Genomic DNA, 70831 nt, shown 5'->3' with positions numbered 1-70831 from the left:
ACTTCATAGAATCTGTTCGTCATTGGTTACCATGTATGTATTGTCCCTCATCCACTTGATGCTCCTTGGATGACTTAGGGTATGGTCAACTGTCAAACCGTAATCGGTCATCTGAGTTAGTACTGATGCATTCGGAAATCATCGGAGACTCAATCGAGGGTGGACGATCCCATATTGTCCACCAAGTCGTCTTTGTGAACTTCTTGATGTACCCAAACTAAGACCGTTTAGAATCCCATGATTAGAGACTCGTTGGCCATAGTCAAAGTACAACCGTCTGTCCACAAGACGTCTTTGGTGTCTTAGGTCTAAGGACCACTTTCACAACCATGACGTGAATCAACTTGATCGACAGTTCAGTATAATACCATTCAGGGATTCGTACGGATCATTTAGTTAATTCTTTCCACTAAAAAGCACCCACTATCTATCCTTAGTGTCTCCACACTAATGGCTACGAGACCAACCATACTCCTCATATGAGTGAGGCTATATAGTGCTATTCTATCTAGATACTTTGATCTCCTTCTTGTGTATCCTTCGAATAGGAATATTTAGAACACATGCTTAAAGACTAATGATCTCTGTATTATGATCTCATCATAATTTACTAATTTCGATCATGTATTCATGAACTTCATTATAAGCATCACACGTGCACTATAATGAATATGTTGTATTTATGAACATGGAACAAAATGTGGAATGTGTGATTGGCTTGCTGGTCACATATATTTCCATTAAACTCATGGCCACAAATATTTTTATATAAAACCAGAAAAATGAATTGAAATTAATGTTACTGAAATTTTCTTCTTAGAGAGTTATCATCGGTCATATTACAAGAACTCGATATGAAAAACACGTCCTTTTTTCCTTGACAAAATTCTATCCAAGAACACTCAGTGAAGAATAAAGTATAAATCTCATTCCTATGATGAATTATTGAAGATAGTGAATCATCACCCTTTCATTTCATCAAATAGTTTTTAAAGTGTCATCTAACTTGTTGACCTTCAGATATCCTATTATATAGTATTAGAAACATTTATGGATTATTACTGATTAATTCAGGGAAATATTTACTAAAGAGTGCCCAATATATAACCTTAGTATATCCATGCTAATTGCTACAAGAGAAGCCATGCTCATCGTTAGTGTTCGCCCGTCCTGATGCCGGTATCGGATACCGGTATCAGGACGGATGCTGAACCGGATACCGGAATTGAATTTTACGGTATCCATTTTTTCTGATATCCGAATACCGGATATCGGTATCAGATATCGGTTGCTACAGTGCCAATATCCGTACCGGTATCCGTCTCCCGTCTCAGGGGGATAGATGACGGTACCGGATGTCGGATGCGGATATCGGTTTTCGATATCCGCATCGTATACCCTTCTCTCCCTCTCTCACTCTCTCTCTCGTTCTCGTTCTAGTTCTCGCCCTCTCCCTCTCTCTCTCTCATTCTCGGCCTCTCCTCTCTCTCTCTCTCTCCCTCTCTCTCTCTCTCAGTCTCTCTCTCTAGTTCTCGCCCTCTCCCTCTCTCTCTAGCTTTTCATGCCTCACTCTCTAAAAATATGAGGAGCACACGAAACCATGTTTCTCTAAAAATATGGTCAATTGACATTTCATATTTCGCAGGGGTAACGTTGGCAAGGGGGCACCATAAGAAATTGTTATTTTTTTATACAACCAAGTCATTATATACACGTTACATTTTTTTATTTGTTCCATATGGGATAAAGGCATTCTGGTTTCGTGGTAAACTCGGAATCCCTTTATCCCATATGGAAAGATAAAAAAAAATTGTTACTATATAATAACGGGCATTGAATACATATTAAAATCTACTTATGTGATATTAACTAAGTAAAACTATGTCAGATGGATGATCATTTTATCGGTCGGTATCGGATACTGGATATCGTGAAACCGATATCCGGATATTGGTTTTCCGATATCCGGTATCCGATACCGTCTTCGTCCTCACCCCCCGGTATCCAGTACCGATATCCGTCTAACCCCTGATAGACGAATATCACCCGATATCCGATATCCGATATCCAGAACCATCCAATTTTTTTCCGGACATCGGATATCGGTTGTCCGATACCGGATATGAGACGGATATCGGGACGGCGAACACTACTCATCGTATATGTGTTATTCAATGTTGATATTTTTATGTCCAACTCGAGTATCCTTTGGGAAATAAATAAATATATTAATTCATTATGATTTCATCTTAATTCACATAATCATGACATATATTTAATTATTTTACTATAAACATCACACAAGGTGAATGATAGTTTATTTAAATGAACATAATTGAGACATTGAAGTGTGACCCAGCTTGTAGTCCACATTATCCATCACTTACCATTTGTGATAAATTCTTTATATTATACCAAAGGTGATACCTTATTTCTTCACATAGTACAAGCCATGTGATTAGGGAGGGATTTTCAATATTATGCCACCATCATGGCTTGTCATTTCAACTGGCCCACCTGATAAGTACATCCTTCTTTATTTATGGCATTGACCTTTAGGATATACATACATTTTAGGATATACATACAGCAACCCAATTTGAGGCCTATAACTTGAAAAACAAAAAGAATAACCCCATTAAGAGAAAACTTAACATGAGAAAATTCATGCAATAGTTGGATGCATGGCGAGTTCAAGTGACTAGGATTCTTAATTCATAGAAACTTTTATGCTGGAGATCTGGAATTGGAATGATTATGAGAGAGAAATAAATCATAAGGCAAACCTTGAAAGGAGAAAATTCATGCAATAGTAGGATAAATTGCGAGTTAAACAGAGCAAGATAGTTAATTCACGCTAATATTTTATGTTAGAGGTCTAGTTATTGAAATAATTCGAAAGAAAAATAAAACATAGGAGAAACCTTAATACGAGATGGCCATGATGACTCCTGTGTGAGATACATGGCGAGTTAGACAGACCAGGATTCCTAATTCGTACAAAAATTTTTATATCGGATAGTCTAAATACTGAAATAATTAAGATACAGAACAGAAAACATAAGATAAACCCGAACATGAGAAAATTGATGCAACAGTGACTTACATGGCGTTGAGCACTCATGTGTGAGATACTTGGCGAGTTAAACAGTCCAGATTTCTTAATACATAAAAGTAGTTTATTTACTGATAATTAGGGTAGAAAATAAAAACGTAAGGGAAACCTTGACCGGAGAAAGTTGATGCAAGAATGAGATACATGGCGAGTTAAAGGTCTTAATTCATGAAAAACTTGTGTTAGAGGTCTTGATGGTAAAATAAAAAGAATAGAAAAATGAACACATAAGAGAAACCTTAACAGGGTAAAATTGATGCGACAGTTTTTAAGGTCTTCACTTGACTAAAATAGCCCTCCTAGAGCATTTGCATGGCCTTGAAACTACGAGCGTCTTAACAGAACCCTTAGGGTTATGTTGACTTTCCATACAGAACCCTTGGAGAAAGTCGCATGGGTCTATACAAGTGCAATGGGGCAGGCTTTAATAGAAAAAAATTAATATTGGATTTTGGCATGATAAAGGAGCAAAAAAAGATACTATAATACTTTAGGTATTGATGAAGGCGAAAATGGGTGTTATATTTTTTTTTGTTATTATTTTCGCTTCAATCAAATAATCTTTTTTGAATTTATAAACTTACTCAGAGTTGTATAGTGTTGAGTAAGGTCATCTCCACAGGGATTGGCTCATAGAGTTGGAATTGACTATTGACTTGGGGAATAGTGAGAAGGAATTTAAGAATGATAATACTAATGGGCAATTCAATCATTTTTAGTATTTACTTGCATTCAAACTTAGAGAATGAGGTGAATTTTTAGAAGAAGATTAAGTGGAGCTTTAAGATATTTTGGAGGAAATTTCCACAATAGTGATAAACAAGCACCACTAGGTGTTTGTTGTAATGTCTAAAAGAGACGAAGAAATAATTTAATAGTGATTTTATAAATGAAGTCCCATCCAAAGATTTTATTTAGACCTGAATTTTACATATTTGTAGTAGAGGAATATTAATAATTTTAGGAAATTTTAGGAGGATTTTTAGAATTCGATTTATTGGAGAAAAATAGAAGTCAAATATTGAAAACAAAGTATTTGATAAAATGCCAAAAAAAAAGAGATTGGATTTAAATGGATATTTATAAGGAGCGAGAGTGATTTTTTTAAGGTATTTATCTTAAGACGTATTTAAAATAGGAAGTATATCTTCCTAGATTTTATTGTATTTTTTAATAGATTTTAATTGGTTAAGAAATATTTAAAATGTTTAAAAATCGTTTAGGAGATGAGCACGTCAAATGTTCGAAGAAATGCACCACAGAAATTTCGACCCAATTCGATTTCGAGAAATGGATTGATGATGATTCCTCAATCCGTTCTTACACTAGATGATATATCAACTAATAATAAAGCAAATTGTATTTTACTTACTGGATTTTTGCCGTGGATGGAGGTCGCCGACGGCTCCTGACCCGTCTCCAGCCGCGTCGTCCTTCAGGTAAGTATTCCTTGATCTTTCTTCGAGTATCTCTCTCCTTTAGATCTCCCTTCAGGTAACGGACATTTAACGACCGACGACGAAGAGAACCGAGAAGAGAATGACTAAAAATAACGCTCCTTCGTTCAAGAAAACTCAATTTTATATCTAGAATTCGGCGGCGAAAAAGATCCGTTTCCGGCAGTTGATAGCTTTTTTTATAGCTCATTAACGGTCTAAAGACGTTATCTTCTCGGTTGGGACCATCCAGCCGCCGTCTACGGCGACGAATCGGCGGAAATCCGCCGTTTCGTCGCCGGAATAACTGCTCCGGCGACGGAGACGGCGGCGAGAAGAGGGGAAGGTCCGAACTGCTCCTAAACCGTTAGATCCTTGCCTTGATAATTCAACGGCTACGATTTAATCGTAGTCGTGGACCCTCTTAAGTTCCGGTGGACCCTGCTCCGTCAGCGGTGTCACCTCAGCAACGGTTGTCAACGTGCGCGTGTCTGATTTGTCCACGACAGCGCTCTCTACTGAGCTGTCGCCTGAAAATAATGGCGAAATAAAAGAACATTAAAACCTTATCTTGACCGTTCGATCTTCAAAAGAAGATCGACGGTCAAGATTATGTCATCGCTTTTAAGAAAAGCCCGTGACGACGTGGTTTTAATCCATTATTGATGCTTTAAAAAATGATAAAAACGTATATTTCAATGAGATGCATATGTAGAGCGGACTGTATAAAGGGTCACTATGAGGCGCGACGGCCTGACCGCGACTTCGGGGTGTTTCAGACTAAAGGTCCTCGAAGTCCTCTAAATTCGAGCAATATCAATATACAAGAATATTATTTTACTTCTTTGTTTCTTTTTACTCTCTTTCTATTTAATCAACAAGTTATATAGTATTTTTTTAATCATGCAAAACGTCATAACCCTTTTTATTTATGTAATATTATTATATATATTATTCTTCTTTTTTTCCTTTTTTTTCTTTCTATTCAATCAACGAGTTACATTGTATTTTTTAGTCATGAAAAAATTCAGAACCCTTTTTATTTATGGAATATTACCACATATGTATTATTCTTTTTTCTCTTTATTCTCTTTCTATTTAATCAACGAGTTATATATTATTTTTTAGTCATGCAAAACGTCATAACCCTTTTTATTTATGTAATATCATCATATATATTATCCTTCTTTTTTTCTGTTTATTCTCTTTTTATTTAATCAATGAGTTACATAGTACTTTTTAGTCATGCAAAAATTCAGAACCCTTTTTATTTATGTAAGATTATTATATATTATTCTTCTTTTATTTTTATTTTGTTTCAATTAAATCAACAAGTTACATAGTATTTTTTAGTCATGCAAAAATTCATTAAAAATTGGACATTTTACATAATGAATGAATAATTGCATAAAAATGGACTTCATATTTATAAAGTATTCTTATATATATTCTTTTTCTTTTTTTATTTTTATTCTCTTTCCATTTAATCGACGAGTTATATAGTATTTTTTTAATCATGCAAAACGTCATAACCCTTTTTATTTATGTAATATTATTATATATATTATTCTTCTTTTTTTTCTTTTTTTTCTTTCTATTCAATCAATGAGTTACACTGTATTTTTTAGTCATGAAAAAATTCAGAACCCTTTTTATTTATGTAATATTATCACATATATATTATTCTTTTTTCTTTTTATTCTCTTTCTATTTAATCAATGAGTTACATTGAATTTTTTAGTCATCCAAAAATTCAGAGCCCTCTTTATTTATGTAATATTATCATATATATTATCCTTAGTTTTTTATTTTTATTCTCTTTTTATTCAATCAATGAGTCACATATGACTTTTTAGTCATGCAAAAAATCAGAACCCTTTTTATTTATGTAATATTATCATATATATTATCCTTATTTTTTTCTTTTTATTCTATTTCCATTTAATCGACGAGTTACATTGTATTTTTTAGTCATGCAAAAATTCATCACCCTTTTTATTTATGTAATATTATTATATATATTATTCTTCTTTTATTTTTATTTTTTTTTCAATTAAGTCAACGAGTTACATAGTATTTTTCAGTCATGCAAAAATTCAGAACCCTTTTTATTCATGTAATAATATTATATATATTATTCTTCTTTTTTTCTTTTTATTCTCTTTCCATTTAATCAATGAGTTACATCGTAATTTTTAGTCATGCAAAAATTGATAATCCTTTTTATTTATGTAATATTATTATATATATTATTCATATTTTTTTACAGTTATTCTCTTTCAATTTAATTAATAAGTTGCATAGTATTTTTTAGTCATGCAAAAATTCACAACCCTTTTTATTTATGTAGTATTATCATATATATATTATTCTTTTTTCTTTTTATTCTCTTTCTATTTAATCAATGAGTTACATACTATTTTTTAGTCATGCAAAAAATCAGAAGCCTTTTTATTCATGTAATAGTATTATATATATTATTCTTCTTTTTTTGTTTTTTTCTGTTTCTATTAAATCAATGAGTTACATAGTATTTTAAGTCATGAAAAAGTTCAGAACCCTTTTTATTTATGTAATAATTATATATTATTATTATTTATTTGTGTTCTCTTTCCATTTAATGAACGAGTTACATAGTATTTTATTCATGTAAAAATTCGTTAAAAATTGGAAATTTTACATAATGAATGAAAAATTGCATAAAAATGAATGCTCAGCTCAGAACCCTTTTTATTTATGTAATATTATTTTATATTATTCTTCTTTTTTTCTTTTTATTCTCTTTCTATTTAATCATCAAGTTGCCTAGTATTTTTTTAGTCATGCAAAAATCCATTAAAAATAAGATGTTTTACATAATGAATGAATAATTGCATAAAAATGGACTTTATGTAATATTCGGTTCAGAACCCTTTTTGTTTATGTAATATTATTATATATATAGATTCTTATTTTTTATTTTTATTATTTTGTATTTAATCAATGAGTTACATAGTATTTTTTTAGTCATGCAAAAAATAGTAAAAATAGGATATTTTACATAATGAATTAATAATTGCATAAAAATGGAATTTATTTAATATTCGGCTAAGAACCCTTTTTATTGATGTAATAGTATTATATATATACTATTTTTATTTTTTATTCTCTTTCTATTTAATCAACGAGTTACATAGTATTTTTTAGTTATGCAGAAATTCATTAAAAATATGGCATTTGACATAATGAATGAATAATTGCATAAAAATGGACTTTATGTAATATTTGGTTCAGAACCCTTTTTTTTATGTAATATTATTATATATATTATTCTTATTTTTTATTTTTATTATTCTGTTTTTAATCAATGAGTTACATAGTATTTTTTTAGTCATGCAAAAAAATCAGTAAAAATAGGATATTTTACATAATGAATTAATAATTGCATAAAAATGGAATTTATTTAATATTCGGCTCAGAACCCTTTTTATTGATGTAATAGTATTATATATAGATTATTTTTCTTTTTTTATTCTCTTTCTATTTAATCAACGAGTTACACAGTATTTTTTAGTTATGCAAAAATTCATTAAAAATATGGCATTTTACATAATGAATGAATAATTGCATAAAAATGGAAGTTAACATAAAAATGCATTTTCATTTCATCATATGATTTCATAAATATTTAAAAAATGTTAATCTGCAAACATGATTTGTGGTACATCAGGTATGCCCATTTTTTGTTTTTGTGTTTGTTTGATATTTTTTCCAGTTTTGTTTTCTTTTGAATGAACAATCACACTCAATTTGAAGGCCATGAAAAAATGTCATCTCGAGCTGTGGCATGAGACAAGTTTCGTGAAATCAGAATAAAATAAAGAAGTAAAAAACAATATAGGATGACTTGCAATATATATTTTTTGGATTCTGCTTCCTGCAACAAGACCCACGTAGTAAGTAGTCTTCATGGTTTTCAAACTAGTTGTTGGACTGCTTTGAGGAGTTGTGACCTGGCTGCGGCTGTGGGGTTCTTTGCATGTTGTTGCGGCCTTAGCTGCGGCTGCAGGTAGTGGCTGCGGTGCAGCCTTGGCTGCGCTCATTGGCGGCTTAGACCTCTTTTTATTTTTTTTATTTTTTTTCTTTCTATTTAATCAACGAGTTACATAGTATTTTTTAGTCATGCAAAAATTCATTAAAAATATGGCATTTTACATAATGAATGAATAATTGCATAAAAATGGAAGTTAACATAAAATGGATTTTCATTTCAGCATATGACTTCATAAATCCTTAAAAAATGTTAATTTGAAAACATGATTTGTGGTACATCAGGTATGCCCATTTTTTGTTTTTGTGCTTGTTTGATCCTTTTTCCTGTTTTTTTTTCTTTTGAATGAAAAATCACACTCAATTTGAAGGCCATGAAAAAATGTCATCTCGAACCGTGTCATGAGACAAGCTTTGTGAAAACAGAAGAAAATAAAGAAGTAAAAAAAAATATAGGATGACTTACAATATTTTTTTTGATTCTGCATTCTGCAACAAGACCTAGGTAGTAAGTAGTCTTCATGGTTTTCACACTGCCTCCAGTCTTATAGCATTAGTTCTGTTGTAGGTTGGGGAACATGCAGCTTCATTCCATGCAAGCGTGAAGGTGAAGATGAACAACGAGGTACTCAAACTAGAGGAAATGGCCAAGATTAATTAAAGTTTACCGTCCCCCCTTGTCCTTCGGCCTCGTCCAGAATGATCACGCAGTATACTCCCAATTGCAAATGCTGTTTAAGAACTCTCCCTTCGGTTATCTTGAATTTTCTTCCTCCGGCGAAGCTCGGTAGAGGCGACCATGGCGGCGATCGCGACCGCCCTGTTTGCACTGGTTCTGTTGTTCATAAGCGTGATTCTTCCCTCAAACACCGTCGCCAGCTTCAATGCATCCTCTTATGAAAATACAAATTTCATGATTTTTGTATATTTGAAATCCTCTACTCCCCAACTTTCCATCCATACCTGATTCATCCAAATTTGATATCATTTGCCTTGTCAATTCCTTAACATTGACAGGACATCATAAATCAGGTAATTTTCAAAACATTGACTTTGAAAATCCATATCAATTTCATTCGTTATGGAAACATAATTAAATGTAAGAAGTATATGGTTTAATTAAAAACTAATGATCAAGTCAACCCATGTTGAACTCACTAATTTTTTATGGATAATTCTGTAGGGGCAACCCGTTGTCTTATTTTAAGGTTTCTTAATTCATCATGCAGGAAGGAGACATGAAGGGCCATCCTAGGCAAAGGCAAAGTGCTCAGCTGGGGGGACAATGCCATTCTTGTTGCAAAAGAGCCTTAGGCGCAGAAGCTGGATCTGAGTGGTTCGTGGAAATACTTAGGTGAACATTGAAGGTCAGAAATCTGGGTGCAGATGATTCACTCCATCGCAGGTGTTGCTGGTTGACAAAGTCCCATTTATCAAGTACTCTCGCATCTCTCCCATGGCTTTCCCACTCGCTAAGTACCCTCAACATCGGTATACACGCTGCTCCTCGTCTCTTGGCTCTGCTACATAATATGAAAGATCATCTTCCATTAAGATTTTGAAATATCTTAAAAAAGAAGGATGCCACATGGGTCATATGGGCAACACTTGGTGTGTAGCAACCATGGATGAGCGAGAGGACTTTCTTTAACTTTCTCGCTGATGTAACACGTAGTCGGCCGGGATCGAGCAGCACGTGTTGCAACACAAGGAAGACAAATGTGCACAATGATGCAAGATTTATATGATGTAATCTTTAAAATCAACGACAAGTACGAAGAAAGACTGTTAAAGTCAAACGATCAATTAAATTGACAAAGGTCAATTTGGGGCACAATCGACTCCTCAATGTCCCTTTGGACCAACTAGATGTTACGAGATGAGGGGTAAATTTAATTACCAGTCAACGTCCAATCCTCCTCAGTAAGTAACTAGTGGTTTACAACAAAAAAATCCTATCTCTCACAATGGGAGGCTGAATTCTAATTGGTGATGACAATTTCTAACTCTTGGAGGCTCGGATCACAATCAACAATACTGCAAGAAATAACCAAACTACAAACAGCGGGGTAGTGGCAGAACCTGGTGGGCAATAGTCGGAGGTGAGCAGATGATCAGCAACGAGCTAGTAGGCGAGAACCAGCACAAATGCACTGGCGCGGTGAAGAAGGGTGCGACGTGTGGAGAGGAGATCACACTACAAGTCGTGGAGACCGTGATGGGTACAAGACTAGTGATGGTTAGGAAGTGGAGCCGCGCTCGGGCCGTGCAGAGGCATGGTGCACGGATCCGCGTGGGTCTGTGCACTAGGCGGTGCGAAGGCGCGCAACACGGCGGGCGTTGGGGCGCACAGGGTCGCGCAGGCGGAACACATAGGTGTTGTGCGTGGCGTGCATGGCAGGGCGTGCGGATGTAAACCGCGAGTGCCTGGCAGGGCGCGGCACGCGAAACTGCACGAGGCTGTGCTCTGGGGTGGCGCGAGGAGCACGGTGAGGGGCTTTGGAGCCACGCGATGCACAATGCCGCGCGGTGTGAGGACACGCAGTGTGGCGTGTTGGACGCGTTGTCGCAGCACGCGGAGGCTGGCGCGGCACATGCAGCCTGGGGTGCGAGGCGTGGAGCAAGAGTGCGGAGGGCACTCGTGGTGCAAGAGGACCCAAGAACGGGGTCTTACCGCTGACGTGGTTGACAACAAGAGCAACAGGCCGGCGGCGTTTTGACGTAGTCGACCACGGATGAGCGGAGACCACGGCTTCTATGACGGTGGCAATGTCTATGGTGTCAAAGAGATAGTGGCAAGTGACCAAGCTCCAAGAACAGTTCAAGAAGGCGTTTCTTGAAGGGCTCACGCACCAAGAAAATGGATTTTGGATGGCAAGCTGATCGATGATAACTGGCAGACAATGGTGACGTTCCACGATAATCTTCGATGTGGAAGGGCGACCATGATCCCACGGTCTACTAGACGAACTATCGACTGGTGGAAAGAAAGAACTAAGAAAGAAAAACTCAACCTTTCAATTTTCAATTCAACTTCACTTAAGAGTCCTCTTGGGCACGTCGGCCTTTATATACAGTCGAAGGCATGTCCAATCGGCCATAACGGGAAGGAACTGTCTCTTGACGAGAGTCCCTCCCAAGAAAGCAAAAATAAAACTGTTCAAAAGGACGAGGCCCAAAACACAAATAGGCCTATCCACAATTCAAAATGGAAATTACATTTGAAATAAGCAATAAAATACAAACACTTGGTGATGTGACGTCAAGCAGAGTACTTGAACGATGTATCGCAGGCGTCGGCTCGAGCTGCTCGACGAGGTTGTTGACGTCTTTCTATGCTTGTGGTGAGATGGTCCCCCATCACTGCCATTTGGGACGTGAAACTAAGTTCCACCTCATGATTAACAAAATACTATATACTTTAGAATTGCATATTGTTGGTTTATAGGGCCTTGACCTGGTGAAGAATACGACTGATTTGTAGTGGAAGACTTAAATGGAGTTGTAACAATATCATTAAAACCATGAAAAGAATCACCTGGGAATGACATGATATTCGGCACGTCAAATCTCCTCCTCCACCATGACAAGCCTTATTCATACCCCATTGTTGATGTTATGTTGTCTTGATTGCATCGTGAATGGAGAGGAACTACGGTAAGAAGGGAAAAGAAAGGGAAGACCCGTTAATAATTCTGGCTTGGGTGAATTTTGTTTAGGGCCTTCCTCTATTTATACCAAATGGATATTTTTATTAAAACCCCCTATTCATTCCAAATCGGTATGTCTTTTGATGTCGAAAAGACCATTTGTGTGTGACCCTCTAGGCCCATGTGTTAGTCTAGTTAATAATTCCAATGAACCTTAATCTCAGATTTATTTAACCCAATCGGTAGGGCGAGTCTCCAGCCTGTGGGGAACCAAGGTATACCTCATGCTCCAAAAGATACAAAGGAGTGTTTATCGACTTGCTGAGGGAGCATGTCTATCATTAGTTACTATGTACGTATAGTACCTCATCCACTTGATGCTCTTAGGATCACTTCAGTTATGATCAACTGTCAAAACCTAAAAGGTAGTTTGATTCAGTCCTAATGCATTTGGAAATCATTAGGGAACTCTTATACGATATTTCACTACCTTGGCCAAAGACTTCATAGAATCGTCTTCCTTGAATTGTCTCATCTTATCCGAGGGTGGAATATCCCATCTTGAACACTCAATCATCTTTGCAAACTTCTTGCAGCATCCTAACTAAGACTGTTTATAATTCAATGATCAGGACCTCGCAGATCATTGTAAAAGTATAATTGTCCTTCTACAAGATGTCTTTGGTGTTTCAAGTCTAAGGACCACTTGCACAAGTGTGACATGAATCGACCTTATTAAAATTTTGGTATAATACCATTTAGGGACTTTTACGTATCAATTCAGTGAACTCTTTCCATTAAAGAACACATATTATATATCACTAGTGTATCCAGAATAATGGTTATGGGACAAGCCATAATCATATGAGTGCGGTTAGATAGTGTTATTCTATCCGGATACTTGGAAATCCTTCTTCAGTATCCTTCAAATATGAATATTTTGAACACATTTTTAAAGACTAGTGATCTCTGCATTACAATCTCATCATAATTCATTAAGTTTGATCTTGTATTCATGGACTTTATTATAACCGTCATACGTGGAATAAAATGAGTGCATTATATTAATGAACGTGGAATGAGATATGAAATGTGTAATTGGGTTTCAGGCCACATATATTTCCATCCCTTATCACATCAATCCAAGACCCGATAAATCATACATAAATATTTTATGTATAAAACATACATAAATGTTTTACCTCCATGTATAAAACAACCATAAATCTAGTCTAGACAATTTCATTAACATATTCTCCTTTTAATTACTTATGTTTATATAATTTCATTTCTTGGATCATAATTTCTATCCATTCTCCATCATAATACCTAAACTTTCATAATTACTGAAATTCAAGTATAACAAGTAGAAATAAAAATCTTGGCCTCAACAAAGACTACAAAAAATTTATGAAAGGCCTTCTCGTTAATCAACCTTCCTTTTTAATATGTTATCTTCAAGCTTCTTCCCATGTTCAATGCGATGATATGGATCTCAAATTTACAAAATTCAAAAAAATATGGTTATTCCCTGTTCATTTGACCTTGAAAAGGTCAAAAGAGTTTTGGTACTTAACATACTTAAATTTGCATGTGTCAATTACATGGTGACACACAAATAATTTCTATCATACTAAAAATTATGTGAATTATTCTTCAAATTGAAAAATATAATTTGTGATATCAGAATTTATATTTTTCTCTGGTGATAAATAAAGGCCATCGAATGATTTTTATGTTCCTTAAGTGTGACTATTTTATCTTTCAGAAGTGAAAAGAAATATTAAAGGTGATGAAGTTACTTATACTTTTCGTAGAGTTCAAATAATTTATATGCATAGTAGAAATGTTATTATTTACATAAATCAATTGTCAGAATACAATTTTTTTTAGGATAACTTTAGATAAATATAGTTTGTGCATCATAACTTTGCATACTTCACCTGCCATAGGAAGACTCATTGGTATAGCTGACATAAGCTGAACCAATGATATTTTTTACCCAAAACAAATGTGCTTCCAAGCTGCCCTGCATCACTTTTCAATTGTTAATTCTGTAGTTTCATTCTACAAAATTTCTTACTGAATTACTATTCAAGAAATCAGATATTTTCCCTCTTTGAAGGAGTTCTGTTTAATTTTTTTTTGAAATGAGCATAAACTTTGATTACGTAGATAACACTATAAGGATAAGTTTTTTCAATATAATCATTTAAATGAATATTTTATTATTAGTTATATTGATATTAATTTATAGAACCACAAGATTCAGAATAAAAAATTATCTATAGATCCTATTTGACTTAACCTAGTATTATATTTTCTTAAGTACTATGTGTCAAATGACAAATAAAAAAGATACTTCAGCAAAACTACTCCTTTTCTAAGAGGAATCATAAACTTCACTTCCAAAAAATTACTAAAATCATATCTACAAAAATTAATCCAGTTCTATTTGGATAGTAATGTAAACTATAAAAATACTTCAGACACACATATATCATTTTTTATCACACCGTGAAGTGAAAAATATTGCATATTCAACTAATTTGAGTATTTTGATGCAAAGATGACGAAAACGAAGCTATTAATTTAAAAATATGCAATGAAACACTTAGGTACATGAAAACATATATAAAATTGAGATATTGAATTACATATTTTTAAAATATAAATATAAGAAGACTAGTAAATAATAGATCAATTAGCCAATCTTTTACAACCCTGTGTAGTCATATTTATAGTCCCATATATAATGGGAGATTATTAAGATATTTACCATATTTTTGTGACAAAGTTCTCCTATATTTAGATAGGAAACATATCCATGTAGTTGTATGAAAGGCCTCTAAAACTGTCAATTGATTCTACTGATTTTTATATTCAACCAAGTTCTATAAAAGTTTAAATACCATTACATACTTAAAATTGAGCAACGAATAATTGAAAATAAACTTGAAAACATAAATTTTGGATGAAAAGTACTAGAACTTATTATGAAATTTTCATGCATCATCGCGTGGTAAATTAAAAAATTAATTCACCAATACTTGACTGAAATTTTTTATTTTAAAATTATAAAAATAAGATAGTTTATAAAAATAGAATTACCGATGAGACTTGTAAATACTTTTTCTATTTTTCAGGAAAAAAAATAAATATGTGTTTTTATAATAATCATCTAATAATTATGAAATCCTACACATGAGGTTAGATCCATATCATTATGTAGTACAATAGTGATTATGGCCTTTATTTAAAGATTGGAAAAAATAAGTTAATAAATATCTAAATTTTATTAAATTACATTTATTATTTTTAAACATATAGATATGGTTAGAACCGTATCATTATTTTTTTGAGTGATAGATATAACCCTTTATTAAAATGTGTAAAAAATTAAATAAACAAATGTCTTAATGATTTCATTTTTGAGAAATGTGACATGCCATTATTTAAATCATGATTTAATGAATAGTGTTTTAAAGATATTATGACATCCCAAATTTGATAAAATAGAATAAAAGGTCTTCGTGAAGAAACCAACTGAACATGAATAAATTATTTGAAAGAAGCATCTAAAATTATGTAGTTATTTATGGAATTGAGTTTATCCAGGCGTATGGACTATTCAGATTATACAATTATTATTGAAGTTTCATTTTCTTATGAAACTATATAAAAATCATTTGCACAAATGTGAAAAATAAAGCCATTAATTGAACCTTTGAGAATTAGATGTATCTCAACTTGTAGGATTTTAATATTGAGATAGTTTAAATTCTTGAGATTTTTTCTTTTAAAATTATCTTATTCACTTGTTCTTGTTCTTGAAGGTTATTAAATTCTAACAATCACACAAGAAAGAGTAGTAACCCAGTTTGTACCTTCAAATTTTTGCATGATATTTTGTAGAATACTGCATCAATCAATGTCGTATGAAAGTGCACTGGGTGATCAAGGGGATAGAAAAAAACAAATGAAATCAATCTCCTTATCAAGTTTGTAATCATTGGAAAAATAACTCAGTTTGTACCTTTTTTTTACTATATACTTTCATTTAAAGCTTTTTTTACTGTTAGTTTTTTGTGAGAATTATAATTATACGGAGCCTCTTATTGAAACGTGAAGACACTGTTTAAATTTTTTAGTATTTTAAAATTACTTCTGTGAATGATGTATTGAGTTTCATTCAATAATTCCACATACATTCATAAAAAAGGTGACATCCTACAAAATTAATGATTACTGTATTTGCCAATTATATGATCCCATTTTAGATTAAATCTGAGTGGAAAAATAATATCTCCTAAGCATAAATTTTCTGGTTGTTGTATCAGCTTTAGTTTTCTAGGTTTTTAAAAAATGGAAACTCAGTATCCTGAAACGATCTAAAAATTATATTTTAAATAAAATATTATCAGAGATGTTAATTTAAATTTAAATATAAAATATGCAAAGCTTATAAATATACTAGAAGAATAAATCTGACAATGACATATAATGAGATATTTAATATGTAAATAAAAAATTCATGTTAATAAAAATATGAAATTTAACTATCCACGGAATTCATTATAAATATGAGGTATGAAATCATTTAATAAGAATAATAATGTATAAATTATATTAACGAATAATGATTGCTCAATGGTAAAATTATGCAATTTATCTTAAAAAATACAGGTAATATGGTTATGTTTCACCCCATACCATCGAAATTTATAGTCCAATTATAAACTGATTTCTGCAAATTACATGAAAACCTCAAATTCAAGAGAAGAAACACTTAATATCTAGTTTTGGAAATTTATAATGAGGTGCATCCATTGCATACTCCTTTTTCTTGGCATTGAGCTACATCCATCAAATTATTCATTGAATTCATAATCTGATGTAAAATCCAAAGTTAATTATTTAAACACTATAGTACAACATAATAACTATTGTCATTAAGAGATTCTTGTTAACCATTACTTTCATGAAATGATCAGACTGTGACTTAGGCATCAACCTTTTTGATTGGCGATGTCGACTAATGGACCTTCTATCTCATGGACTTGGACAAACTACACAAGACTAACACCCATATATTCAAGATCCGAGGTTGTTCGAAGCACTTTGAAAATGACATATTTGGGTGATAATAATGTTGTTGAGAAGAATTTTCAACCTTCAATTAATATTTAATTTCAGAAGGACATAAAACTCATGTGTTCATGTACTCCTCATGTCCACATAGTGAAGTTTGATTATACTGTAAAACTTTGGAGAAACAAAGTTGGCTTTTGATTGATATAATCATCCACAGTGGTATGAAACTCCTTACATAAATGGTGAAATTTTGCTCAACGGGCTTTAAAATATCCATTTAAAGATGAACAGAATCCTGTTTTTTTTAAAAAATATGCAGCCTAAGTTGAGTATTTATGGAGAATTGGAACGATTGTTCTTCCGGAGAGATGAACCTAAGTTTTGAAGAAATATCAGAAATGGGTTCATTCATGAAGATAAAAAGAACACCGACGAGTATTTGGGCGGAAAAAAAGGTGAAATCTTTTCGGAACGAGGAGTTGACTTGGAGAAATTTGTCATGACCCAGAAGAGTGTTTTTGATTGGCAGCGACGGGCCGATCTCTATATAATCGGGTGGGAAATTCGCAACGGTAAGCGAGTTGTTCTAGCGAAGAGACCCTCTTCCCGCTACTTCTTCGCAGCCCTCTCGGAACCCTAAACGGGAAATTTTCAATTGGGTTCGATCGTTAGTGGCGCCCAATTTTGAATTTCGTGCCGTCGTTCCCCTCCTTGCCGGCGGCATTGGCTTCGACGGCGGGGGAGGGGCGCGCTGACCCAGGTAGCCCTTTTTCCGTTCTACATTGCCCCCGCTTGTGATCTCGTTCGTCGCTCGGATCTGGTCGGGAATTTCATTCGCCTCGGTTAATTGCTCTCTGAGTTCTTTCAGCTGGCTTTAAATTCGACCTGGAGTCTTGCATTTGCAAGAAATTCGATTGATTTGGGGGGGAAAGAAGGGGGAAATATTTATAGTGTTTTGGGATTTCTCTGGGAACAATGCAATTGGGTGGATCATGGGCGGACGGACGATTCCGGGGTGGGGGTTTCTTCAATTTCTGTCTTTTGGATTCTTCCGCTTAGTCTACGTCGATAATAGGCTATTTTTTCTTGAATCCGGGTGGTTTTACAAGGTTTTGTTGTGGATTAGCAATGACGGAGATCTGATCTTTATAATTTAAACGAAAGATCTGCAGACTATCCGAGTTTAGCTAAATTTCCTTCAAATTCGACTAGAATTTTTCTTTGAAAATTAAGATTTGACGAGTGATGATCGACATTGTTATAAGATCATGTTAAAATCTAATCTGTTCGGGTTATATCATTGTTTTTTTTCGGGTTGACTAAAGTCATTTCCTTTTTGTAATCTTACCGTTATCACTCCTGTTTGATTTTATTTTTTCAAATCTTGTCTTTGTAATTGGATTTTTATAAGACTTACAATAACAGTATTTTGTGACTATTATAGCTCATCTTGGTCGCCATAGACGTTGATTATGACGCAGGATACAGCTTCCTCGCTGCCGCTTGCTTCAGTAGTACTTAACCCCGGAATGCTTTGCCAACCGGCCGGGCAATCTATGGATGTGCCTTCCTGTAGCTCCTTCGACTCTGCTTCAAATGATGATAATGCAGGATCTTTTCTCTTTAATTCTTTCTCTGCATCTAATGGTGGGTTTGGTTTTTCATTTTCAAGGTTAAATAATCTTAAGTTTATTTTTGAAAATAACATATAATGTTCATCGCAGTAGGTGTTGTTCCTGGTCAGCAATACTGGAACTGTGATAGTAGTCCTCCCAACTTTAGAGCAGACGGGTTAAGTCTAATTATGAATCCATTGACAAGGAATGTAAGCCCGTCCTTTTTCAACGAAGGAAACTCAATTTTGCTTCGGAGCGACGTGCAGCAACGTTCGAGATTCCAAGATGGCAGACTTTTCATTGATAATCACCGGCAGGAATTCCCAGGATTTTCTCAGACCTCCAGATCTGGTGGATGTGGGGGTTTTCCTCAAAACCCTAGTGGAGATTTCAGGTGGAATTTAACGGATATGATGAGCCATGTTGGTCCAAACACCTATGGTAATTTCCAATTTCTCTTAAAATCAATGATTCATTGTTTTATTAATTCTTCTAATTAAGCGTATTTCAATGATATGATTTGACAGGAAATTTCAATATTTCTACTTCTGGGTTACCCTTTGAGCCTGATAAGAACTACATCTCATTTAATTCAAATAACACCACAATGCCCTTACCTTTACATAGCTCAGACAGAACATCACAGGTACTTGAAAACTTCTTTATTAAGCCCCCAATCTGTTGTTTTATTAGATTACTTACTAATTATTTCTTTCCTGTACCATATTCCAGAGTAATGAACAATGCATACAGCAAAATCAACGGTTCTGGGTTCGACCTGAAGAAACATCATACGGAATGTCTCGGCCTCTGCTACATGTACCGAATAATTGTTTTACTCCCACTCAAGAAACTGAGTCATATACTCAAATCAGCCATCCGAGTTCACATGGTCCTAAGACTTTAATCAAGAACCTTGACTACAATGGTCAAAGACAGCTGTTATTGCTGTATTATCATGCTAGGCTTTGCTCTAACCACGGGGTCTGCACGAAAGTCTCTTGTATGAAGATGAAAAAGATCATCCATCATATGAAATTCTGCCGAGGATCATGTAACACATGTATTCAGCTAGATTCACTCCTGAGTCATCACAGGAGCTGCCAAGATCTTGATTGCCCTGTCTGTGCTCCTGTGAGGAGGATAGTTAGGGAGGGTTCGTTGGGCAATTTTAGGGTTGGATCAACTGAATATAAAGTTGATATTCCTGAACCTTCATCAAAGAGGTTGAAAGGTGAATGTTTTTCTGTTGGCCTGACGGAAATTCAAAAATGCGGCGAGCTGTCTCCTGGAGAACAGCTTTCGGGGCATTCTTGCAAGTCAGTGGTCACTGGATCTCCTGGCGAGGTGAAACCCTACGATTACTCCTCTCAGGGAAGCTCTGTTAATTGCTGCGAGGTTAAATTTGATGATTCGGAGATCACAGACGAAGAGATACCAATCAATTCCAAGATGAACAGAGGTTTGAAGCCGTGCGAGAGTTCCACAAAACTGGAAAAAATGGAATGTATTGCTGTCGAGAAGCAGGTTCCCGAGAAGGAAGAAGTTTTGAAGGAGAATCAGGCAGTCGTTGTTAGTGATGATCCACCAATGAAAACTCAAGTGAACTGTGATTTGAAACCTGACTCCAGGTGCCAAAATCTGAGGGGTGTGTCATTGGTAGAATCGTTTACTCTTGAGCAGGTTCTTGATCACATGAGTAGCTTGAAGAAATGGGTTGGATTGGTCAGTTTTTTGCTTAATCTGTCTGTTTTATGATTGTTTAATCTGAAAATTTTCGTCATGTTTTGACTTTTTATGACAGGGTAAAGTGAAGGCCGCAAAAAATCAAGCCCTAGAAAATGATGACAAGAATTCATGCCAGTTGTGTGGTACGGGAGCTCTTTCTTTTGAGCCACCTCCCATATACTGTGTGAAATGCTACGGTCGAATCAAACACAACCGGGCATACCACACGATGGTGAATTGCGATACATTAAAGAAGGGAGGGGCTGGCAGACTATATTTGTGTAATCCATGCTTTAATGGCTCTCACGGTGACAGCGTGACGTATGTTGGCGGTGTTTTGACTAAGGCCAAGTTGGAAAAGAAGAGGAACGATGTGCAAGTTTTGGAACAGGTCCCGTTTAAATTTTTTTTGCTTCCTCCTAAAAAATTGTAATTTTAATCACAATCCAATTGATTTTTCTTTCTTTCTGCAGTGGGTGGAGTGTGATAAGTGCAAATCATGGCAACATCAGATTTGTGCCCTCTTTAATGCTAAAAGAAACGTGGGTGGGAAGGCAGGGTACACTTGCCCAAACTGTTATGTGGAGGAGATGAAGTGCAGTGAGTTCGAGCCACTCCCTGATGGTGTAATTCTTGGGGCCCAGGATCTTCCCAGATCCAAGCTCAGTGATCATATAGAGCAACGGCTTGTTTTGAGTCTTGTGCAAGAGAGACAAGAGAGAGCCCATAGCTTGCAAAAGAGTTATAATGAAGTAAGACTTGTGTCATTTGCTTAATTCAACCAGATTATATATTTCGTCTCCCAATCTCAAGCTCTGTTGAGCTCAAATTTGAACTTGTAATGGTGTTCTGGTCTGTTTTCAATTTTTCTGAGGAGAATCACATTAACATGCAATGTCAAGCACCGATTTTCTTTATTTTTTAGGGATAATAAGGAAATTCACGATATTTCATGGTTATGTTTAGTTATTATTTTTCTGCCTGCGTTTTTTGTTCATACTGAATCTGTGATATGTTTGACGTGTCACAAATTTATTTACTAGTCACAAAATCTCAAATCATAAATTTCTGGAAGCTTAGGAAAACGGTATTATCAAAAATCTTGTCAAACCTGAGCAATTAAAATAGATAGGGAACGCCCGTTCCCTCGATTGGGTATTATGCCTTGTTCTATGATTTGTTCTCTTGTTCATTTCATCCGTCATAGAAATACCATCTGACCTTTAGGTACTTTCGTCATTAATTTTTTCGTACTGGGTTTTTTTCCTGTTTAAAAATTTTCAGAAATTATTTTTTATTTCCCTGTTTTATATTTTTCCTTCTGTCGACATAGTTTTTAGGAATTCACAAGTTATATTCTAAATTCCACTACATCTTATTGACAACTTTCCAGGTCCCTGGCGCAGAGAATCTTATTGTCAGAGTCGTCTCTTCTGTGGACAAAAAGTTGGAGGTGAAGAAACTGTTTCGCCAAATTTTTGAAGAAAAGGGTTATCCTGCAGAATTTCCCTACAAATCAAAGGTCGGTGTAAATTTATGGTTGGATTCACATTACCGTTGTACATTTAATTGATATTAGAGGCTTTTTTTTCAGGCGATTCTGTTGTTCCAGAAAATTGAAGGTGCAGACGTGTGCCTCTTTGCAATGTATGTTCAAGAATATGGATCTGGCTGCTCAGAGCCAAATCAAAGACGTGTTTGTCTTTCATATTTGGATTCTGTGAAGTATTTCCGGCCCGATGTAAAATGTGTAACTGGAGAAGCCCTACGGACTTTTGTCTACCATGAGATACTGGTATTCCATCCTCGTTATCTGTTATGGTCTGAAATCATAAGTTCATGATGTATACAATAGTTTTGTAGTTTTTGTCTCTTGTTTTTATTTTTTTCTATTTTATTTCTTTATTTCAGCTCTTTAGAAAATTTTAATTATTCTTGTTCCGTTGACTGTTACATTGCTAAAAAATGTTTCACACATTTAAGTTCAAGAAGGTTGTCTTTATTTTTCTTTTGTTTATATATGCCTTTTATCTCTTGAAATCGTAATTGCATGCTTCAGAGATTTGTTAATTGGTTTTCTCCTCTTGTTTTTCTTTTTAATCCTTCTTTAATTGCAGTTCTGTAGAACATTTTAATTATTCTATTTTTCAACAAATGTTTTATGCAAATAAGTGCCACAACGTTATCTTTCATTTCTTTATGCATGAAATTTATGTATTAAATTCATAATTTAATGCTGCATCGAATGAAATTATGGTCTATTTCGTGACAATCCGAAATTTCGTGCAAGCAGATTGCCTATCTTGATTTCTGCAAGAAGCGAGGTTTCACAAGTTGCCACATTTGGTCATGTCCCCCTTTGAAACAAGAAGACTTTATCTTGAATTGCCATCCAGAAATACAGAAAACTCCAAAACCTGACAAACTCCGTGAATGGTGAGAAAAAAATTTCCTGCAGATTTTCTTTTCTGCAATTTTGTCGTCTCACACCCATCTTTTCCCAGGTACTTGGCGATGATTAGAAAAGCTACCAAGAAAAACATAGTCGTGGAAAATACTAAATTATATGACTTCTTCTTTATGCCTCCTGAAAACTGTAAAGCAAGCTTGACTGCCGCTCGTTTGCCCTATTTTGACGGCGATTATTGGCCTGGATGTGCCGAAGATTTGTTACAGAGCTTGCAGCAAATAGAAGATGGCAAGGAACCGCCAAAGAAGGGAAAGATGAGCATCTCAAAAAGGGCTTTAAAGGCAGCCCGTCATTGTTCTTCGACAGACACTCCGTCAAAAGACTCTCTTCTCATGTTTAAGGTTCACAGATGAACTTTCTTTTCAATTATTTGTTTTCTTAATGTCACAATCTCATCTATCATGTCATTTTATTCAGCTTGGAGAAGTCATTCGACCAATGAAGGACGATCTCATCATGATCCATCTGCAGCACGTTTGCAGTCAATGCTGTCAGATGATCTTATCTGGAAAGAGATGGGTCTGCAATCAATGCAAAAAATTTCAGCTTTGCAACAAGTAAGATCTTAAATCATCATCCTCGCCTAATCGCTGACATGGTTGTCCTATTCCTCTCCTTGTTTTCACATCCTCGTTGTCCTTATCCTCGCCTTACCTGGTCCTCATCCTCACCCTCACGTCCATCCTCTTCCGAGTCAGAATCATCATTGCCCTCATTGTTATCATCATCATCATCATAACCTTTTCTATCATCTTCATCATTGTTATCACCACCATCATCATCCAATTCATCATCGTCATCATTCATCCTCATTGTCATCATGATCATTGTCATCACCATCACCTCATGGCATACAATCTGACTTAATTCAGGTGCTATGATGCCAACCAATCGTTGGAAGAGAAGGCCAGACACCCAATCAGCTCCTCAGATAAGCACACCTTCCAATCTGTGAGCTGCATCCTCATTAATCAATCTTGACCTAGGTCTCAAAATCTTGACCTAGTTAATCTGACAGCTTGCAATGAATTTTTTTAACAGGTCGATGTGGAAGAGGTGCCAGTTGATACGGTTGATGATGATGAGAATCTTGAAAGCGAGTTCTTTGACAGCAGGTTGGCGTTCCTTAATCTTTGTCAGGGGAATCATTATCAGAACGACACGTTGCGGCGGGCAAAGCATTCCACGATGATGATCCTCTACCACCTCCACAATCCTAGCATCCCGGCGTTTGTGGCATCATGCTTTAATTGCCACGTGGATATAGAGCCTGGGCTCGGCTGGCACTGTGAGAGCTGCCCCGACTATGATCTATGTGCCTCTTGTTACGGCGAGAAGGGCCGTTCTGGCCATCCTCACGAGCTGGTTCGTCACACCTCTGCATCACACAGTGCCATTTCAGATAAGGCGCGATCTCGGGTACATGGATTTCTTTCCATTTGGCGATACATTCATTATAACTTTTTAGTTGTCTCATCCCAATTATCAGCCCGTAAGCTTTTTAGTGTTCTATATCTTGGAATTGATTGCATTAGATTTTTTATTTCTCGAGCTGCAAAAAGAAGAAATAGAATTTTATTTTCTTTCCTCCCTTAGATCATTCTTTCAGTCGGTCCTTTTCTCCCTTGGATCATTCTTTAAGTCGTACTATATCTTGTTAATGTTCTTCATCGATTAACCAAAAAAATTAAATTTTTTTTTCCTCGATTGTAAAAGATTCAACTTGTGCTGGAGTTGCTGGTGCATGCGTCAAGGTGTAGGGAGATGCACTGTGAGTACCCATCGTGCCGGCATGTGAAGGGTCTATTTCACCATGGAGCAATGTGCAAAGTCCGAGTGGCCGGCGGCTGCCACTCTTGCAAGAAGATGTGGTACATTTTGCGCCTGCATGCAAGGGCCTGCAAGGAAGGCAACAAGTGCCTCGTGCCACGGTGCAGGTAAACCCTAAACCCTGAATGAGGATTGGAGCTTTTTAGGTTCAAGAATTATTTGACGGGGGGATATCAGAACTGTCATCTTATTGGCAATAGCTTCTTCCATGTAGCCTCTCTACTAGGGATTTAAACTTTTTTCTTGATTCTTATGCTTTTTGCATTTTAAATGTGATTCTCTTGGGTTGTTATGTCGGCAAAAGAATTCTATCAGGATTTTAGAACAGTTTATTGTTTGCCGTTTATTCTTATGTTTTCTCTTTTCCAAAGTCAGAGATTCCTTCTTTTGTTTGTCAGGAGACTAGAATCTCAGGTATTTGCTACGATTTTGCAGGGATTTAAAGGAACACATGAGGAAGATGGAGTCTCAGTCTGAGTCCCGCCGCAGGTTTGCTGCCATGGAGATGATGAGGAGTCTAGAACAGACGGCGGCGGCGGACGAAGAAGCCACTGCCTCGGTGGCCCAGTTGGACGACAAAGAAGCTGTAAGACAAAGTCAGCCGCTTAAAACCCCCCAAAATGCCTTGTAAATTCTGCCCAATTTTGCTGTATAGGGTCTAGGAGCGCGATTTGTGCTAATAAATCCCCCTATGGTGATGAAGAGCAAGTCTGCTCATAAGTTGCTTCCTCTTGTCTCCCCTCCCCACTATTTACATAAGAATAAAAAGAATGTTCTTCTCCCTCAGTTTATGCATAATCAATTTGCTCCCAACAGTGTGATGAGTTTCAATGAAAATTTCCAACTTGGTATTGTCAACTAATGCAACTAGTCCTAATTAATGAGCAGTAACATTTCTAACAGTAACTCAGTTCTGACACTTATTGCAAAACCATAGATAAAGAGACAAGAGGGTAGGATTTGACTGTCCTGGTCTGATCCCCATTTTTAACAAAAACTTTCACCTTACCCAAAGTTCAGTCCGGTTGGGATCTGATCTTGTTTGGTCCCAATCCGATCGGTCTGGTCAGTTTGGATAGTCAATGTCAAAGTCAAGAAGTAGAAAATTACTGTTGACCGTTAATATAGCCAGCTTTACAACTGCTGGTAATGAATGCCCCTTCCCTTCTCTTCTTTCCCCACTCTATTTTTTTCTCTTTCTCCCTCTCTAAGTCTCTCTTCATGGAGAACTGTTGAGGTGAATAGAGCAAGAAGAAACCTACGATAGATGAAGAGCATGCGATGGGTTCTCACAGTCATCTTCATCAAGTGATGTCTACTAAGATGAGCTCCTCTTCGTCAAGTGGGAGGCGCGGTGATGGTCAAGTTTGCTTCGTCTACAACAAACTAGATTGGGCCTCCCCCGCAAGGGTAGAGCGTGATAGAATATCGTCAACGGAAGCGTACCGGTATCCATCTTCTTGGATGGCTCGGAGTGGATCTTCTGGATCAATGTAGTGGAGACTGAATCCTCTTTTGCAAATAGGGGCCGGAGGGTCTCACGTCCTTACATGATCTAGGGACCAACAACCATTCTTTTATAGGCCTTCATGGGCATATTAGTTTACAAAACCACCCATTACGGTTATGCAACTGACCCCATTTCTACACATATATGCAACCATAGCAATACAAAATACTTTAATCCCGTCCTTATAAAGCCACATCAAATGGGATAAATATCTTGAACAATAACCATGGATATACATTACATTATGTGTAACCCCACATTTAGATCCAACAGAGCATTCATACCTGAGGGGGGAGTGGGAGAGGTAGTAGGAAGGGGGATAACTTTTAAAAATTCAATAAAAGTATAAAATAAAATATCTAATAATAAATTATTGAATTTCGGGATGAAAATTTGTCCTGGGGACCATTGGACGGGAAAGTTTTTGTCCCATGGGACGAAAAAACCGTCTGTCTGGAGGTCTCGGGCAATGGATGGATGAATCTGGACGGAAAACCGCCGGATTCACATCCGACAGTTGAGATGGTGCCACGTGGCCTCGTTATGACAATTTGCATCAAAGTCCCTGTATTTTTACGTGTGTGCAGATGGACACCGTTCAGAAACAATTGTAAATATGTTACTTCGCATACTCTCTCCTCCGTAATTCCCTAAAAAAATTGAAAAAATCTATATTAATATATTAAAATATAAAATGGGTTTTTTTTCGTCCGGGACGAGAGCTGGGACGAAAAATCGTCCTGAGAGAAATGGACGGGACGAAAAACTGTACCGGTTTTTTATCGTTGTACGAAAAACCGTCCGGTCCTTCGTCCCTGAACTAACTCTGGACGATCCGGAACTAAAATCCAAGCTTTGTGAGACTCCCATTCCAAAAAGATATGAGAAAAGAAGAAACAAAACAAGACTGCTTGTGCCGAATATTTACAGAGTTCTGACGACATCAGATGTTTTTTTTCTCTGGGAAATGAAAAGGGCAAGCAAGAGCAAGGCCAGCAAACGATAAAGGCCCCTAAAGAGAGGTAGACGCAGCAGACATGCGTTGCTTATTACCGAGGATGATCACGATGACAGTCACGTCATCGTGATACTTTCTTCTCCTTCCAACTGGGATTCTCAGAAGTTCTTCCACCGTCAGTCCTGTAGATTTTTTTTTTTCAAAACCAGTTAGAAATAATTGCTACCCATGAAGTTTAAGGCAATATAAATTTAAAATCAACAGTTACCTGAGAGTTCGGCGACCTTGGAGACGAGCTGCTCGATGAGGAACTTGGCGGGCTCGCCAAAGGGGTGATCTTGGACGAACTGATGAACAAGGCCGACCACGTCTTCGTTGCTGAACAGATCAAACAGGCCGTCGCTTCCCAAGACGACGAACAGATCGTCTTCCGTCACCCTGTGATATGTCGTGAAAGGATTCGTGTAAACATACGGCGGGCTGATCAGATTCCTCACCCGTAGAATTCCCATCAGCATGTTATTTAGTTTGCTCTGCATGGAACCCAGATAAAAAAAACTCAAAACTTCTATCCAACGCTTAGAAAGAACTCAAATTTTAGCCAACCCAAAGGCGAAAACTTTAAAATTTAAGCTACTCTGAACTAGAGAGTCTAAACTTTAACCTACCCAAAGAAATAAAAACTCCGATATTAATGTACCCACAGACAAAAAACTCTATCTGTGACCTATTGAGAATAAAAAACTACCCGGGAAAAAGAACTCAAATTTTATCCTGCTCTACGAAATAAAAAAGTCAATTTTTAACAAACCCAGAGAAAAAACGCAAGCTGTAACCTACCCAAATTTAAAAAAAAAACTCAAATTAATCTACCCAGAGAAAAACTCAAATTTTAATCTACCCAGGGGAAAAAGTCAAATTTTAACCTACCCAGCGAAAAAAACTCGAGTTTTAATCTACCAAGGGGGAAAAATGAATCGAATTTTAACCTACCCAGAGAAAAAATAATCAAGGATTTGAGTTATTTTTGGCTTCAAAATATTAAATGTCTCGAATAAAAACTCAAAAATAACCAATCCCGAGAAAAAACTCAATGTTAAACCTACCCAGAGAAAAAAAAACTCAACTTTAAACTATCCTGAATAAAAAGTCAAATTTTAAGCCACCCAGAAAATAACTGAATCTTTAACCTTCAAAGAGAAAAAAAAACTCAAACTGTAAGCTACCCAGAAAATAAAAAACTCGAATTCTTTAACCTACAAAGAGAAAAAAAAACTCAAATTCCAATCTACCCACAGAAGATGAACTCAATCTTTGACCAACCCATAGGAAAAAAAACTCAAATTTTAATCTACCCACAGAAAAAAAACTCAAAAAAAGTTAATCTACCCAGACGAAAAAACATAAAAAATTATCCCTACCCATATGAAAAAAAAAAACCCAGATCAAAGACCAAAAACCCAGTGCAAGTAACCCACCTTCTTCAAGTAACCGACGCCAAGAGCCCGGGTCAGCTTGAGCTTCCCCTTCAGCCTCCCTCCATGAATGGGCATGGGGTCATCCGGATGATCATCAATAACCCGTTTGCACTCCGCCTCGTTATCCACCGAGTGAATCTCCGTCAGCTGAGTAGCCTTCAAATACCCGTTACAGTTGGAAGCAAGAACAGCCCTACTATCCCCCAGATTCAATATATAAAGATCCAGCCCGTGCAGAAGCATGGCAAGAACAGACGACCCAATGGAGACAAGATCAGGCCTGTTCTCCATCTCCTGCTCCACCATGTACATGAAATCCTTCTCCGCCTGTCCCAGCGCGTAAGTCAAAGACTTCAAAACTCCGTCGCGATAAGACTCGCCTTCGTCTATGCCGAAAACCTTCATCTTCTCCTCCACCTCCTGCTTCATATGCCACTCCAGCATCTGCAGAGACAGCGCGATCTTATCGTAGAACGTACCCGCGAGAAAATCCGCCGCATCCCGGCCGTTGAATCCGTCGTAAACCCCGCAGAAAACCCATCCGTTCTCCTCGGAGCAGACGGCCTGGACGCGGTCTTCCCCGGCGGCGCCGCCCGCCAGCTGAACGTCGCTGCCGTTGAGGAAGTGGTACGACTCGAGCCGGGTCGGAGCCGAGCCGGACTTCCCCGGCTCGGCCGGTTCGTTCTCCGTCGACATGCTGCTCTGCGAAGAAGACGGCTGCAGATCGAGCCGAGAGAGAGACGGGGAAGAAGAGAGCCGCTTAAAGGATTTGGGGGAGTCCAGGCCCGGTAGAATTCCTTCGCCGATGTATCCGTTGCCGATGTTGGTGTTGGCGAGCGTGGCGTTTGCGCTCAGGGCCGCGCCGGAGAGGCAGGAGAAGGAGGAGTTGCTTCGAGACATGATCTTCTCCGAGCTCTGGATTTGGCTGCCTGGGCAGATCTCGAACTCGCAGATCTCCGCGTTCTTGTTCATGTTCGTGTTTGCGTTCTTGTTCTTGTTCGTTTTCTTGCCGGGGCTGCATTGGAGATCGAAGCTCACGTTCAGATCCCAGGCGGAGTCCGGTTTATCTTGAGGTTCTCGCATCATCTGCGAGAGCAGCGACGTGAAACTCATCCTCGAAGACTGCGAGGATGAACTTATTCTAATCTTGTTTAGTTACTGTGGCAGAGCTTGAGGCACTTGGACGCCGCGATGGACTGACCCTGAACATTGCGAGGATGATAAAATGATAAACATACGGTAGAGTTCAAGAGGGTTTTAAGATTATTGGATTGTTCCGATCATTATGATCATTATCATCTTCAGTATGATCATTATAAGCATCATCATCGTCGTCGGCATGATGACTAAAAATCATCAACATCAGGATGATCATTGTAATCATCATCGTATGATAGAAGAGAAGAAGATACCTGCCAAAGGAAGGGTGAACTTCTCCTTAAAGAGCGAACCCATAGGCATTCAACGGCTAAGAAAGTCTGAACGTTTATGGGGGCTGACGTGGGTATCTATACACGCAAAAATAATATAGCTATTAGAGAACATGGCGCCATACGGAATAGTAATTATGCGGCGATTTATAAAGCAGAGAACTACCCCTCTGCGCCTCATGATAATAAAACGGCGTCCATGTCTTAGTTGGATTTCGACTATTTCTCCTTTTTTTGGCAAAAGCTTCAAGAAATTAGCATGCAAAACGAGATAACAAGTCACCTGAAATAAGAATCCAGCGAACCATAAATTCATATCCCGTATAACTCATATACAACTATTCCTCACACCCGGTATCATAATATTTTAATCCACATAATTAATTACATCATCATCCCTCATAATAACATCATTGCTCATGGTTTCGATCCTATCACCATCAGTTGCAAGAATAATATCTTCTCCATAACAAAAAAGAGAATTCGAAACCATGGGCTGTACGTAAGAGCGTTGACTTTTAGGCATAGAAGTTATAATATTCGGAAACCGAAAGTCGATCATATTCTACAGCTTCATCAAGTATTTTCTCCAGAGTTGAATGAGAAGATTTCGATGGAAGAAAGAAAGCGAGAATAATCACAAAAAACAGGAAAAAGCGAAGAACTTTAGGATATTTAACGTCTAAAAGTTGGAAAAAAATTCATCCCCAGAGTAATCTTACGAGTGGCCAAGAGTTCTTGTTCTATTCCTGAGATGAACAAGAGAGATACATACGATAATATTACCACGATAATGTTACCAGGACTCTAGACTATTTTCTCCAGATTGAGCCCGAAATCAAGATAAACCAAATCTCAATTTCCCGAGTCTCAACCAATCCAGAGGCAGGAAAAAAAAACTCATCATAGTATTCCTCTTGATTATCGTCGGCCAGATTAAGGCGCCCCGCACCAGAAGATGGAGGAATCAAGACGAATCACAGAGGAATTATTTCAAGAATTGATAGAGGAAAAAACCCCAACAATCGATAACCACTCGAATCGAAATCGCAGATAATCACAAAAAGGCAACGAAAAAAAGGTGAAAAAAGTCCAGAATCCAAGTTTCTCGCCGCCCGAGAATCAACATGCAGAGTCTTAGATAAACGCCGAGAGAAGAAATCAAAGAAGAGGTTGCTCACGAGGAGAGATCGATCTGTCGACGAAGAACCCGCAGTCCGAAACCCAATTGATCAAACGATACCCGGCCGACGGGGAAAAGTTCCTCTCTCTTTCTCTCTCGCTTCTCCGTCCGCTTCGTTCTTAAATACCAGTTCATCAGCAGCTTTGGACAAATTTAAGGGGGAGACGCTGACCGATTCCGTCTCCACAGCACGCCTAACAGCCAAGCAATTCGCTGCGCAAACCAGACAAAATCTCCCACAAGGAAGAATTTTTTACTACATATTGATTACCGACATCGTCGGCCGTTTCTAGCGGCGGAACATCGTCACCGTTGATGGAAGAGGAAGGGGGGGATCCATGCACGAGAAACGATCGCAACTTTTTTTTGATAAGACTGAGAGGGAGCGTGACGAGATGGGTGGGGTTGGGGGGTTCGTAGTTTATATTAAAATGGGAGAGGGGGTGACGGCGTGGAAGGCGCCAACGAGCACGAGAGACGGCGAGAGGGGGTTCTTCTCCCCTTGCTCGCGTCGTATTCGCCTTCTCGGTCCCTTTCCATGCCGTCTGTCCACATATTGTGTCTACGTGTATGTGCGTGTGTATGAGAGAGAAACAAGTATGAGAGAGAGAGAGAGAGAGAGAAGAAGTAGGAGAGAGAAACATGGCGAGAAGGGAAGAGAGAGAGAGAGAGAGAGAGGGAGGGAGGGAGGGAGTGGGAGAGAGAAACATGGCGAGAAGGGAAGAGAGAGAGAGAGAGGGAGGGAGGGAGGGAGAGGGAGAGAGAAACAGGGCGAGAAGGGAAGAGAGAGAGGGAGGGAGGGAGGGAGGGAGGGGGAGAGGGAAGCAGGGCGAGGAGGGGAGAGAGAGAGAGAGGGGGGGGGAGGAGGGAGTGGAGAGAGAAACATATGAGAAGGGAAGAGAGAGAGAGAGAGGGAGGGAGGAAGGGAGTGGGAGAGAGAAACATGGAGAGAAGGGAGAGAGAGAGAGAGGGAGTGGGAGAGAGAAACATGGCGACAAGGGATAGAGAGAGAGGGAGTAAGAGAGAGAAACATGGCGAGAAGGGAGAGAGAGAGAGGGAGTGGGAGAGAGAAACATGGCGAGAAGGGAGAGAGAGAGGGAGTGGGCGAGAGAAACATGGCGAGAAGGGAGAGAGAGAGAGGGAGTGGGAGAGAGAAGTAGAGAGAGTGGGAGAGAGAAAGATGGCGAGAAGGGGAGAGGGAGAGAGAGAAGTAGGAGAGAGAGAGGGAGTGGGAGAGAGAAACATGGGGAGATGAAGAGAGATAGAGAGAAGGGAGGCAGGAAGGGAGAGAGAGAGGAGAGAGATCCTGTGCGGAAGGGAGAGAGATGCTGAGAGAGAGGAGAGAGATCCTGTGAGGAAGGGAGACAGATGCTGAGAGAGAGGACTGGGAGAGATTCTGAGAGGGAGGAAGAGATAGAGAGAGTGGGAGAGAGAGATTTAGAAAGAGAGGGAGTCGTAGTCTCGTAGAGGGAGATTCTGAGAGAGAGGGTGGGAGAGAGAGATTTAGAAAGAGAGGGAGTCGTAGTCTCGTAGAGGGAGATTCTGAGAGAGAGGGTGGGAGAGAGAGATTTAGAAAGAGAGGGAGTCGTAGTCTCGTAGAGGGAGATTCTGACAGAGAGGGTGGGAGAGAGAGATTTAGAAAGAGAGGGAGTCGTAGACTCGTAGAGGGAATTTCTGAGAGAGAGGGTGGGAGAGAGAGATTTAGAAAGAGAGGGAGTCGTAGTCTCGTAGAGGGAATTTCTGAGAGAGAGGGTGGGAGAGAGAGATTTAGAAAGAGAGGGAGTCGTAGTCTCGTAGAGGGAATTTCTGAGAGAGAGGGTGGGAGAGAGAGATTTAGAAAGAGAGGGAGTCGTAGTATCATAGAGGGAGATTCTGAGAGAGAGGGTGGGAGAGAGAGATTTAGAAAGAGAGGGAGTTGTAGTCTCGTAGAGGGAGATTCTGAGAGAGAGGGTGGGAGAGAGAGATTTAGAAAGAGAGGGAGTCGTAGTCTCATAGAGGGAGATTCTGAGAGAGAGGGTGGGAGAGAGAGATTAAGAAAGAGAGGGAGTCGTAGAGGGAGATTCCGAGAGAGAGGGTGGGAGAGAGAGATTAAGAAAGAGAGGGAGTCGTAGAGGGAGATTCTGAGAGAGAGGGTGGGAGAGAGAGATTAAGAAAGAGAGGGAGTCGTAGAGGGAGATTCTGAGAGAGAGGGTGGGAGAGAGAGATTAAGAAAGAGAGGGAGTCGTAGAGGGAGATTCTGAGAGAGAGGGTGGGAGAGAGAGAAGGAAAGGGAAGAGAGAGGATTAGGAAAGAGAGATTCTGAGAGAGAGAGGGAGGGAGTGGGAGAGAGATACTGATAAAGAGAGAGATTCTGAGAGGGAGGGAGGGAGTGGGAGAGAGAGATTCGGAGAAAGAGAGAGGGAGTGGGAGATATTCTTAGAGAGGGAGAGGACTGCGAGAGAGATTCTGAGAGAGTGAGAAAGAGAGAGCAAAAAGACTAAAAGATAGAGACTTAGAGAGATAGAGCAAATTTTCCTAGTCTTCTCTCTCTCTCTCTCTCTCTCTCTTCGTGTCACAAAAATTGCGAGCGAGAGAGACTATGAGAGAGAGAGAGATGAAGAGAGTAAACTTCTATCTACTTCTTTATATCTCTCTCCGAGTAAAAGAAGATGAAAAGAATAAGAGAAGAAGAATAAAAGAAGAAAAAGAGAAGAAAAGAAGAAGAAAAGATGAACGGAAGAGGAAAGCAGAAGAGAAGAAGAAGAAAAGAAGAAGAAAAAAAGAATGAAAGGAGAGGGGGAGGGGATCACTGGTGTGTGACGCGTTCGTCCTTCTAAAAATAGATAGAACGGATATGATCGATTTAGAAAGATTGCAGGAGTTTTCTTTTTCTGAATCTCTTTTCCTCATGGTTATAAAACGCGTTTGTCTTTCCAAAAATAGAAAGAAGTGATATGATAACATAACCCATAATTAAAAACAGACAGATTAAATACACTAGTCCATTCTAGAAGTTTGCGAGATCTAGGTGCGTAAGCTGTGAAAATATCTGGTCTTCTTTGAATATAAAACATAACTTGGGATTAGGTGAAGGATTTCTATAATACAAGAAGATTAACGACAAAACCAAACATTAAATAAGAGGTAACAGGAAGAAAAAATAATAATCACTATACAATACCAGTCAAATCAAAGCACATATACTTGATGTTTAGTTTAATATATATTCAATATCAGAAGTAGATTTATGGTAGTAGTTCATGGGCGAATTTGTCTTCTTGATGCCATTATTACACGGCAGTAAAACTTGTGGAGGATAAGCGCGGCAGCTTGCATGTTGGTGATATTTTATGGGGATTTAAAGGCTGCAGGTGGTTTGAGTTCTGACCGGCCCTTTTCCTTATTTGATTTTAATCAACTGGGCGTGAATAAGAGATCTTAAAACAGATCCCCCAGACTTTCTCTCATTCGCTACATGGATGAGAGAAGATTTGCTCTGACTCGAGATGAAACCTTCTTCAGAGATAATTTCTAAGAGGTCTCAGTTAGAAGAAGAACGATACGGTCAGAGAGAGTAAAATTCGTCGACTCTCTCTCTCTCTCTCTATCAATCAATCTATCTATCTATCTTTCTCCTCTCTCCTCTCTCCTCTCTCTCTCTATCTCTCTCTCCTCTCTCCTCTCTCCTCTCTCTCTCTCTCTCTATCTCTCTCTCCTCTCTCTATCTCTCTATTTCTCTCCTCTCTCTATCTATCTAACAATTTATCTATTTCTCAGTCTCAATATGTGAAATGTGAGGGAAGGGATGAAGATGAATATAACACGAAAAGAAGTAGGTAGAGACACTTTTTTTCTTATTCTCTCTTTTTTTATTCTTCTTTTCTTCTTCTTGTTCTCTTTCTCTTTTTTATTGTAATGGAGAGTCAGCAACTCGACCACATGGCATACAGTTAGCAACTGATCTGACAAATAGGATTTGACATAAGAGTAGATTAGTAATAAAGGAACACGTACCTGTATACTCGTCAAGAGATTTAGTTGATAAGATTCAATGTAGGATCAAATATGGACCCTAGAATTAAACATAGATAGGATCAAATGTAGAGCATAGGATCAAACATAGATAGATCAAATTCTAGACCATATGATTAAATACAGATAGGATTAAGATCTAAAACATAAATGATAACATGATGAACGTTCAGGATTGAATCTGAGCGGTTAGTTAGAATGGTCATGATCGAAACATAGAAACTTTCTGTTACATATTTTTACTATAAGTACTAACCAGTTGTAACATTTTGATTTGGGGAACTTCAATACATATAACCACCTTTGCCTAAGTGTATCCGTTCTCATTTTCTCTCCTCTTTGTCCTTGTTCTTATTCCTCTTGCAACCTCAGTTATTTTACATTTTTGTCCTTTTCTTATTCTCTTTTTGTTCTTTTCAAATTATTTTATTCACCTCCCTTTTTATTTTTCTTCTTTTCTTCTTATTTTATTCTTCCTTCTTCCTTGATAGAAACCAGGACTGGACCAGGACTGTCAAACCTTGATCGGCGAATTGGAAATTTAGTGGGTTAAATTGGAAAGTTAGACATTTTTATCAGGCCAGAGTAGGGTCACTCCTATTCCTGGATAGGGAGGTTTAAAAATGATAGGGAAAATAGAGCTTCATTTTAGGTACAATGAATATTCTGAAACTCCACTTGTGGTTTTTATGAAAGTTTATGGATTTTTATTGGTGTAAAGAAAGTGTTTGGTGTAAAGAAAAATAGTTGAGCATCTATGTCTAGATGATTTCGATAACTAGAAATAGTCAAAAGACAGTCAACACTTAATGATGATTTATAAGACCTTATTTAGGTTACTTTTCTTTTCTGTACGTAATTAATCATGAACAAAGCAAAATGCTTCTTCATACACTAGAGAGAATATTTATAAAGAGACATTTGAATTGTCTTAGTGCTCAATTCTATGTCTATTTGATCTCCAAACGCTGAAACTTTACAATGATAATTCAGGATTCAACATAATGAAATAGTTATTTTAAAAAATACAGATACATAATGATATAGATAAATATATCTGAAACTAAAAAACATGAATATACTTGATATATAATCAATTCCTATCATATATATGAGTAAAAGTAATGAGTTATGAAAATATAATAGATATGTTAAAAAATTATTTCAAATACTTTTATACATGCTTAATTTCAGGACTCTTGCGCCCAATTGATCCTACTACCTATTTAGACTATTGAAAATGGTTCATTAAGTTTGACACATTAATCTATAATGATATTATTAATTATTTACATTAAATAATATTAGATGAAGGATAATATTTAATATTAATAATCATTTAAATTTATTTGTTGAGGTATCGATCTGTTAGTGCTTCATTCATGAAATTTATAAGATGCATACGTATTATGCATCATGTATTCAGGACATTGTAGAATTAGAAAAAAAGCGTTCATAATATTTCCAAGCTAAACCCATGATTAAATCAAAATTAGGGTAAAACATACATCACTGTGAGTTTGAGTTCAATCAAAAATATTTATAAACATTTAGTCATGAATAATTTTTCTAGATAGCAATGAGTAAGGGTCATCTCCACAAGGAACAGATCTTAGGGAAATAGCTCTTTTGATTGGTGAATTCTAGAAGGTGAGAAGGATTACATATAGCATAAGACGTAGTCAATGGATGAAGATGGTACAAACGATAGAAGTAGAAGTAATTTGAGAAGATAGAATGAGCATCATACTAGTAATGGATCATTATCAAGTGAATAGGATTAAAGCTTAGGGTGAAGTTAGACGTGACCGGTAGCATGAGACAAGATTAGAGTTAATGATATGAAGTAGTTTCTTTAGGGTTTACTAATTTAGGGTTTTATGAACATATGTTTTAATATATTATAGGAGGAAGGCAAGACAAGATGGGATGAAGATGTCGGTGTAGGATGTGGTGATGGAGGTAGTGAAAATAAGGTAGAATGAGGATTAAAATGGGAGAGATTGATGTATTTTTTCTTAAACGAAAGGAGACTGCTATGTGACGAGATTGTAAGGGTGATGGTGGTACATGAGGTGGACAGTAAGTAATAATAGGTTGGGATGATGATGGATGAGGATGGATGTTGACGATGGATGGAAGTGCTAGATGATCTACTAATAAGTCCAAATTTAAGGGTTTTATGTCTTTGTTTTGATTCAGACTTAAGCAACAATATTTATGAAACTTTTTCCACTTAAATACTCTGTAATTAACATAGGACAAGTAAGGGTTTGACCCACAGAAAGGCAAAATGTTAATTTCAGAATTTTTCTCAAGCTTGGAATGAAGATAATGAGTTTAAAAGTGAGAAATATAGTTTACAAGATTTTTATGTATTTTTAGTCAATTTATATAATTTACTATGATCTAAATTGAGGCATAAATACAGAGAAAAAATACTGAAAATATTTTAGACTAACTTTCATAATTTTACTTAACACTAGAAATAAAAAAAAATATTTTTTGAATTTTCTTGAATTTAGTTAACATTTTTATATATTTTTGTGGATGTTAAAAATACTGAAAATTGATTATATTAATTTTATGTATTTTTATGATTTTTTGGAATTTTGAAATTCAGAAAATAAGGAAAATACATTTTCAGGCAATCGCCGGCGGCGGCGACGGACCGGATGGGCTGGCGGGCCTTGCGTGGCCCGCACAGGGCTGGCCTTAGTGGGTCAGCCCACTAAGGTTCAGCCCAATTCGGCTAAGTCAGGACTTAGCCAAATGGGCGAAGCCCTATTGGGCTTGACCCAATATGGTCAAGACTTTCAATTTGACTAAGTCCTGCACACTCCACTTTTTTTGCCCTAAATGATGGAATTTCAAACACAATTTTTTTTAAAATTTGAAAGGAAGAATGAAATATGATCTCTATAGAGACTGGAATGGATTTTAGAGAGAGAAATAAACTGTTTTAGAGAGAGGAAATGACTGAAATGAAGAGGTAGAGAGAGAAAATGAAGAGAGGGTATAGAAGAAGTCTGAGTTGGAATTTGAAGGTGCAAATGAAGGATATTTTTTATGAAATTTTGAGGCCATCAACTGGGGATATGGATGAAGATATAGAGAGAGAATGAAATGATTCTAGAGAGAGAAAGTAGGGAAAATAAGTGTTTAGAGTGAGAAAATGATGGATTTTAAGGGCAAATGGATGGATGATGATGTGCAAATGGAAATCTAGGTTCCTAAAGCCTCAATGCAAGTCTGGTGAGCCCTTAATGCTTCCTCTCAATTCTGGATCCTTATATTTTGCCAGGATCAGGCATTTTTCAATTCAAACAAGAGACAAGATTGAATGAGAACTTCAACAAACATACATTAAGCAGGTTGAACAACATGGATTCTAAAATATGCCTCATCCTGCTGGCCAGCCACTTTCTTGAGCATATACAGAATGAGGGAAAATGATGGATAAAAGAGTGTTGATATATTGGAATAATTACTAAAATATCACTTTGGGTATTTTCTATTTTCTTTTGGTGACATTTTTGCCTCTTTTTCTCCATGGGTTGAGAGTTTCCCCTTGTAATATTCAAGTTCTTTCTTTAAACCTTTTGAGATCCCAATGGACAGGTCAGGTAGTGGCACATCTTCCTCTGATTTCTCAATTGAAGGCCCAAAACACCATTTTTCTCCTTTGAATCCCCATTTTTGAGAATCACTACACTCTAAAATTTTCTCTAACTCTTTAAGCATTGTATTTTCTCATTCCTTTGAATTTCTGCACATGTGAAATCATAGAATATTCGTCAATACTAAAGCTTCTTGCCTTCAAAGAAGTTTAGGTTTAGGAATTTAGTCAAAATTAACCATAATGTGTAAAAATTAGAATTTATAGCTTGTACATAAATATTTAGTTGGTTTAAATGATAACATAATAAATTCTGAATTAATAATACCATAATCATTTAAAATGTATCTAAATATCCATTCATTTATCATGTTATCATCTACCTAAATGCGTTGAAGATGAATCAATGTAAGGCCAGAGGCTAACCTTAGATTCCTATGTTCCGATGGGATCAAGGCATCTTTCTCATGCAGATCAGCCTCCCCACTTCTCTACTGATCATTTCCCAGTAATAAAAACAACAATTGATAGACTTTCAAAACTTTAATTTTTTTTCAGTCTGCCTCTCTTGGAGGAAGTGAGCTGAGAGATTTTTTTTAGAAAGATCAGGAACTCTATTTATAGATCAAACCATGTATAGAGGACATAACACCAAAGCTACCCTAAAAGTTTCAGCTTAATTAGAGTTTTGGAGATCAGATAACAAACTTGGAAGTTAGACAATTCTTAATCGTCAATTTAATGTAAATATTCTCTCTCCTCCTCGTCGTTGCCACTACACCGCGTCTAGGGTTGTTGGGATTCAATGCTGGTGATTGAAGATGATGAGTGGCTCAGATTGTTCCATGTGTTATCTATCCATGGCCGATGTCGTGTCACGTGTTCCTAAAAGAAGAAGACAAAAGATAATAAAATAAGTAAATAACTAAAAGGGTGTGACACATGGTGGTGCATCAGCGCATGCCACATCATCACACTCCCATTAACTCCCACAAGAAAAATGACATATACGTGCCGCATCTATGCGTGGCACCATGCGTCTCATGTCACATGGGCACAACCGCAACTTTTGACTAGCCAAAGAGAAAAGAAAAAATATTTTTTAAGTCCTCACTCCTATGTCTCCACTTCGCATTTATCTCAAAAAAAGCTGGTCATTTTCTACTAGGCCAAAGTGAAAAGAAAACTGTTAAAATTAAATTTCAGAATGGCAGTGTTGATCATTAACCTAAAGCGCTGGTTGGTGACCAATTTACAAATCGAATGGCGACACATGGTGTCATGAAAATAAAAGGAGTTAAAAATATTCCAAAAGTCATATCAAAGCCCCAACATTATAAATAAATATGTATTTCAACTTACAAAAAATCACATCTTTATGAATTTAATGTCAAAAAAATTCAGGAAAAATCATCTTTTGATAAATAGATATTTAATTTCTGAATATGTTTTCAGAAAAAGAGCCTTTAAATATGTAAAAATACAAAAAATAAATATATTATTTAAAAAATATACTTGATCATTTTAAGCTTGATAACAAGCATATGCAACTAGTTTAATGCAAATAAATATTTAAATATGGTCAGATTAACTTACTAAAAATGTGTGTTATCAACCCATAGCTTTGCTGAAGTCAAAGGATAATATTTTCAAATCTCCTTGAGGTCTCAAGTGAGAGATAAGGAGAAGCCCAAGCTATGACATGAAGTTGAGTGATAAGATTCTCACATCTTCTTGAGGTCTCAAATGAGAGATAAGTAATGGATATTACGTGGCCATCTAACCCACTCACACCACCATGTATTCTTTAAATTCACCTAGTTTTCTCTCTGTCACCGCCGCTGCCGTCGCCGCTACTCAGTGGAGGCTGTCCTCCCCTACGTCTTGGTCTGATAGTAAGCCTCCCCGTGCTGTCACTTGCCATGTGCAATCGCCCATGCTGTCACCCGCCCACACTGCCACCCCCCGCGCACAACCGCCTGCTTCGTCACCTGTCACGCGCAATCGCCTGCACCGTCGCCCGCCTGCACTGTCATCCCCATGCACAACCGCCCATGCCATCGCCCGCCCGCACCATCGCCTGCCATGCGCAACCTCCTACCCCATCGCCCGCCACATGCAATCGTTCGCGTGGTCGCCTGTCATGCACAGCCGCCTACACCGTCATCCATCGCGTGTAGCTGTCAGCCCACGCAGTCACCATGCGCAGCCACCCAGCTTCCACGGCTGCCTGTGCAGCCGCCCAACCACGCAGCTGCCTACGCAGCCACCACTCATCAACGATATGATTTAGGTTTCAGGGCGCTGCCCCGAACCCCACAAGGGGACGACTCCATCTTGACCCGCGCCCACCCCGTCGAAGGGCACGTCGCTCGCTTTTGCCAAGGACGTGTCAACAACTTTCCGCATCGTCCCTTTGCACAATGCCCGTGCTGAATTTGGATTTGTGTCCACCCCGTCGAAGTGCACGTCACTCGCTCCCGCCAACGACGCGTCGGCAACTTTCCGCATCACCCCTTCACACAACGCCCGTGCTAAAGGTCCATTCTTCCCTCTTTGGTGTCTGTATTACTTCCTCCAATGTTTCTTGTGTGTTTTCCACTGCCGTATGACTTAGTAGAATAGGTATGTGTCTTTTCGTAATCGATCATTCAGAATATTGAATTTGGAGCTTTGTTTTCACCATGGTGGTTGTAAGACAGTCCTCCAGCCCTTGACCGAGGAAAGGGGCTGCACCGTCAAAATTTTTGCCAGATTTAAATGATCGACAATTGATTGTGTTGGTTTTGTGTCTGTTTTATCCATCCTTAGTTGATTCTTAGTCTATCCTACCTGCGTTAGTCCTAGTCATCCTGCATCAAGGGTATACTGTATGTCTTAAATTCCTGTAAATATAGCTAAAGAAGTTGAAATCTTAAAATTCCACATCTCTGAGACACCATTCATTTACAAATTCCAACACCATTAATATGGGACATAACAAACCCATTTTTTAGTTATGCCATCCTAAATAATTTACAAATGATAAGCACCAATGGGATAAAATAAGGGCAAAATGGAAGGTCACTCTAAAGGGGAGGTTTTTTAGTGTTAAACGGTATAATAGAAAATAATAAATCAATATATTTTTTAAAAATGAAAATTGAAACATAAACCATTTTGCCTATTAATAATAACCTGAATTAACAAATTATAAGAAAAACTAGTGACTTGATGGAGCATCATGGCTAAAATATAAAGCTGCTAATGAACTAGATATGAACTATGTATGGGAGTCTGATAGCATGTATCTTATAATAAATTAAAAAAACCTATTTAATGCATATGATTAATAGCAATGGCATATATTATCATTTAAATTTGCATATTCATATAATTCATGCATAAGTATATAGTTGAAAATTCCTTGAATGATATTCTGATTTTTTTCTATTTTTTTAAACATTGTTATCAAATCTTACGACCTCATGTGATTAGAGAAGTATTTTCAATGTAATATGATTTTTTGGATTTTTAATAATGTCTGAATCATAGAGACATTAATTATATAAATTATCATTTTTTTTTCTCAAATTAGTTATACCTCTTCTCTGTTCTAGAAGATGATAACTGGTATAAGTGATGAGGGGGGAATCGATTTTTTTCACAATCACCTAGTAAAAACAGCAAATATACTGTGTGATTATTCCATCAATTTATGTTAAAATTTCATTGATTTTACTAAAAATGTTTCATTGAATTCTCACATAAATAGATTGCTTCATATTACTTTTCGGAATAAAAACATTAGGAAAAGTAAACTTCAATGAAGTTTGTAACAAGGTATATTTCTTCATTTCTCTTGAATTCATTTATCTGATTTGATGAGTTTCATTTTATTTATCAATTGATTTCATATGATATTTATATAATTTTATTTCAAAAATGAATGGTTGTCTGGATGTCAGATATATATTCATGAAATAACTTCAGAATAAGAGAAAACTGGAATTATTAAAATACTTTAATAGATATGAAAGAGGGAAGTTGTCATTGATTATCTGAAAAATATATTAAATGAAAAATAGTGACTAGAAAATTAAGAATCAATTTTATACATGATTGGAAGACTGAGGGGTATGAATATTATTGGACAAATATTATTGGACATTGAGAGATACTATAAATAAAAACATAAATATGACCTCTTAAGATATATATTTGACCTGTTGCACTCTGTCTCTCTCTAATAAAGAACCATAATTTTGCAATATGCATTAAAATATCACACTTAATATAAAGTTCGAGTAAGAAATAAACAAATATTGAAATGTAATATTAATAAATTAATAATCTAACAGGGAAAATTATTAATTTTATGGGACAAAAGAATTCTATTTGGTTTGGCAATAACAGTACTCCACCATAAAAAGCTGTAATATTATTTTTAATGAAGGTAATAAATATTGAAATTTTATGAAATATTAAAAATTAAACATCAATAAAAGTTACCTGGTTTTCTTAATTAGTATATTAGGCTTGAAATTTTACATACTAGAGAAAATCACTACGATGCGATAAAAAAAACAAAGTATTAAAAATGATAATGGACTGAGGAGGTGAAACATCGGATAAATGTAATTCATGATTATTTTCCATTTATCTTATTTAGAGTTTTATCTTTAATATATTAAAAACATATTCAAAGATACTATACAAATGAAAGAAAATATAAATAATAAGATGACATTAAATATATATACTCAATCTCATTTGTGTCATTGATATCACTAATACTACACTTTTAGGAGATAAGTTGAGATTTTTTGCGATAATAGAATTGAGCTCTGATCCTGATAGGTATATTTGATTACTATGAATAATAATAAATTTTATTTATTATACTTTGGTTGAGAAAATATTAGAATCTATTTGATATAATATTGAGTGATACAATTTGAATTGATAAATGCAGGACTGATGTCAAATGAAATAGGATTTTCATAGATATAAAACATTAAAAACAGTTGGATTTACAGTAATGATTGGTGATTTTATTTACTGGATTTAAATAAATTTGGATAAAAATAAGCTATTATAATGAATAGATAATTCAGATTTTTATGAAACTTAAAATTTTGATATGGTAGCAGGGTTGTGTATAAGATTTACTGAATTGAATAATTGATGTAAGAAAATTTTATTTAGATAAATTTGAAATTATAACTTGTATTGATAATTTTATTAAATTATAATAAAAGGATTATCTCATAGAAGAGGATATTTGCTTGGCAGGCCTCGGTGTCTCTGGGAAAGAAAAATTTACCAGATATGGAAGGTAAGTTGGAAGAGTCTTAGTGATTAATATCCTTTTGTGAGGAAATGTGGTTTATTTTGTGAATCAAAATTTTCCATATACAAGCCAAGGTCCTTGGAGTTGTATACATAAATCATGTCCATTGAGAGTAAGGAGTTAACAACATAAAGTACCAAAGACATGATTAGGAGCTTATTTGAACCTATGGACATGTTTTAATATGTATATCCTACCCCACTAAAATATGTGTATATATATTTGATATTCACGTTTTGTAGACAGATAGTTCATCCATGAAAAAATTAAAAGAAATTGATTTATCCCCCCTCATAATTTATATGCTAAGTCTAACTAAAATACCTATATTTATGATTAAATTTTAATTTTATTTAGGTCATTTACTTATTATTATTCCAACATGTATTTATGTCAAATTTAATTACTTTTATGATATTCATATGGTTTTTATTGAGGATAAAAATAGACATGGTACATGGTTCCACCAATAGAAAAGAGGTTTGACTCTCAAAATTGTTTAGATTTTTTGGTAAGGGTTTATAGAAAGGTATTTGAGACCATACTTCATTAAAATGATTTGAATTATTCTGTAATTCTATCATAGGGGGTGTGCTCTCTTCCACTAATTCTTACAAACTGTAATAGCATCTTAACTGACAGAAAAATATGAAAATTAAAACCCACATTTAGCTCATTGAGGGGAATGACCTTGAAGGATATTGGCTCATAAATTTAATAGCGTAAAATGCCATTAGATCAAATTGAGTTATTAAAAACACGATTAACTTGACTGATCCTATTAAATAAAAGTGAGTCAAAATATACAAGAAGGTGTGTTATTATAAGATCAGCATGGCTGCGTAGATTTTGGAGATGTGATATATGGGTGGATACCTAGTGCCTTATATCAGAAATGCATCACTATCTTCAACTTGCAACTTAAGGATTATTTAATTTGATTCCAGCATTGGATGACATCAAATTTCCTTATAAATTTTTAAGAAAACAAAGCTTGGATTAGATTATTGAATATATTTGAAGTGGATTGAAGCACAACAACAGGACGAGATTGAACGTCCATTCCAGCGTCAATTGGGCGAGTGAAATGTAAATGGAAATCAATGCTAATGCAACGTTAAAATCAAACAGGGTATACACTTGGCGTCAAAAGGCCCGACGACCAATAAATCATTATAAGGGGTTCATGGGTATGCCACTAGGTTTCCAGTGACCCAGTCGGTGGGTCAAAGACCGACGGTGTGAGCACAGCTACTGTTGCTAGTGAGCACACCCTCAACGGTCTAACCAAGGGTATACCGTGAAGAATATTATCCCTCAAGACAACAATCCTATTTAACTCTATCCTAACCCCAAAAGTGGAGACTCACTCAGGAGGTACTGAAAAGAAGTAAAGACCGTACATAGGGTAACAGCGATCACACCTATGGGCCCGAAACCCAGTTGGTCGTGACCGTAGCAATCAGGATTTGGCGTGGGACTCATCGAGTGCAGCGACGTCGTGGGGCGGGCATGTTGAGTGGCACGAGCAACGGCTTCCAGCGATGACACTGCACTGGGAGACACATTGCACAGTGGCACCAGTTGTCAGGTGCAATGTGGGTAGATGCACAACATGGGTAGTCGCATGGTGCAGATAGGCACGTGGCATGAGTAGATGCGTGGTGCGGGTAGACGGTGGTGGTGGTGGCGATGACTACGGCAGCGGTGCGAGGCACGCGACGGCGGCAGATTTAGGGTTTCACAAGGGATGGGTCATATACATAATGGCAAAGTTGTAAATATGACTACGAATAAAAATAAAGTAAAATAAATAAACTTTGTCCTTTTTTTTCTCTTCTTCTTTTAACTCAACGAGGGGTACCCCCCACCCCACACACACACACACAGAGGGCTAAATATGGGCCTCCCCCCTAGAAATAAAGGAGAAATGCCCACATTTTGGGTCCTATGGGGCCCTCTAGAAAGGATAGGCTCACACATACACCCACATAGGATCACACACACACAAACACATGGGCCGACACACATAGGCCCAAACATACAAACACATACAAGGCCTTCAAAACAAAAGAAGCAGTAAAAGCATGAATGAAGATAATAGGCCGAATACTTGACGGCCGGGTCTTGCACCTCAGCCCTGGCTCCTCGAGCTGGTTGAGACCGGTCTTCGCAGCTAGATGGTCCCCATCTTGGATCTTCTACTAAAAACTTATTCTTCTACAAACTTCATTTTAGTACTTATGTATTGATTCTAATATATCATAAAATGTTGTCCTCCAGATTAAATCATACATCACCATTACACAATCTAAACCACTTACTCTTTAACTCAAGAGAACAAGGAGCAAGAAACAAGCAAGAATAGGCAGGTGAAACCAACCAATTCATCATACTAAAGATACAGGAATAAGAAGTTTAGACATGAAACAAGTAATAATAACACTAACAAGAAGGGATTCTTGATTCACAAAATCATCTTAGAGGTTCTTCAAAGATAGTGATATATTCTCAAGTACATAATAATCCACACAATGTTTAATAGTTAGAAAAACTAAACTAAAGCAGCTTCATGCAGACATTTAAATACATTTAGAAGTACAATTCATGGAAGAGTAGTGGAGACCGGAGAAAGGCTGTCTTGCGTGGGCCTCTCAGCAGAGCGTGCGCAGTAATCGGAGAAGGCAAGAAGACCCATTAATTTTTTTTCACGAGAGAGAGGCCGTCCGAGCTTGATCGCGTTGTCTGATGTCATAGTTTTGACCATTACAAGCTGGCCGCGGTTTCTCTTCCATAACCTCCCTCTGCCCTGCCTGTATTTCGCTCCAACTCGTTCAAGTCCTGGTGGGATTCTCGAAATTTCTCTTCTTTTTCTCATCGGCCTGCGACAATGAACAATCTTCTGACTGTAAGCTCCGATCTTGAATCATCCCTTTTTTTCATTGGTTTTTTTTTAAATCTTTACTTGGGCTTGGTGATTAGATCTCCGATTTCTGCCGGTTTATTTCTAGACTATGATCTTATTCGTGCGAAAGTTCTACCCCTTTCTCCATCTTTCATCGAATTCCGGGTTTTTCGATGAAGAAACCAGATCCTACGATCTGGGTTGTTTGGAGAAATTGATATTTTTCCCTGCTAGTTCTCAAGATCGTCGTCCACCGATCTGCAGTCGAGGGTTCCCTCGTAATGAAATCGAGAGTTAGAATGCAGAGGCGTGAAATGAAAGCTTTTAGAGAGGAGAGATCTTCGGGCTATCGGCTTTTCATTCTTCTTCGGCCGTGCTTGAATTCCTTACCCAACCCCCCCCCTCGCCCCTATGGAATGTGCAATGTTAATCTAACTTGGTGAATAGTGCAATCCATCTCCATGGCAGGTGTGATGGTCTAATTATCTCATGTAAAGTTAAGTTACTATCTTATCATGTTACGGAGTAATCCTTGTGGCGATGTAATGATGTTGATCTTTGTATCTATCTTTGGATCGTGGATTGAGTGATCCTAGTGATCGTTTGAAGAAAGAATGCTGTTGCTATCATGATGATCTTTGGCACGGTTGATCTTTCTACCTGTCTTTGTATGGTGCACTAGGTTTCCATTGTGGGCAATGATGCACATATCAGATGTTCTTGTCATCCAATGATAAAATTGTATTACCATCTCCTATTATTATACCCAATGGTCCTTTTTGCTGGAGAAGCAATGCTGTTGTTATCGTAGCAATCTTTGATATGTTTGATCTACCTTCTTATCTTTGGATGGTGCACGGGAGGATTAAGGATCTCGGATTATCTTCCTCTCTTTTACTTTTCAAAAATGAATCTTTTTATGGTGCACCCTATTTCCATAGTAGGCATGGAATGTCATACATGTAAGATGCTCTTGTGATCCAAAGAGGAAAAAATGTTTCCATCTTATCATGCTACCCAATGGTCCTTTTCGGTGGAGAAGTAATGATGCTTTGCTACAAACGCCTTTCTTTGGTATGGTAGATCTTTGATATTGTATTCATAATTTCCGTTTTTAGGATTCCTTTGAGCTCCCACGAGGAGGGACCTCCAGGGATCAAGATATTGAAATGGGTACTCAAGTGTCAAGGAATTCAGCGGATCAGGGATTGGAGAGCTTTTTCAAAAAGGTAATTAATTTAACTCATCTGAAATATGGGATATGTATCAAAGAAAGAGTGATTATGTCTTTAATCTGGGTGGCATGCATTTAGCACCATCGTGCTTAATATTTTAATTATCTTTTCAGGTTCAAGATGTTGAACGACAAATTGAGAAGCTCACCAAATTATCTAAGAAACTGCAAGTATGTATCTAAGATCACCAAATTTTACTTTACTGTTTCATTGTGATGTCACTGGCTTCAAGTAAGCGCATCAAATTTCTTTGAACATCTATTATTTTCATGAACGTCTATGATACCGTTGTATTTCTGGCATTGGGATTCTACCTTTATCTAATAACGATTATCTTTTTGAATATAATGGCAAACATTAATGTCCCTTGCTCAAAGTATGAGAATCATAATACTTTACACATCTATTATAATCAGGAACGTCTATTTTGCTGTTGTTTTTCTGTTATTGAGATTCTATGTTTGTCTAATTGTTTATATCTGATAGCGATAGTTTTCAATTTCATGGCAAGCATCGATGTCCCATGGTCAAAGTAAGAGTAGCATCTAACATTATGCGTCTATCGTTATCTTGAACATCTATTTCTGTTCTTGTGATTATACATTTATCTTATTGTTCTTATGTAGTTCTCCCCTTTTCTTTGGTATCTAATTTATATTGCATTTATTCTTATGATCGATAGTTGCATCACTCCTCATTTCTTTTTTGTTCTCTGCTTTTTTGATCGTTGATATTTTTGCTACGACTCTAATTTTACATTACTGTCCAGGATGCCAATGAGGAATCGAAAGTTGTTACGAAAGCGTCAGTCATGAAAGGTACTTGAGTTGCTTACTTTTTTTATTTAGGTATATATTATGGTTTTAACATGTTTTTTTCTTCAGCTATCAAACTGAGGATGGAGAAAGATATTGATGAAGTGGGTAAAATCGCCCGAATAGCAAAATCGCAGATCGAAGAACTGGACAAGGAGGTTTGTCATCATGGCAATTAAACTATAAATTTTATTGCAACAACTCATTTTTTCCCAGAGAGTTGGATGTTATTTTTTCTCTTAAAAATATTATAAATTAAATGATCCGTTGGAAACAGAATTTGGAGAGCAGACAAAAACCAGGATGTGGAAAGGGATCAGGAGTGGATCGATCAAGAACTGCCACCACTGTGTAATTTATTACACTGATCATGATATTTATTCAATTCGCTTATGTGTCTTAAGAACTTCTCTACATGCAGCGCACTAAAGAAGAAGCTGAAGGACAAGATGTCTGAATTTCAGGTACATATCTATAAAACTATTTGATAAACCAAATACTTGTTTCTATCTGATAAAATTTTATGTTTTCAATTCTCCAGGAGCTAAGAGAACGCATCCAGCAAGAATATCGTGAAGTTGTTGAGAGGAGGGTTTTTACAGGTTCTCTGCAAAAACATCAAATTTATTGATGAAAAAATTTCCAAAGCTAAGTTCTTTTTTTTCTCTCTTCCACAGTTACTGGAAATCGTCCTGATGAAGATGTGAGTCTCGATAGTTCTGTCAAAATACAATCTGTTTGATAGCTAATATTCTTGTTAATTACCATGAGTTTTGTTGCATGCAGACCATCGACAATCTGATTGAAACGGGTAACAGCGAACAGATTTTTCAGAAAGCAATTCAAGAACAAGGACGAGGGCAGGTCTTGTGCTTACTGATCTGGTTTTCTCTGCTGCAGTGAGAGTAAATCTGATGACATGACGATGACTCATGATTGTTTCTCTATGATGCAGGTGATGGACACACTTGCAGAGATTCAAGAGCGCCATGATGCAGTGAGAGAGATTGAGAGACGGCTTCTCGAACTTCAGCAGGTATCTCTCACACACTCTCTCTTATTGTGTTCTGGTCATTTGCCGAAATCCATACCTTCCCATCATCTAATCCTCTTTCAATCTGTATTCTCGAGGACCCCGCTTTTGGAATGATCTCTCTCTGTCCCTTTCTTCCTCTCTTTATTACTATCTAAAGATGATTGAAGAAGCGTGAATAAAGTCTTATAGGCATCTCTTTTCTCTCTGTAGATTTTTCTGGACATGTCCGTGATGGTGGAGGCTCAGGGTGACCTGCTCAACAACATTGAATCTCAGGTGGGTTGTCACATCTTAATTACTGATAGAGGTAGAGGTAGAGGAAGAGAGACATAGATATTTAGATATAGATAGAGTCGATATAGAGATAGATATAGACATAGGCATAGATATAGACATAGAGATAGGCATAGATATAGAGATGTAGATAGAGTCGAGATAAAGATGGAGATAGATATAGACATAGACATAGAGATAGAGATATTCATAGATATAGAGATATAGATAGAGTTAGAGATAACTATAGAGAATGATTAAGGCATTATTCTGATGTGAATTTGGGTGGCCAGGTTTCGAGTGCCGTGGATCACGTGCAGTCTGGAACAACGGCACTGAGGAAGGCAAAGAAGCTTCAAAAGAGCTCCCGGAAGTGGATGTGCATAGCCATCTTCATTCTCCTCATCATCGTTGCCATCATCGTGGTCGCCGTCGTCAAACCCTGGGCCAGCAAATAATGATAAGAACATTGCTATCCATACCATCATCATCATTACCATTATCATCATTGTCATCCATCTCTTTCTAGAAGTTGTTGCTGGGAGGTTTAGCGAGCTCTTCTGTTCTGCTGTACAGACCAGACGCGAGATGAATTTATTTTTTGAGAATAAGTTTGCCTTTGAAGAAGTGTTTGTTTCTCCAAAAAATATTTTAATATGCATATACCCTATTTTCTGTGATTTGAATAGATTTGGGTTGCACATTAACTGACGGAATAGGATAGATGGAATGCATATAATCTAATATGTTCCTTACTGTTGTCAGTCATACGTCCAAACATTTGAACTGAAAATGGAACAAAAGCCATCATGCCTTCTATTCTGGGTGCAGATGAGTCCTCTGCTCGTTCAGTCCTCCATTCGGTCATTAGATTGTTGACGACAACAATCAATGGTTAGTATGACGCTGATGGATGACATAGATTGGCTCAATGATGGCAACATTGTTGGCAATGGAGGATCGTGGACACATGAACATGAAGCCACACTTTTACAGCAATTTTTTGAAAAAAGTTTCATTTAATGCAATAAATGCTCCAATGTTACAGCTGCAACTCCTTTTCCAGGAGAAAACATGCAAATAACCATATGATTCATATGTTCTAGTTGCATGGATCAGCTATTATTATTCAATAATCAAGACACTACTAGTTTCATCTTACGCTGACCATCTTCCAACCTGAAAGCAACTTTTTATCATGGAGAAAGAAACACTGGAATGATCTCATTGTTGGGTTCAATTCCTTGGTTCAACCACAAAAACTCATGATTTCCAATTGATATATAAAACAATACATCACATGTACCTTATGTGGAACTTGTTCCACCCTTGACCTACTCTCTTTGATATTGTTCTAAAGTCGTTCAAGTGCCCAACCTTTTGAATTATCTGCGCGATTGCGTTGCTCTTGGATCTCTACCTCTTCTTCTTCTTCAACTCTCCTTGAAAATCTTGAAGATCTCCTCACCATGAAGATACTCTCCTTGGTTGAGTGGAAAAGAGAGCAAAGTGGAGAAAAAGGGGGGCTCTCAATTCTGGCTGGCTTGGGTGCATGAAATAAGTATCCCTTCCCTATTTATATTTTACTCACGTTTTTCTCAAAAAACTCATCAAGTAGAATATATACATTAATGCCCGTATGATCTTATGTGTGTGACACTCTAGGCCCATATATCATTCTAGTTAATAACTTTAGTGGCCTAATTATTGGTCAACCTTATTAATTACCTACATTAAACATATAAATTAATTAACTAAGAAATAACTTAGGTTAAGTTTCCAGCTTGTGGGGTGCCAAACTACACCTCGTACTACAGAAGATACTGAGTAGTGTTTCAACTCTCTCATAGAACTCTTACCGTCATCGGTTATCATATATGTATAGTCCATCATCCATGTGAGACTCTCAAATAACTTAGGAAATGGTTTATCGTCAAACCCTAATATGTTACTCAATTAGAACCGATGCATTATGGGGATTATTGGAGAACTCCTCCAATATCCTCACTATCCTGGCCAGGGATTTTCTGCATCATCTTCCTTGAGTCAATCTTCTCTTATTCAGAGAGTAGATGATCGCGTCTTGACCACTCAATTACCTCTGTGAGTTTCTTACTACATTCGAGCTATGACGTGTTTGAACCCCATGATTAGAGGCTTTTAAGTCATAGTCAAAATGTTATTGTCCATCCATGAGATATCCTTGGTGTCTCTGGTCAGTGGATCACTTATACAACCGTGATATGAATCAACACGATTGTTTTTTAGGTATAATACCATTCGTGGATTCATACATACCAATTTATTGAACTCTTTCTCTGAAGGGCACTCACTATTTGTCCTTAGTGTCACTACACTAATACCCACAATATCAACCGTACTAATTATATAACTAGGATTAGATAATGATGTTCTATCTATATATTTCAATGCCCATCTCGACTATCCATCAAATAAGAATATTCAAGATACATGTCTAAAGACTACCGATGACTATATTTTGATCTAGTCATAATTCATTGTGTTATCACATGTATTCATGGATTTCATTATAATCTTACATTGGAATAATAACGAACGTAATATCTTATTCATTGATCATAATGTCCCTCACTCATGATTCCTATCTTTTTCATTGCATCTATCTGCCATTTCAATAATCAAGCCATCAGTTTCAAAAGAAATAACTAGGCAATTTATGGATGTCTATGTGGTGGACATGATTTGACCAAGGATGATGAAAACAAGTAAAGGGGTTAGAAATTAAATAAAAAATAAATGTGTTCAGAAATTCGTTGACAATTACAATGATGACTATTGAAAATAGTCACATACTATTTATACTTGTCAATGGTCAACTTGACGCGTGTTTCATTGTTTGTTAGCATCAATGTCAACATCGTCGTCATGTGTCATCATCATCGTCATCTGGACATGCAGATCCCAACCCGAGCCGAGGAATGGGGCGGATGATGGCATGTAATTAGTCCTAGGACTGAATGGAACTGACCATGTAATGGTGACGATGACAAAATGCAGAAACATTACAGTGGAGACAATGTGTGGATTTTGATGAACAGTCGGTCATAACAGTCATTCGTCATCCGTCCATCCCTAAGTGGAAGTTTACCCCAAATATCATCCCCAAATACGTCATCCTTAATCCGTCATCCATTCCTAACAAGAACGCTGACCGAAATGCCGTCCCGTCCCGTCCCATCTGTTGTCCGTCGTCCGTCCTCATGCGGAGGACGAGACGGATGTTTCGGCGGGATTAAAATACGATTTTAACGGACTTCCCGCCCGCCAATTTTCTCCACACAATTTTCTTCAATTTTGTTCGATTTTCTACTTCCTATATATAGCGAGGTCGTCTCTTCGGAGTACAGCGATTACCAGAGGAGAAGAACCGAGGAGAGCGAATTAGGGTTTTTGTGGATCGATCGGATGCAATTTCGTGTTCTTTATTGATTGATTAGTGGATTTGAAGAATTTAGAAGGATCAGAGAAGAATCGAGTAGAACAGCGGATTAGAGTTTTTGTGGATCGGTCGGATGCGAATTCCTGTTTCTAATTGATTGATTGATTAGTGGACTTGAACAGCTTAGAAGGATCGGAGAAGAAGGGAGGGGAATTATTTCTCTTGATTAGCAGATTGAAGAGTTTGGAAGGATCGGAGAAGAGAAGGGAATTCGATCATGCAGACGCAGCCGGGAATGATCGGTGCGGTGCCCGGGCAGATTCCTCTGGTCAGAATCTCCACCGATCAAATACAGAAGGTACGCTCGAATTTTGGTTTGGGCTTTCTAATTTCTCTTGCGAAATTCGTATTTTGTTTCCTGTTATCTTTGTGGTTGGTTTTCGGTTTGTTCGCGCGGTGCGTTTCAGGATCAGTCGCTTGACACGATTTTTTCTCTGGTTTTATCCTCTCCATACACGTTTGCGGCCCTGCTTTAAACTCTTTGAATCATTGGATTCCTGATTTGTTACTGTTTCGCGCACTCTTTCCCGTCGTTTCAGTTATATGATTAGACTTCAAGAGTCATCCTTCATTAAGGGAACGTCATTAGTTGGTTTCATTTTTTTTCAATGATGCGAGAATCTCTTACTAATTCATCGGGTTTCGTGCTTTAGAGTTTTTGCTATATTTTTTAACAAAGACTCTGGATTGGATAAAACTCCGAGCGAGAACCAACATAAGTAACATACAGAATGCCAACCTTTTGGATGCATCTGCCATTCATCTGATTTTTGTTTGCTAGTCAATCTACTGCAAGATCAATGTAACTCATTCATTAGAAACGACTTGAAAATTACTCGCTTTGTGATATTTGAACGAGTCGTTTTCTTGCGGAATGTCGGTCAGAAAAGGTTATATCTTGTATCATTACTCAATCATATGAAAAGGAACGATATGTACCGCCAAAAGTGTACGATAGCCGAGTACTTTAATGCCTAATTTTTGTTTTTCTTTTCTGCCTGAAGTATCTTGATGAAAACAAGCAGCTCATTCTTGCGATACTGGAAAACCAGAACCTGGGGAAACTAGCTGAATGCGCACAGTAAGCGACTTTTCAGAATTTCATAGGACTTCGTAACAATCCAACTGATTTGTCCAATTCATAACTAGGACACTTTCTTAAATTGACATAAATTCGTATTTTACTGGCCTGATTAGCGTTTATTAATTTCTCAAGTGTTAGAAATGATGTATAACGACTGGGCAAATGTCACAGTTCCTTTTAATAATATTTAAATTGAATGAGATTAGCTTCAAATCGGGTTTCTCAAATGCACACAGCCAGCTATTTAGCAGAATTTCTTTGAGCTTTTCATCATCGCACAAAATGAAAAACTAACAGAAAGGACTTTAAAAAATCAATGTAAATTCAAAAAAAAAGTCATCCTAGCAGATTTACATCACCTGATTTCTTTTTCCTGTCCTCTAGCTCTGGTGGCATGATTATTCAATCACATCTCCTTGTTGTTGGAAGGTACCAAGCACAACTTCAGAAGAACCTCCTCTATCTTGCGGCGATTGCCGATGCACAGCCGCAAGGCCCACCCATGCGGCCACCGGTGAGCAACGTCCTTCCCTAAGGCTCAGATACGGATGATGATCCGTCATCGATTCCACCCATAACTGTCATAGGTCACTGTATGAACTGCAAGTTAGTAGACATGGTTGTTCTGTTCTGTTTGTTTTGAACGAACAAGAATTTCGCACGAAAGAACCCCACAGGGCTGTATTCTTTGTTCTGTCCTTTTTTTTTTCAAAAACGAACAAAATTTGCACATTCGTACAAAACTAGAACAAAATTCGCACAAGGCGAACAAAAGAATTGCACACGGGTTTGTGCGATCTTCTGTTCGAATTTTTTTTCATTCTGTTCGGAAAACCGAACAGAACGAACAATTTACACAAAAAGAACAGAATGACCATGTCTACAAGATAGGAACTAAAGTTGGGGCTGGTCGTCTCGTCCGGTCACTATGATACTGGACGGACCACTCCAGACTCTGTGAAGGATGACTGACAGAATGTCCATTTTGTCTCGTCCCATCTTTCCCACTCGTCTACCGCAGAACCTTATTCTTCTCTCACTCGCCCCCGTCCTCTCTTGCGCTCCACAGGCCCTTCCTCATCAAGCAATTCCGGCCCCATACAACCAGCCGCAGCTCCACCACCACTACGTCAACGGGGACCCCTCGGCCCCCAAGTAACAACCTCAGAGGGAGGCTCAACAAAGACGTCATCGTCTACCGTATATGTCTAGCCACAATCTTTAACGACGTCAACCGCCTTCATTATGTACAAAAACAAAAAATCGAAGTTAAATGTAGAACTCAAATAATCAGGAAATCTTTGTGAGCGGGCCCCACCTGATCATCTTCCTGGACCGTTAAGAGAGAGAGAGGGGGGGGGGGATTGAGAAGAGGGGAGAGCGGAGAGAGGGATGCAGGCGGCGGCGGCGTCATCTGCCCTGGTCTGCCGCGGCGCGGCGGCGATCTGCGCCGCCATCTCACGGCGGAGCTCTCCGGCGGCGTACACGTGGCGGCGGCGCGGCGGACGTCTCCAGATCCGCAGCGCCGCCTCCTCCGCGCCGGAGAACGTGGTGGAAGCGGCGGCGATGGAGGCTCCGGCGGCGGATCCGACGGTGGAGACGGCGGCGGTGGTGGATCCGACGGCGGAGGCGGCGGCGGCACTGGACATCCGCGTGGGGCGGATTGTGAAGGCGTGGCGGCATCCGGAGGCGGAGTCGCTGTTCGTGGAGGAGGTGGACGTGGGGGAGGCGGAGCCGAGGACGATTTGCAGCGGGCTGGTGGGCTTCGTGGCCTTGGATTCCCTGCAGGATTCCCTCGTCCTCGTCCTCGCCAACCTCAAGCCCCGCAACATGCGCGGCATCAAGTCCAACGGCATGCTCCTCGCCGCCTCCGACCGCGCCCACTCCGTCGTCGAGCTCCTCGTCCCCCCGCCTGGCTCCGTCCCCGGCGAGCGCGCCTGGTTCGGCGACCCCGCCTCCCGCTCCCTCCTGCCCCTCGCAGCGTCCCCCAACCAGGTCTCCAACTCAATTCCCCCAATTTTGAATCCCGTCATCCATCATCCATCATCCATCATCCATCATCCATCATCCATCATCCATCATCCATCATCCATCATCCATCATCCATCATCCATCACGTCATCCATCACATCATTCGTCATGTCATCCGTTACGCCATCCATCACGTCATTCGTCATGTCACTAACCTGTTATGGTTATGGCTTGAACAGGTGCAGAAGAAGAAGATTTGGGAGACGGTGCAGCCGCAGCTGAGGACCAAGGGGTATGTGGTGATGCTGGGGGAGCTCCCCTTGCGGACGTCTGCCGGCACCGTCGTCGCCGCCACCCTCGATGACGCTAACGTCTCTTAGTCCCGCCCAACATGTCTTTCTTTTTTTTTGTTTTTTTTCTTATAAAGGAGAGGTTTTATTATTGTTTCTGTGGTTTGCGGAGGGAGACGATCAGATGGAGTCCTCGGCGGCACAGCGGTGGTAAGAGCGCCGCCGGAGAAGGGAATCCACCTGCGGCTGCTGTAGGTAGATCTTCGATGGGTCGTTCGGGTCGACGTACCTGCACTTGCCAGAGTCAAGGCTTGTTACCCATTTTTATCACACGTCAACTTAATGGTCATCATCGTCCCCATCATTTGTTTAATCCAGGATGATGATGATGGCGACGACGACTCCTCATTATCATCCTCCCATCACTGCCCACAATTTTAACCTCTCAGTCCTGGACATCTGTCCCTGGCAGGATGATGATGATGACGACGACGATGATGATGAAATAGACATGACCTTCTTCATTCTCATTATCATCCTCATTATCATCCTCTCATAACTGTCCACATTTTTACCACAAGATGACATGTCAGGCAGATGAGTGAACCTCGACATTCATCCCCGGCAGGATGATGATGATGAAATGGTCATTTTCTTCATCATTCGTACATGGATATAGATGACAATGACGAATCCTTATCATCCTCTCGCCATTGTCCACATTTTTAACTACAAGAGGACGAGTTGCGATGATGAATTGTCCTCATCATTCATCATCAGCAGGATAACAAGAACAATGGCAAAACTATGGATGACAATGACGAGTTTCGTCATTGTATGCAAACACTACAACTGATTAAGTGCTGGCAGAGCTTACGCATGTCTCATCATCTCCTCTACGGGTGGCGCCGATACTTGAAGTGGGTCAATGCGGGGGTACGGCGCTGTCGGCTGAGCTGCTGCTGCTGCTGCAAACTGGGCATACTGTCTTGCCGACGCAAGCAGGTTGAAGAAGAGAGGCACAAACGTTCCGCAGCCGCCTTCCTTGAATAGAATCTTCACTGTGTGGGTAGAGTAGAGGGCCCGGGGTTGATCTTCGGGTACGACCTGGTCAGCAACGACTTTTTTAGAAAGTCAACTCAATAGAGAGGTCAATGGTCCCGGTTTGACTTACGGGCTCCACGTAGGCGGATATGTTGTTGCAGAAGAATATTGGCTGGTTGAACTTCTCGTCGTGGACGTAAAGCTGCAATCGACTAAAAGCCTAAGTAGTGGCTGTGTGCAATTTATTGAATGAATATTTTCGAAAATATGTATGAATGAAGTAGAGTTTGTCAAGATTGCCCTTTTTTGTGAGCAATTTGTTGAAATATATTTTCAGAATTTAAGAAATATATTCAGTGTCATGACTTTTTGAGTCAGAATTGTAGATAAAAGATCCTGGAAGTGGACATTCTTCACAAATATTCGAGAAAAAGACAAAAAAGGCAAGACATGATCTAAAATTTTGAGAAACCAGGCAACAAAGGCATAATTTTTTGGGCTAACATTGATAAGAGAGCTCCCTCAAAGTTGAAAATCCAAAATAATTGCAAAAAAAGAGCGTTGTGGGAATAAAATTGTCTGTTTCAGTTTCCCGTTTCATCAATTCATGACAGACTTCTGAAATGGGAGGCCTCTAAGAAAACAGTGAGCTGAGAAAACAAAATACTGGGTGTTCCATAGAAAAAATGAGAAGAAACTCGAGTCATGAATAATCAAGGACGGAATAATATTCATTACAGATGTGGTTTATCATTATTGACCATGCACCCATCTTTCTCATCGATATTGTAAAGTTCTTGCCAAATTTAGTTATGAAAAAGGTCAAATACAGATAGTGGCCCATTTAAAATGATGTCCTCCCTAAATGTGTTCTATCTGTCCATATTAATTCCAGGTAAAACTATCTTTTTATACATTTTGATTGAACCACGATCTACCACGAGCTTAAAATCCCTTCTCGAAAGCGTTGAGATAAGTTTGTTTCATAATTGGAAAAGAGCAACCATCTTTTCTAAAGCATGCATGATCCTTACTTCCCTAAGAAAAGATATATTATCGCTTAATTCATAAAAATAATGGAATATAGGCATGCATTGATCGAGAGCCCAATCGTCCTGACATCCGTAGAGCAAAGGTTTGAGAGTTTTATCATATATAAAATCCAGTTTCGATTTTTTTAATAACAGAAATCATATGGTTAGACCAAAAAGGAGAGTATAACGCGAATTTCAACACAAATTCAGAAATCCTTCTCACCAAGGGCATATCAAATGCAACGAAGCCCCCTTCAGGTTTGGTCGCGACGAACACCATCCGGATATTTGACAAGAAGATTGTACCTCTAGACTTGACTTTCCCTCCATGGCCTCTATTGGAAACACAAGAAATTAATCGAACAGAAAAAATCATACCAAAAAGTTGAGATCATAAAATCAAATTGAGTCGATTTCTTCAAAAAATTCGCACTTAAAGAGATTGTTTTCCGGCCAATCAATCTAAACCCGCATCTATCATCTATTATAAAACGATAAAGAAAGACTAGAAAAGGAATTCTAGGGATTGGCGAGGGGGGATGATCTTACCCGTGAAGGGGGATCTTATCGACCTCAAATTCGACGCCTTCCCGGGTGAGAACGAACATCTCGTTGACGAAGGGCACCGGCATCGGCGTGTACGACAGTAATTCCGGATTCAACGCCATTACTCCTTCTCGATTCGATCTCTCTCCGAAATCCGCCGATCTGTCTCTCCGCTGCGCTTCGATCGTAGATCCTCTTCCTTTACGTAAGAACTCGCGCGAGGAAATATAAATAAATATATATAATCGCATTGTAGGAGGCGGGCCCCACGGGGCGAATTGAGAAGGCATGTTCTAGAAAGATCATGATATCTAATTCCCCATAATATCATATGCATGTCCAAATAATAATTACATATAAAGTTTAGTGATGGATGAGATCCGTCATCCGTTCTGTTTCCGTTCCTTTTCGGCATCAGTCGTCTGTTCCTTGGGGATCAGCGATTTACTCTAGGCTTACGACTATCCTGTATTCGTTTAATCATCTCTCCCACCAATGTTGTGAAGCCAATCTGCGCTGCCTGCACATAGCGCTCCTGTGTGGAATTCTCACTGCCGTGACCCCACCAGACGCTGCCCACTCGTCCGTTCCTATTGACCCATGCAGTCAACGTTCAACATTTGGCCTGTACACTCAACATTTAACATTTGGCCCATATGTCAACATTCAACAGACGCGGTCAACGATCAACTCAGACGGTCAACCACCAACCCTGACGGCCAAAATTTGGCCCCTACGGAGAAGAGTCGACGAACACAGTCAACATTCAACATTCAACATTCAACACTGACTCGGTCAAAGGTCAATGGTCAATTCTGACTCAGTCAACAATCAACTCTGAATTGGTCTGTAATCAGCCCTAACCTGGTCAACTGTCAACCCTGTCTTACTCAACGATCAACCATGACCTGATCAATGGTCAATGTCTTCAACCTAGTCAACATTCTCTTCCAGCTCGGTCAATAGTACGCTTAAGACTCTACCAACATTTGTTTAATAATCAGGTCCTCTCTTTCCACTCTATAGTAAGGCGCTTTATTTATTTCAGTCTTTCATCATGTTTCTACAGTAGTGTCATTAGATTTAGATTAGCAAAACTTGAGTGATCAACATATCCTCAAGTATTCAGATCTTCCGAGCATTGATGCCATATGGCTAAAATTGCAGGGGGCGAATTTGTAGGTTAGTAGTGATGGCCTTGATCTTGCGTAAACTCCTTACAAAGATATTTAGGAGTAGTGGGGGTTGATCCCTTGAGAGAGAACATAGTGTCCTATATCACCAAGAGGATTTACAGAGTCAGCCGCACCTGGCTGTGGGCCAATGTGGCCAGATAGTCCAACACTTGGCGGTGACATCAACAATGGCGAGAAGGCACTATGCCTACCTGCATGGTCGTCTCCCCCAACTGGCAGCAGGAATGTTGATTCTGCCACTCTATTTCCATAGAGCCCACACGCACGTTGGCAATCTTGTCGGGCTCACCGTGTCCATGCAGGTCTTCATCAAAAGATGCTCTCCAATGTCGCCTATGCATCTGATGTCCTATGCACAACATCTGAAGGCTATGGTACCAAGTATGAGGTTCCCCTATCCCTTGTCGACATCTCCCCTTGTCACCAATATTTTGTGCAAAGATCAAAATTGACTCTGCATAAGTCTTCACCTAGGACCAGGACTGGCATAGTAGCCCAAATATTGCACCCAAGGCGCATCTTGCAACAATGCATGCCCAATGTCAGTTATGGCATGTCTATCATAATTGGCATGAACTGGGTACATGTGCAGATCTGACGCACACGAAGCACAATGGTGGTCCCCATTGTTGCCAAGAGCTCATGTAGCACTACCCACTCTTGCAGAACCATACCAAGATACCTTGTCTATGTGGGACCTTGCCGCTCTGCATGACACCGCCAAGGTGCGCTCCCACGCGACGGTAGCACTGCTGGTGTAGATGTTGGACACACATCCACTGCAATGGGAGCCCAAACACATTGGGGCCCTCATAATTGAGTCTACGGCTTAGCATACACTACAGTGATTTCAGAGAATCATCCCCCCATCGACCGAAGGAAAGGGGCTCTTCCACTACTAATATCCCCAGATTTGGATAATCTAAAACAGCACTATGATTGCTAGCTTGTTTTTAGCCAGTCCTAGATTGCCATTAGTTTTCCTTCACATATTCATTGTAGATGTCTTGCATTAGTGTGTGTGAGAGCGAGCAAAAGTGAGAGAGGAGAGAGAGTGAGAGAGTGTCTGGGAGAGTGATAGAGAGAGAGAGAGGAAAGGACAGAGAGAGAGCATGTGCGAGAGACTGAGAGAGAGGAGAAGAAAGGAGAGAGCATGTGATGTAACATGACTGCCGGGATCGGGCGACTCGTGTTACGCCACAGAGGAGGATGATGGAAATGAATGCAATAGATAGAAATGAATGCAGAGGCGTTGAAAATTTTATGCGAAAAACACAAAAACCACTAATTAAGTAGATGATCAGTTAACTGAACGAAGAGGCCTAGACAGTGGTGAAAGTCCCAATGACCAGATTGTTCAATTTCGATGCACTACGAAGTGAGGGACAAATAATGTCCAAAGGGCGTCCACAACCCTCTCTTAAGTAATCCTAGCAGGTATCTAGAATAAATCACTATCTCTCGACAAGATGGTGGCTACTCCTATAGTATGTAAATCCTCGTCAATTCTAGGCCCTGGAGCAAATAAGAAGTGGGGCCTGAAAGTAGTAATAATACTGCAATTATAAACAGGGAAAATATAGAATCTGGAAGGGTTGTAACCTGTAAGTCCCTAGCGAGGAATCATTACGATGGTGATGGACTTGCTGACAGGCAATGGATGATCTTTGGGTGGAGGTTTAGGCGCGCACCAACGTGTGCACTCAACGTGTGCACTAGGCGCGCAGCTGGGCGGTGGTGTGCGGCGCGGGCCACGCGGATGCTGGGGTGCGCATGGACGGGGTGCTAGGCATACCTATCCGTGCGCGCGGATGCTGGGCGCTCAAGCGCAGGGTGCTGGATGCACGTGCGCCGAGTGGCTGATTTGAGGAGGCTCCAAGAACTTGATTCTTGGCGGACAGGATTTAGACCAGGAGTGGCGACTCAACCGGAGACAATGCAGGGCGGCCAGACTGTGACTGGTGATCAAGAACCAAGGCGTTCTTGGAGATGATTCCAAGAACCCCAAGAACAAATATGGCGATCAAGAAGCAGACAGCCGGCAAGGTCGTTCTTCCAATGGAGACATGGGCTCGACATGGTGAACTGATGGTCGCGGCGACGTGCGGCCTCCTTGTAGATCTATTGTAGAAAAATGGTAAATGCAACTCCCAAAGAGAGGAGGCCGGGAGCCCAGATGAAGAAATCTTCAATCTTGAACTTTCAAATGAACTCCCCGTTGGCTCTTTGGGTATGCCTCCTTTTATATAGGTAAGGGGGATGCCCAAGTGGGCCGATTCAGGGGAAACCATCCCATGACGAGGACTTTTCCCCTAAAAGTCCAACAATACAAGCGAAAGTAAAATCATAACGGACGAGGCCCAAGATAGGATGACCCATCCGACAATTTAGAAAAACAAAATACATGAAAATAAAAGACAACCATGACGACCCATTCCTAGGCTGTATACTTGAAACTCGGGTCTCGGGCGTCGGCTTGAGCTTCACGCCGCGGTTGTTCATGAGCCGTCGGCTTGCTAGTGGGATGGTCTCCCATCAGCATGTTTGTGAGAGTTAGAATGAGAGAGAGTAAAGACAAAATGTGTGTGTGAAAGAGAGAGATAGAGAAGAGAGAGAATGTGTGTGAAAGAGTGAGAGAGAGAGAGGAGAGAGAGAGTGTGTGTGAATAGTGAGAGAGAGAGAGGAGAGAATCTGTGTGAATAGTGAGAGAGAGAGAGAGGAGAGAGAGAAGGTGTGTGTGAATAGTGAGAGAGATAGAGGAGAGAATGTGTGGGTGAAAGAGTTAGAGAGAGAGGAGAGAGAGAATGTGTGGGTGAAATAGTGAGAGAGAGAATGTGCGGGTGAAAGAGTAAGTGAGAGAGGATAGATTGGGAGATAGAGAAAGAGCGTGAGTGTGTGAGAGAGAGGGCATATGTGCCAGAGTGAGAGGGAGATAGAAAAAATGTGTTAGTCTAACACAGAAAAATACATTCTGAATATTACCAAATAATATTTTCAACAATCAATTAGCATTTTAATCATTTTTTAACCTAAGTCACTTTTACCAGACCTATATTTTATTGCATTTATATGATTTTTTATTAATCTATCACCTAAAAATGAAAATAAAAGGAAAATATACAGATTCATGTTGATGATGCACACTAGAAATTTTAATTCATAAATTTACTCTCAAAGACAAATCAGATGATAACGCTTAAAATCATCACCACTCACTCAAACTCTGCCCATGTTTACATCCCTCACAGACAACCCTTCAGCATACATTTGTCACATTAATTTATGGCCATCAGATATGTTGATAAGCCAAAAATTAGGGGTGAATTATGCAATTTTATTATCCCTTATCATTGTTGATTTTAGGTTATAGAATAAAATTTATAAAATCCTAACTTAAGATATATAGTGATAAGTATACGTATCGTCCAAGGGAAGCTAGTAAGGAATTCAATGAGTGATCTGCTTGAATAATTTGATCCTAATTAGAGTTAATTTAATCTTCAATGAAGATCAAATCACCCTAATTAGATGAAGATTTTAGAAAGGGGGTAGAAGAGATGGGAAGAATAGAAGAACTGAGGAGCTCTAGAATGACTTCTTTGATCAAATAAAAAGGATCAAAGGGGTCAATTAGAGGGGTTAATAAGGAGATTTTGTCTTAGTTTGTTTGGGGGGATTTGGAAACCAAATTTACTAACTATTATATCATAAAGACAATCTAATTTATCCTAGAAATTAAACCCCCCTTTTTTATTATTTTTTGTTCTAAATTTGCAATTTGAATAGTAAGATCAGTTCAATGCTCACGCCTCTTAATCCTAGTAAGGACTTGTACATTCCGCTCAAGCCTAGCGATTTAGAAATTCAGACCAGGATCAAGAAGAACGACCAAGAAATTCACAACAAATCATCCAATTGCAATAAAAAATTCAAATACAATGAAATACAAAGTACCAAATAGGCTTGATCCAGGCTGGTTTTCCTCTCTGTCTTGCATCTGTGAAAGAGCCCCCCTCCAGAATGACCTCCTCATCTCGAAATTCAGCTTTTATACTTAGGTTGAATGGAAAAAATTACCATTTTACCCCCAATTAGTAATTAATTTTTATCCATCGATATAGTCTTGATCTGAATAATCCAACCTTATAGAAGAAAGAGGAGGTTGCAAGTCCATAAAAAATGACCTCAATCGAACTTCACGATCAAAAGTTATTAATAAATGAATTTTGACCAATCATAGCCATTAGATAAATATTCATTTATTTAATTAATTTTTTTCTTACACGCAATGACATGTCAATCTCCCATTGGCTGGTGCATTTTAAATATGTTTTGGCGCCTCCTCTCACGATGCGCCACGTACCCCTGGCTGAAATACGAGAAAAAATAAAAAATAAACATCGTACATTGTGCTTTTCACATACATGTGTGTTTTTACTGCTGCCAGCCAACCACAAGGTGCCATGTCCCCTCCTGTGCATGCGCTGTGTATGCGCCGCATGGGCAGTGAATTTGCTGCCCGGAGAGAATTTCCCAGCATTTTTCATAAAAGTCCCTGTTAAATGGGCGCGCGCAAACGGACGCTGCCAAAAAAATATTTATGTATATGCCCCTTTCGCTTTCTCTCTCCGCCATATTTCCTAAAAAACATAGAAAATCATAAAAATATTCTGATTAATTCAATATAACCCTAGAAATAATTTTATTGGATTTTTACGCCTGCAATGGGCGATCGAGAGCTGTTTTAAGGGCATAATTGCAACAAAAAATCAATAAAACCCCTCCGACTTTATAAATTGCTTTAAAACTCTTGTTTTCCTTATAAACATATCCTTTTTATAATTAAAAATTCATTTCTTCCTCGAATAAATTCCCAAAAAATTCTAGAAAAATCTAGAAATTTCAATTATTCGTCCCCACATTAATTAGCATTAAAGTTAATTTTTAATCCTGCCATTTTGATTTAAACATGATTATTCCAAGCATAAATAAATTCCACAAAATTCATAAATTAACATAAAATTAGGATTGAAAAATTAGAATTCACTTGGAAAAATTAATTAACATGTAAATATATGATAACGACCCTGTTTTAAAACTCTTTAAATGCATAAAATTGTGCTAATTTCTTGAATTAAATACCAAATTTAAGGTGTTATCAATGTCAAATCAGACAGAATTGAAAATTAATAAAATAAAGTGAATGTCTTCTTTTTCATGTTAAACGATTATTATTAGAATTTTACCTATTTTCCATATTCTTGAACATCAGGGTAATATTTTATTCCATCAATCATCCATGCTTCACAAAGGATGTTTCCATATATATAATAAATGACCTAAAAAATATTGAATAAAAAACATGGAATGTTTGGTTTATAGATACTGTAGAATAGATAAGTAGGTGGGGAATTTTCATTGGAAATATTATACCAAGTAATAATTATACAAATACAACGTTGACATATGACATATAGTATAATATATGAGAGATGGAAATACAGAGAAAATCATACAGGTTTGAGATAGCTCCGCATCATGTTCTTGTGTATTCTGTTTTCCCATGAGCACTATTACACTATATTCCTATCCATAGTCTAGGCAGCCAATTCTCTAGCCATGGGAATTAAGAGTATAATCGAAATAAAAAATATGATATTTTCCTTTGGAGCACGATTATGCATCTTATTTTCCTCTCCCCCTTGGCTTAAACAGCCTTGAGCTGACCCCCAAATCACTTATTCAGTCTCAAGATTTCTCAGAATTCTCCCATTACAAATGAATTTGAATACAAATCTTCTTCATCCATTTTAAGAATACTTATTTATTCTCAAAGGTTAGCTGAAAATAAGTATGATTCCAGGATTATAAAAATTTATTTTAAAAATATAATATTTTATTTTACTATGAATGAATATCATTTCACATCCAACCTCCATCAAAATCATTTATGCTATGTATCTTTATAAAATCCTCAAACTATATTTAAATATAATTAATTGTTTTTATCTTAATAAATGTCATTTTATTCATTATCAAATATTTTTTAAAACTAAATTTTTGAAAACCTCAAGATTTATGTAGTTTAATCAATATTAATTATTAATATTTTTAATACTTACAAATTAATAAAATTACTCCTAATAAATTTATAAATATTTGAATTCAAATGGAATCTAAGTCATAGCTTCATTTTTTCAGTCCATATATTTTCTCTAAAATTATTAGCATCTCTTTATATCAAATCCAAAATATCTCTTAAACATTATATCCTAATTTGTTTTCAAAAACCCAAACTTCAATTAGTTTTTATCCACCAGATCAATTTTTTTTCAACCAATTTACCATTAAAATCTCAATTGATTGATGAAATATAATCTGATAAGATTTCAGGTCGCTCTGTCTAAGATATGTTCAGTGTACTAAACTTGTAATAAAAATATTACCCCTCTTTAACCTTGTTCAGATTTCTGTCTTCCCCATTAGTAATATATCTAGTAATGTTTGGTAAGTTATTTTATGCATTTATTTGAAATATAATAATCACTAAAAATCAATCCAAGGCAAGATTTTTGGACAATGATTGATGGTTCATGTAAATATTCAAGAACTGATCAATCTGACCAGTCAAACTTAAATATAATAATTAGTAAAAATCAAAAGAAAGACTACTCGATCTGGACCAGTCTCACTTCCTGTTGCACTCGTAATGCCGGACGTCGTCGATGACGTCGTTTGACGGATAAATTTCCAAACAGAAATGTAACTACGTGAGTGCAATGTCCTAGGCGGAGTATACATGCAGGTCCGACTCGTAGGAATTCGCTGAGTTCCAAGCTCCGGGGCAGGTGACTGATGACGGTGACGGTGACCTCCGGACCCTCATCTGAGTGACGATGGCATTACGGCATCTAATGGAATAATTCCATTGACGCTCGCACGTAACGAACGGGCTTGACCCGTACCAAAGAATGCAGTTTTCTCGACACTCAATTTGTAGTTTTCTCGATAAATTCTCTCACCTAAGCTAGCCCGAGCGTGGTGGAGTGCAACCAAAAATATACTGTAGAAAGTAATGTAACTGACGAGCACGGGGATGACGTACCTTGTTGCTGGCGTCGCTCGTCATCCGGGTCTTCATCAGTGCAGGGGCCGAGGCGGGCAGGTAGGCGAAAATGTGTCATACGTAGGCACAGCTAGGCTCGATTGGCGGTGGTGACGCGGCGTAGGAGCATATGACGCTGGACGAGGAGATCAGAGAAGGAGCACGTGCGCGGGCTCAGCGTCAGTCGGTGGCACGGCACAAGGAGCACGTGCAGAAATAATGGCGACGGTTGGCACCGTGGGTTTGCTTGCGACGATGGCGACACACAAAATGCGGTTCAGTGCAACTCCGGAAGAGCACGGGCGTCGCGCTTGTCAGTGTGACACGTGTAGACAAGGACCTCAGCAGGTACCGGTGTATGCTGCATGGGTAGAGCGAGTCCCGGACGGCGAGCCCGACAGTTCCCAGCTGTCCACACACGACTGGAGCAAGGTACAGTTACTCAAGCGTGAACAAGTCACGCCGTAGTGTGCAGAGCTAGGCGGATGACACATCCAATGTGGTTCACCGTATTACGGAGACCAGCATGGGACAATAACTGCACTGGGTGGAGTCCGCGGGATAGCACACTGTCAGTGGGCACCGCGGCAAGTCTGCGGGTCGAAGGGTAAGCGTTCGGATGTCGCTGGGATGCTGGCCGTGATTTGACAATCCTGGTGGCCCTCGATATCCCAAACAAGAATGCACGGCAAGGCAGATCCACTAGGGGAGTGAGCAACACGTCCGCAAGGCCGAGCAGAATCTTGGCAAGGCGGCACGGACGGTGACTATTTCTGGCGACAAGGTGCGGTCAATGCTTGGGCCACCGACATGTGTGGTTCAACTCGATGGGACGGGAAGCATTGAGACGCCAACATGAAGCAGTGCACCGACTTATGTCTGAGTGCTCACGGTCATCTCGTGAATGCGCTCGCGCGTTGACCACAGCAGGTCGCGTGATGTAGCAACCGAGTTGATCCGATCTTGCAAGGGGCCACTTCCGCTCATGAATCGCGCGAAGCAGACTCACCAACGACCACGATGAGATTGAGAGAGGGATGGCGGAATGGATTCCTCACAGGTATTCTGTCTCTTTTCCTTCACCTTCTTCCGCTTCTCCTTCTTCCTCCTTGTCTTCTTCTTCTTGGTGAGACCTGGATGTAGAGTAACTGCCAAAACAAAGAATTCCAGATCTGAAATGTTTTGCTGCCCATCATGGCCTTATATAGGACCATGATGGGCCCTTATGAGAGGTTCCATTATAAGGTCCATTAAGGGGCCCTTATACATGGATTCCCTTTACAACAAAGAAAATAAACTAAGAAACATAAAGAAAGCCACATGGCGCAAGACGAACATAAAATGATACGACAAACCGACATGACAAAAATGAAAACACAAGCACAGTAAAATGAGAAATAAAATGAACACACTCCGATGATGACAGCTCCATCAACTCGTCTGTCTATATGATGGATCTTATGTGGCCATAAACCCAATCACACCACCATGATTTTATTTAAGTTCATTGAAAGAAATGTTTATAATGAAGTCCATGAATACAAGAAATGACCCAGTGAATTAGGATGAGATGATAATACAATGATCACTAGTTTTTAAACATGTATTCTGAATATTCCTATTTGACTGATAATTGAGATGGACGTCGAATTATCTGGATAGAATAGCACTTTCTGATCCTAGCTGTATGATAAGTGATAAGCTCGAAAATACATGTTTATATGTCATTATTTAGGGGTTTTTCGAACTTAATCACTAAAAATTGTTTGTCCCTTTATGCTTGAGTAAGGGGTCGAACCCTAGGGAGGCGATAGGGAAATTCAGTTTTCCTCAAATTAGGGATTAGCACTCTAAGTTTTAATAGTTGTGATTTTTTAACTTTTAATAGATTTTATCATTACTTAGCAATCCTTGATAAGAATTACTAACTAATCTTCTACTAAATTGTTTAAGTATCCATGGCGTAGCAAAAATCTAAATCAACAGTTCTCTTGATGAGTGCTTTACTTGTTTATTTTACTATAATACTTAATTCAGCTTGAATAGTTTTTTTTTATATTTCCTTTTTATTTTGTATTCACTCAGAAATTATTTAGAGAAGAAAGTTTATCCCAATCGTTATCACCAATATTTTTATAAGGGTTGATCCAATTTTCCTATGCATTAGAGACCCTAAGGTAATGGATTCTAATGTTTTGGATTTTCTTTTATTTTTTTTACGGATTTTAGACTGTTAAGAGTATTTTTCTTATATTTTTATTTTATCCAAATTCGTTTGAAATTGTAAAAATGTTCTAAATTAGCAAATCGTGAATGTGATTCACGAT

At 38.3% G+C, this 70831-nt stretch overlaps 6 protein-coding genes and 1 long non-coding RNA gene across 11 annotated transcripts; 5 read left to right on the top strand and 2 right to left on the bottom strand.

Annotated features, from left to right (window-relative positions):
- The first annotated feature begins 4369 nt into the window (after positions 1 to 4369).
- Positions 4370 to 10241, top strand: LOC144704920 (uncharacterized). The gene is made up of 3 exons (XR_013581929.1): positions 4370 to 4554; positions 9149 to 9205; positions 9810 to 10241. It is a non-coding gene; the product is annotated as an uncharacterized LOC144704920 (long non-coding RNA).
- A 7530-nt stretch (positions 10242 to 17771) lies between these two features.
- On the top strand, positions 17772 to 25754 carry LOC144704210 (histone acetyltransferase HAC12-like). Of its 4 annotated transcripts, none has more exons than XM_078576535.1 (16): positions 17772 to 18084; positions 18806 to 18971; positions 19049 to 19381; positions 19468 to 19586; positions 19673 to 20665; positions 20745 to 21059; positions 21142 to 21420; positions 22062 to 22190; positions 22263 to 22463; positions 22962 to 23104; positions 23173 to 23479; positions 23556 to 23695; positions 24011 to 24089; positions 24180 to 24557; positions 24855 to 25075; positions 25404 to 25754. In XM_078576535.1, exons 2-16 carry the CDS (start codon positions 18854 to 18856, stop codon positions 25597 to 25599), a joined length of 3951 nt encoding a protein of 1316 aa, XP_078432661.1. In that variant the 5' UTR covers positions 17772 to 18084; positions 18806 to 18853; the 3' UTR covers positions 25600 to 25754. The 4 variants fall into 4 exon arrangements, with proteins under 4 accessions (XP_078432661.1, XP_078432659.1, XP_078432657.1 ...); XM_078576533.1 differs by having other exon boundaries at positions 18788 to 18971; positions 19052 to 19381; XM_078576531.1 differs by having other exon boundaries at positions 18788 to 18971.
- A 1606-nt stretch (positions 25755 to 27360) lies between these two features.
- On the bottom strand, positions 27361 to 31723 carry LOC144704101 (Protein phosphatase 2C family protein). 2 transcript variants are annotated; one of them, XM_078576340.1, is made up of 6 exons: positions 31526 to 31722; positions 30511 to 30627; positions 30327 to 30422; positions 28915 to 30116; positions 27705 to 27969; positions 27361 to 27618 (listed from the first exon to the last, which is right to left on the bottom strand). In XM_078576340.1, the coding sequence occupies exons 4-6, from the start codon at positions 30025 to 30027 to the stop codon at positions 27491 to 27493; spliced, it is 1506 nt and encodes a 501-aa protein (XP_078432466.1). In that variant the 5' UTR covers positions 30028 to 30116; positions 30327 to 30422; positions 30511 to 30627; positions 31526 to 31722; the 3' UTR covers positions 27361 to 27490. The 2 variants fall into 2 exon arrangements, with proteins under 2 accessions (XP_078432466.1, XP_078432467.1); XM_078576341.1 differs by lacking the exon at positions 30327 to 30422 and having other exon boundaries at positions 31526 to 31723.
- A 15389-nt stretch (positions 31724 to 47112) lies between these two features.
- On the top strand, positions 47113 to 51380 carry LOC144704575 (syntaxin-132-like). Its single transcript, XM_078577037.1, has 13 exons — positions 47113 to 47397; positions 48513 to 48623; positions 48743 to 48799; positions 49399 to 49447; positions 49514 to 49602; positions 49722 to 49795; positions 49866 to 49908; positions 49986 to 50046; positions 50122 to 50147; positions 50231 to 50308; positions 50400 to 50480; positions 50691 to 50756; positions 51047 to 51380. Exons 1-13 carry the CDS (start codon positions 47380 to 47382, stop codon positions 51209 to 51211), a joined length of 918 nt encoding a protein of 305 aa, XP_078433163.1. The 5' UTR covers positions 47113 to 47379; the 3' UTR covers positions 51212 to 51380.
- Positions 51381 to 54129: 2749 nt separating this feature from the next.
- LOC144704874 (GRF1-interacting factor 3-like) lies at positions 54130 to 56638 on the top strand. The gene is made up of 4 exons (XM_078577444.1): positions 54130 to 54532; positions 55239 to 55315; positions 55748 to 55832; positions 56388 to 56638. The coding sequence occupies exons 1-4, from the start codon at positions 54452 to 54454 to the stop codon at positions 56475 to 56477; spliced, it is 333 nt and encodes a 110-aa protein (XP_078433570.1). The 5' UTR covers positions 54130 to 54451; the 3' UTR covers positions 56478 to 56638.
- A 25-nt stretch (positions 56639 to 56663) lies between these two features.
- LOC144704872 (Nucleic acid-binding, OB-fold-like protein) lies at positions 56664 to 57735 on the top strand. Its single transcript, XM_078577442.1, has 2 exons — positions 56664 to 57313; positions 57529 to 57735. The coding sequence occupies exons 1-2, from the start codon at positions 56711 to 56713 to the stop codon at positions 57667 to 57669; spliced, it is 744 nt and encodes a 247-aa protein (XP_078433568.1). The 5' UTR covers positions 56664 to 56710; the 3' UTR covers positions 57670 to 57735.
- On the bottom strand, positions 57456 to 60410 carry LOC144704873 (classical AGP protein). The gene is made up of 5 exons (XM_078577443.1): positions 60207 to 60410; positions 59881 to 59992; positions 58754 to 58825; positions 58457 to 58686; positions 57456 to 57868 (listed from the first exon to the last, which is right to left on the bottom strand). The coding sequence occupies exons 1-5, from the start codon at positions 60323 to 60325 to the stop codon at positions 57760 to 57762; spliced, it is 642 nt and encodes a 213-aa protein (XP_078433569.1). The 5' UTR covers positions 60326 to 60410; the 3' UTR covers positions 57456 to 57759.
- Positions 60411 to 70831: the final 10421 nt, after the last annotated feature.

Source organism: Wolffia australiana, chromosome 6 (assembly GCF_029677425.1).
Source record: "Wolffia australiana isolate 7733 chromosome 6, ASM2967742v1".
Taxonomy (NCBI): Eukaryota; Viridiplantae; Streptophyta; class Magnoliopsida; order Alismatales; family Araceae; genus Wolffia; species Wolffia australiana.
Note: the sequence above shows the minus strand (reverse complement) of the source record. Positions and strands in the feature narration are given on the sequence as shown.

Coding starts and splice junctions, on each gene's coding strand:
- LOC144704872 (XM_078577442.1), top strand. CDS start 56,711: ATGCAGGCGGCGGCGGCGTCATCTGCCCTGGTCTGCCGCGGCGCGGCG. Junction 57,314..57,528: donor TCGCAGCGTCCCCCAACCAG/GTCTCCAACTCA, acceptor TGGCTTGAACAG/GTGCAGAAGAAGAAGATTTG.
- LOC144704874 (XM_078577444.1), top strand. CDS start 54,452: ATGCAGACGCAGCCGGGAATGATCGGTGCGGTGCCCGGGCAGATTCCT. Junction 54,533..55,238: donor CCACCGATCAAATACAGAAG/GTACGCTCGAAT, acceptor TTCTGCCTGAAG/TATCTTGATGAAAACAAGCA. Junction 55,316..55,747: donor AAACTAGCTGAATGCGCACA/GTAAGCGACTTT, acceptor TGTTGTTGGAAG/GTACCAAGCACAACTTCAGA.
- LOC144704101 (XM_078576341.1), bottom strand. CDS start 30,027: ATGAGTTTCACGTCGCTGCTCTCGCAGATGATGCGAGAACCTCAAGAT. Junction 27,970..28,914: donor GCGTCGGTTACTTGAAGAAG/GTGGGTTACTTG, acceptor GGTTCCATGCAG/AGCAAACTAAATAACATGCT. Junction 27,619..27,704: donor CAAGGTCGCCGAACTCTCAG/GTAACTGTTGAT, acceptor AAAAATCTACAG/GACTGACGGTGGAAGAACTT.
- LOC144704575 (XM_078577037.1), top strand. Junction 49,909..49,985: donor ACAAGATGTCTGAATTTCAG/GTACATATCTAT, acceptor TCAATTCTCCAG/GAGCTAAGAGAACGCATCCA. Junction 50,309..50,399: donor AAGAACAAGGACGAGGGCAG/GTCTTGTGCTTA, acceptor TCTATGATGCAG/GTGATGGACACACTTGCAGA.
- LOC144704873 (XM_078577443.1), bottom strand. CDS start 60,325: ATGGCGTTGAATCCGGAATTACTGTCGTACACGCCGATGCCGGTGCCC. Junction 58,826..59,880: donor TTGCATTTGATATGCCCTTG/GTGAGAAGGATT, acceptor AGTCGATTGCAG/CTTTACGTCCACGACGAGAA. Junction 58,687..58,753: donor TATCCGCCTACGTGGAGCCC/GTAAGTCAAACC, acceptor GTTGCTGACCAG/GTCGTACCCGAAGATCAACC.
- LOC144704210 (XM_078576531.1), top strand. CDS start 18,797: ATGACGCAGGATACAGCTTCCTCGCTGCCGCTTGCTTCAGTAGTACTT. Junction 19,382..19,467: donor TGTTGGTCCAAACACCTATG/GTAATTTCCAAT, acceptor ATGATTTGACAG/GAAATTTCAATATTTCTACT. Junction 25,076..25,403: donor TGCCTCGTGCCACGGTGCAG/GTAAACCCTAAA, acceptor ACGATTTTGCAG/GGATTTAAAGGAACACATGA.